General features: G+C 36.8%; 1 protein-coding gene across 7 annotated transcripts; it reads left to right on the forward strand.

Moving 5' to 3' along the window:
- The first annotated feature begins 549 nt into the window (after nucleotides 1–549).
- CSNK1G3 (casein kinase 1 gamma 3) lies at nucleotides 550–57045 on the forward strand. 7 transcript variants are annotated; one of them, XM_062513817.1, is made up of 14 exons: nucleotides 550–1260; nucleotides 5019–5059; nucleotides 16035–16104; nucleotides 17955–17957; nucleotides 28556–28704; nucleotides 29948–30182; nucleotides 38675–38760; nucleotides 38893–38977; nucleotides 40915–41063; nucleotides 42043–42138; nucleotides 42767–42862; nucleotides 50151–50257; nucleotides 50638–50661; nucleotides 56702–57045. In XM_062513817.1, exons 1-14 carry the CDS (start codon nucleotides 1083–1085, stop codon nucleotides 56754–56756), a joined length of 1374 nt encoding a protein of 457 aa, XP_062369801.1. In that variant the 5' UTR covers nucleotides 550–1082; the 3' UTR covers nucleotides 56757–57045. The 7 variants fall into 7 exon arrangements, with proteins under 7 accessions (XP_062369801.1, XP_062369802.1, XP_062369798.1 ...); XM_062513818.1 differs by lacking the exons at nucleotides 17955–17957; nucleotides 42767–42862 and adding an exon at nucleotides 2164–2184 and having other exon boundaries at nucleotides 550–1271; nucleotides 4976–5059; XM_062513814.1 differs by lacking the exon at nucleotides 17955–17957.
- Nucleotides 57046–72089: the final 15044 nt, after the last annotated feature.

The following is a 72089-nucleotide window of genomic DNA, read 5'->3' on the forward strand; positions in this document are numbered from 1 at the left end:
GGAGGTTCTCCATTACTGCAGTGTATTCCCAACACTGAAGCAAGAAGGAAAATAATTTTGGACAGGTATTTAGCTCATTGTTGAATTTTGCCTATGTAAACGCTTCTGAATTATGGGGTTTTACACAACTGTTACCAAATAGAAAACAATATCTGGTGTTCTTTATAGCTGAGTTTTAAAAACAAAAGCTTGCTTGTTATTCCTTATTACAGTAGTAACATAACATTGTTTTTGCCAGAATCCATGTAGGAATTAGTGTCTAGGCAATGATGCTAAACAAGGAAGAAGGGAAGCAGGAAGATTTATGATGGTTGTAGGGGAGAATAAGTAAATACAGTTTATTTTTACATTCTAGGAGTTACTGAAGGAATTCAAGTGTCATTACCATGAGTTTATTATTTGTGCATCTCAGAAATTGCAATTCAGAAAATACAGTCTATTTCTATAACTTCGATAACTGTGCAGCTTGAGCATTTGCTTAAAACAGCAGATACTATTTGAGGGAAAATAAATAAAATGCTTTCTTTTGAGGACCTGGCATAAGGTGAAGTGAGCATGTCTAAGCGCTAATTGTGTTTATTAAGGAAGACATTTTATAGGGTTTTTTTGTTGTTTTTTGAAAAACAATGGCGTGTTGAAATTTTAGCACACTTCTTTCACCAATGTATCTTGCTGTTACATATTAGGAATAAAATTTACCCTAAAGTAGTGCTTTTCATAGAGCTTTAAAGCAAATATAATTAGTTATAGTTTAATTGTATGACTAATTGAAGGGAAAGGTAATTTTGTACAAGAATCTTAGTTTCTTGAATAACTTTTTTTTTTCTTTTAGCAGAATTTGTCTAAAGACTAGGGAATACTGCTGCTGCCGTGCATTCTGGAGATACGTTTTACTACAGATACCACCAAGGCTTTGCAAAGAGGATGAAGACGCTGCTGTTGACTGCTTACTGACACTAACCAGCTGGGCCCTTCACTCATGATGTGAAGAACGAAAACATTTTCACATTGTCCAGTTAGAATTTGCTTATACTGATTTTTAAAAAGAGGAGTAAATCAAAGTGGAGTACCGTAAACTTGACATGGAAAATAAAAAGAAGGACAAAGACAAACCAGATGAAAGAATGGCACGGCCTAGTGGGAGATCTGGTCATAATTCACGTGGAACTGGTTCTTCAAATTCTGGAGTGTTAATGGTTGGCCCTAACTTCAGAGTTGGTAAAAAAATTGGATGCGGTAATTTTGGAGAACTGCGGTTAGGTAAGAACCTCGTTTCTTTATTTCAGTTTACATTATTCAAGGCCATTTTTATGCAGTCTAGGCAAGAAAATTTCTCTATGATGACTGTGCAGATCTTCAAACTTCCTTAAAGCTTCAGAAGTACAAGACGTATTCAGCTCATCTTTCATGGCTTTACACTGGCTAGTACAAGCTTGATGACATGAAGAGTCTGTACAGCAGGATACTTTCTGAGACTAAAATGTTTTCTATGTGCAGTGCTCTCCTAAATTCAGTCAGGTTTCTCTTCCAAGATGCTGGAAGTTATGTCATGGTTATTGTAGCAGTCTTATGACTTCCTGAAGCACTTTACTGAGGTATATTTAGGGCTAAATGTATGAGACACATCCCTGTCCTGTAGGTCTGGCAGATCTGGAGATACTGTAACCAGGTACTACAGCGTTTTTAATACCAGTGAGCCTGGAAATTCCTTGGTTTCTTTTCTAATGTAGTGAGGCTAAACATTGAGTTGCTATTGAACAGGGCAGTGAGAATCCATCTGTAGAGAAAATTTGGGATATTTCAGGTGCTCTAGTTCTCTGCTGAACAGATGGCTGAAAATCAGATGGTGGAGAAAGCACAGACTGAGAAGGACCTATGGAATTTTGAAGAATTTGTGCAGCAAAGCTGGAAACGTTAACATTTATTAAAATAGATACTGATGGGTGTGCGCTTTTGGAGGACTATATGTTTAGTTTTGGGGGCTTGTATTCCAGGATGGACAGTGTGATTAGCCAGGGTTCTCAAGATGTGTAAGTTCAGGTATATGTTATTAAGTAGAACTTGACACTTAATTGCAGGAATTTATTCTAGTATTGTTAGAAGGCTTGAGTTAAAGTGCTTCATGCATTAAATAGAGGTGGGTTTCAAAGTTAGATATTTGAGAGGATAGTGGGCTGTACAGGTGTTGTTTCTGTTGATCTTTGCCTATGGTAGAACTAACACTCATTGTCCTTCAGACAATATTTGTGGTATAGTGCTTGCATAAAATATGTTTTCAATATAATGCATTCTGGGGGCTGTCAGGATGTAAACAAGCTTAGCAAATCAGAGGAATTAAAGAAAATATTGCTGCAGCTCTGACTTAGGACACTAAATTTTGCTGTCTCAGTAATAGGCGCTCTTGTTATTACTATTAATACTTAAAGAAAATTGTTACAATTTTGACATTTGCGGTGTTGCTTATAGGACTTTGCAGTCCACAAATCCAAACTGCAGAATTGCTCTTGCTCACGTCCCAAACTTTTGCACACTGTCTTCAAATCTGAATATTTGTTTCAAACCTCTCAAGAAGATTAATTTCACATAAAAGCAACTGCAAACTAATAAAGTTTATTTTTTTGTCTATTATTTTGGTCACAAAATACAGAGCTGATTAAAGTTAGTAACTGATTAACTAATTTACTTGCAGCTGTTCCAGTGAAACAATGTATTTTAAATGCAATATTAAAGCAGTTGAGACTTAATTTGATAGTACTGAAATAAAATAGAACAAGTCAAAGGAATAGGATGAAGATTATGGGGTAGTGTATTCTCCTGCAACAGTCACCAGGACAAATGCAGCCTTTCTCATTTTAATATCTGTGGGTTTGGCTTATATTCTAGATATTTCAAATCCCTATTTATTTGGGCTTTTTTTGTGAGGTAAGATATTTTAAATGTAAGTTACTGAAAGCAAGAGTTAATATTGCTATTATAGATTCTGATTTAATTTTTAATTTTTTTTTAATTTGCTTTGCTGCAGTATCAAGCACTTAGTGTGCACCCTTTCTACAAAGATGCACACATGCACTTAGTTTTTTATATGCACTTCTGCAGATGGGAATATGATTTTGGGCATGTATCCTGAGGTTAGACCTGAGGGACTTAAAAGAGGAAGAAGGTTGTAGAATGATGTTGTGCTCAGAAGATAAAAAATCACTTATGTATTGGAAGTGGTTGTTCTTCCACCTGAGAAGAAGGTGCTGATCAGACTTCAGTAGTGGCTTGTAAATCAAATGGGAAGTTGGTTCTGTGTAGCAAATTACTGTCTGTGATGTTCAACCATTATCTTGCAAAGGACTAAATTGTTTTGGATATTGAGCTGCTAATTTTAAGACTCTTTGTTATACCCAAATTCAACTGATATAGTTAAGATAAACTGATAATGTAGTGTGAGAACTTGTTGCTGTTGCAAGTGGTGCATTACTCAATACCTGTTGTATGCTTATGGACAGATGACAGAGGTGTCATATATATGTGTCTTCTGTATTTTAGAGAGACAATTGTCCTGACTGACTACCTGGAAAGTTAGTGTCCCTTCCAACGCTATGTCAGAATAAATGTGTTATTACAGCTTTTGCAGCTCAATGTCCAGTTACTTAACAATAACTGGATTTGTTACTTACTCAGAGTAGATGATGTATATATCTAAGAAATGTAATGAGCAGAGTTCCTGCAAGAGTTTATGTCAGTGTCTTATAGATTGTAGTACCATGCAAAGAAACAGAAACAACTTGAAACCAAGTACAGTTTTTATCAAAAATATAGCTGGTATGATCACCAGATAAGGAGTACTTAGGATGGCTGGATAGCCACTCTAGTCCCTACATAGGTCTTGGAGTACACTTCCTTTTGTGAGTCAGATTATAGCATGCTACTCATACTGATTTTGTGTTTGTTGTTCTGAAGCCCTCAGGTAATTTAGGTTAGGGTTTTTTTGGTGAAGTTGATCCACTAAGAGATGCAAGTTTTTAATGCATCTATTTTTTATAAGAGAGCTTTAGCGTTTCAGTCTTTGACTATTGGTGTAACTGACTTGGTCAAAGCATGGTCATGGGTTCCCTGTGTGGGCCATTCACTTAAGAGTTGGCTCAGTGATCCTTGTGGGTCTCTTCCAAATCAGAATATTCTATGATTCTGTGTAACACTCTTCACAGGGAACTTTTTAGACTTGGTCTGTGCCTTTTCCCCATTTGATTTCTTTAACAAAACTGAGCTAACTGTAGGAAATTCAGACCTGAGTAATTCAGGGAAAAAAGAAGGATTGTCATTAAGAATAGTATACACTAAATGCATTTGAAGATTGTAACGAGACAAAAAGTGTTGGAAGTGACAACTTAATTTATCCTTTTTCTGCTATTTTTTAAATTTTACATCTGTAAAACTTGTTTAGCATTTTAGTCATTGCATGCAGTTTGAAGTGATGCTTGTTGAAAAGTTCTTATCCAGTTACAGAATCTCTTAAATCATTAGATGCATTTTTCCATGTTGTATAAGCCTATCAAGAGTGTTGTCCTGTTCTAACTTTTAGCTTAGTAAATTAGATAATTGAGGAACAAAAATAGTCCTCAATTAACTAACTAGTTAATTCTAGTTTTAATTAGTGGGTGATGTTTCAAAATTATATGGTAATTTAAAAATAAATTTCAAATAGCTTTCAGCAATAATTATGTGAATGTAGAATATCACATTCTGGTTATTGTGATTTACCAATTTTCAAGCTTTTTTAGTACATAAAAGTATCACAGACTTGCTGAAATATCTGAAACTCTCTGAATTTTCCACCACTTACACTATTCAAGGAAAAATTATTTGTAAAATAAGGTGTTGGACTAATAAACCTGTATTTCCTAAGTCTCTGCCAGAAGACCTAGCACCTTAGATGAAAAATGTTTTGAAAACTTTCTTGATGTTTAAATGGCATTTACTTGAACAGCAAAGCCAGTGTCTCACATTCTTGTTTTTATTCTTTTTTCAAGGAAAAAATTTATACACAAATGACTATGTGGCAATTAAGCTGGTAAGTTAATATTTTTTAAAAGGATTTGGGATGAGTAACTAATCAGAGTTTTTCTTTCAGATGTTTTTCGTTTGATTTCTTTAATTGAAACCTTTAATAGTTTTGTATTATTTAATTGCGTTAGATAAAAGCAATTAGTGATAGATGTAATTGTGTAGTTTGGCCATATTGAGTAAAACTAGTTTTTAATTGTTGACACTGTTATCAAGGCTAACTCTGCAAAGTCAGTAATGGTTTAATGCTGTTTCAAGGATGTGCTCTGTGGCAGCCATTTTGGTAGATTCCTTTGTTACCCAACAAGTGGGGGAACAACAGATTTACGGTGAGTATTAACATCAGGTGACTACAGAGAAAATCCAGAAGTTCTTGAGGCTGCATGTGTTTTAATGTCCACACTCCTGCCCCCAAGTATTTTTCATCTCTGACTGCTGATCTTTACACATCACCTTGGTAGACATGTTTTTATTTGCAATGCTGTGTAATACATTTACTTCTCTTGCAAACATGATACTTCTGGATATTATGTTAATGTGTCATTGTTCGGCTTTTTCTCAGTCATCAGAACTACAGTTTACTTGGTTACTTTTTATCATTGAAGGCCTTTTAGGACTCCAGTTAATTGGTGCTGCTGCAGTAGTGCAGCACTTTTTACATAGCATAGTATGGCTTCATAAAGTGAAAGGTAAACTGTGGGAACAGAAGTGCATGGGTTTAGATAAGAAATCTGAAAAGCATTACAAACATGTAATAAACTCCTGAAAAATACGGCTATTTCTCTCCTTGCATTGGAAAGTACTGATTTTGGGAGTAGTAAAATTTTTAAAACAAGCAAATTGTGGCTTGAGAGAGCAACATTGCATACAGTTTTGAGGGTTATTATGTGCTAAATCAGATTTACACTTTCTTTTTTTAACATTTCTTGAACTTATTCTTTATGTCTGGTGAAAGTTGAAAATAGTCTGAGATTTTTTTCTAGTTAAATGTTGTCTACTGCAAAGCACATGTAGAAATACATTGCAAGTTAGTGGGGTTTTTTAAGACTGATTACTTCATCATGTAGAGCAAGAGAACATTTTTGTCTGATCAGTTTTGGTGAAAGTGTTTTTATAACATATGGAACTTAGTAAGCTTGGCTACCATTTCAACCCATTTCAGCTGTCACAGATGATACTGTTCGTTGGCAACATTTACTTTTTTGGTTTCCAAATATCTCAATCTTAGAGCTGGTTGTTCTCAGCTGAGTAAAAATCGTGAAGTAACTTAGTTTGAAGTCACTAAAGAACTAATATAGTTAAGTATATCTGTAATTTACTAGTGCTGAAAGAACTCTGAATGTGTAGTAGACTTTTCCATTTATCCTCTTACATTAGTGGAGTGAAAATAATATAATGTCTTTGCAATGAAAAACAGATGAAGGAATCATAATTAAAATCAACTCTGGAGCTTCCATCATCATAGTAAGATAAAAATACATTTATTAGCAGTTAGAACTAGTGGATTCTTTTAATATGGTTTTCCCTTTTTTTATTTCAGTATGTATTTCAGATAACATCCATGTTTCCAAACTGGCAGGAATTTGAGTCACAAGCTTCAGTCTGCTAAAAGCAGCTGCTTCAAACTGTAGGATTTATTTGGATTTAGTATTATTTTTTCTGCTGTTTTCATATTTGAAACAGTGCCAGAACTTTTTTCTAACAGTTCTAGATACAGTGGCATATCATCCTTTTCCTTTTTAAATGTAAGCTTTCGTTTTCTCTGTCACTTTTACTTTTGTGCTTTCAGAGCAGTTGTTAAGCCTATGCTTAGCCCTTGTTTAGTTACTGTAAATGAGACACGCTTAACTTTCTCTGTTTTGCACCTGTTGTAGTTCAAATTTAGCCATCCTGAATGAGGTTACCTGAGAATTAAGTTTATTTTATAGTTTAAACAGCTACCCTTGGCAGGTGTGGTTGTGATCTCTCCTGCAGTATCCTAAAACTGTATTTGCATTCCTCATGGTAGCATGTTTACCTACTATTGTCTTCTAAACAGTAAGACATCTGCTGTGCCAGATGTTTTGTGTATCAGTGGTAACCACATACTCTAGTGAAGGAGGACTGTGTGGGTTTCTCTCAAGTGCAGTGAATGGCTGTGTTTATACAGTGGCTTTCAGGAGTGCTTCCAATGTTAAAAGTAAGTGTTTTTTACAAGTGCTTTTTTGACTCAAACTGTTTCTTTTGAATTAATATTTCCTTTGTGGACAAAATTATATAAGCATACTCCTGTTATGGTACTTAGGGCAGCTTCAGGACTTTCTGTAAAAAAATAACTTATTTTTTTTATGTGAGGTCTGAGGGTTGTACGTGCATTTTAAAGTATAGTGTTTATATGTAAATGCATATTTATTTTGGTAGAACAGGTACAGTTCCGGAATCTTCCTCTTAATCTGTCTTAGTTCATTATCACCTGGTCTGGTTGGGGATATACGCCAGTTTGAGATGTTAGAATAGACTTTTTTAAGAGCTATAATGAGATTCTTAAGAACTGGGCTTTTACCAATTTGGCACTGTGTAGTGGTGTTTGTATGTTTCTGAAGGTCTTTTAGTATACAAACTGATTCCTTGTAATCAGGTGCTTCTTTAGCAATAGGTATTTGGTGTGTAAAAGATCTACCTTTCCTGCTCACCTCTTCTTATTGTTAGATGTACTACTTTTATTGCGTGACCCTGTACTTGACTTAAACCTCCTATTCACTATTCAGCTTTTCCATCTTCATTATTTTTCCCTTTTCCCTTTGACATATTTCTCCACTGCTCAAATTTACCTCCTCTCTGAATGCTTAACCACTGCCAAAAGACTAGCTAAAGGAATTTCTGCTTGAGCATGTCATGACCCATCAGCAGGGGCCATGATTCATTATAAATGAATCCAGTGTGAAAACACTGGACATGCTTTAGGGAGCTCTTTTTTTGTGTGTTTACCTCATGTCCAGCAACTAGCCTACTATTTATGCTTAAAAGGTGTTGGCTAACAAGTCCTTACATTTGAAGACTTCCACAAGTGCTGGGCAGCAAGCCTGTGATTTTTACAGTACACTTCAATAAACTGTGAACTCCCTCAACACAATACTCAAAGGTGCTGGCTCACAAACCACATTTCCACAACTCCCCATTCCCACAATAAACTTCAGTATGGAGTACAGAATAAAAAGTGATAGCCTTGCTTTGCTCAGAGGGAGGGAGGGAGAAGGGAAATAAAAGCAAAAAGGAAGAGAACAAAGAATATCATCAGTCCTTAGATCCTGCCTTCGTCTCACTGTGTGGCTGGTTCAGAGCTGGAGTTGTGACACAGTGAAAGAGAAAGAGAGGAAAAAGAGAGTGGGGGAGCCCAGTCTGCTTCCTTTCATAGTACAGCCTCTTACATTAATGAGATATTTTTTTTTTGTGCTGTTTTGTTGTTGGATGCATAGCAAGCCCTTGGAGCCCTCCTCCCAGAAGTGAGTGCAGGGTGAGGAAGTGAGCAGGGAGTTGGTTCAGCAGTGCACTGCCCCACCTCATCGAGACCCTCTCTTCCACTCACAGCTTTCCAGCCAGAACAGTCACAATGTTTGAGATAAAGCATGCTTATGCAAGGTCCTCCATACCACCCAGTGGCTCAGACATTCCTTACTATTGGTTGGGCATATGGCTCATCTCATTGGAGAGGAGGCTAGAAGAGGGAGGAAACAGAAGACAGTACGCAGCTAATTATAGTTGCTAATAAAGTCTATGCTCATCATTAAAACCAGAAATCCCACCAATATTGCAATACCCATTTGTGTCACTTTTCCCACCCCATGATTTAGAAACAAAATAAATCTTGTGTCCAAGGCTTGGTTCATTGAACCAGTTCTTTAGTTGCAGTGTTTGGAATTGTTCAGCGATCTGGTCAGCAGCTTCCTTAATCTTTGCTCAGGCCTCTTCAGTTGAAGTTGTAGGATTGTGGGTGGTGACAGAGCACTCCCCTTCAGTGAGGCTGAGCATCTCACATAATGTTTGTTCAATAATGGGTGTGCTAATGGTACATCCATCTCCGAGGTGTTGTCAAATTGAGCATTGTTAAGACACAGGAAAGGAATCCAGACACTGCATTTCCATCTAGCCTGGTATTCTACTGTTAGGAAGAAGATTTTTCATCTGAACTCCTACAAGCCAACCCCAAAGAGGCTGTGTATTTTCTAATTCTTCAATTTTAAGTGTCAGTAAAATTTAGGATAGTTATTTGTGGCTTTGTGGCAGGCTAATTCCTGCCACCAGGTGCTACACTGAAAAATATATGGGGTGTTGGTCGTATTACAATTATTGCAAGTATGTCTATTCAAAGTTCTAATACCAAGTATGAGCTCTGTTTCGCGGGAGGTCTTCAGGTCAAGTGTTACAAGTGGTAAACATCACAGCAAGCAAACTTAGAGGCAACAGAAAGAATTTTAATTACTTCCTGTGAGAAGCAGGGCAGGGTGAGGCAAAGCCCTTAGCTGTTAGGCCTCCATATTCTCTACAGATTCTTGTATTAGCTCCCAAGGTAAATTGGAGTCTTACTACCATAATTCTTGTGTAACAGGGTATAGGTAAAAGGACACATTGCTGAAACATCTCAGGTCAGTAGTGCTGGGTACAGATTATGGAACAACAGCAACATGTGGTCAAAATGTCCGATTTTAACATCAGTCATTGCTTTGTCAGAGTTCTTGTAGGAAAAGAAGGGAAAATGCCTTGTCCTAAACCAGTGGTTGAAAAGAAAGTGCTATCCAGTGGTGTGAGCACAATGCTCTTTATCATGGACATTGGTAGCTATCCACAAATAGCTGCTGACAGGCTTCTGAAGTCACTGCTCCAATAGTCAAAAAATCTGCTAAAACTGATTGTCCTGGGTGGTTCTTAAGTTTAATTTGATTTGTCTTTCGTTTTGTGAAATATAAAATTGATTCAGTTTCTTATGGTCCATTCCTGTACTACTGGAGCAGTAAAGTGGCTGCCATTGTCTCACTGGGTGGAATTGGGCTTGGGTAAATACCTGAACTACTGTTTTAAAACTGTGTTCTTTTGCCTGTACCTGGACTAACAAATTCCACTTGGATTAGTCCAAAACTCCATATTTGAGGTGGGCATGCATACATCTTTCTACTCCTCATTTAACTTACCCTGCAATAACTTTGATATTTTGGTTACCATATATGGCACCATTTTGTAGCAGTTCACTGCAAGAGAAATGGTCTAGAATCCAGATTCTACATCCTGCAATTCCTCATTAAGGATTCTCTCATACACATCCTGAAGCTGCCTGAAGCCTGTCAATTTGAACGTGCTCGACAACAAACAGCCCTTCTGCCATCAGCCTCTCTTCCTGATCCCTCTCAGCAGCAAGCAGCTCTGTCTCCTGACATCTGGACTCCGTCTCCATGAAACCTCTACCCTTTGATCAGCTGGCAGCCCACTGGATGAGGGACCAGGACTATAAGGGTCATTTACCTGTATGAAAACCTCAGATTCTCAGTATCCCTTTGGGCTCCTCTTCTGCAGCTTCTTTCTGCAGCAACTGCTGCCTACACTTCTTCCTATAACCACTTCTCTGGCTTCAGCCTCTTCCTCAGCTGCCTTTGTCTCCTTGCCCAACATTCCTTGCCTTTTCCTTATCCTCATCCTTCACTACTTTTGTGTCCTTTACTGTGTGAGTCACTGTCTTTTCTTCTAAAAATATAGCAGCCTAATCTTGCCTCTTAATTTTGTATATTAGGTTCCTGTCTGAGCACTTGAGTAAGTCCTTGTACTACTCCCAAGGTTGGCTTCTCATCACTACTGTGGTACCTAACACACCTAACACAGTATTTTCTCTTGCTTTGTAGCCTTGCAGAGCTCAGGGTGTAGTAATTGGGTGAGGTCACTTTCTGTACTCAGCAAAGATTCCAATTTTGCTCTTTTATTTTTCTCTCTGTCCAAACATCTCTATAAGTGGTTTAGCTCTATAAGCTAAAGCTCGTGGATGTTTTTATAAGGACTCAACCAAGACTTTAAAATATTTTTGCAAATGTTTTGCAACCAAATTTTGTAGTACTTTCTCTCTTGCTGAACATTTTAGTAAAAAGAAAGTCCATCTCATCTTGCTCTCTGTATGAACATTTTTGTAAAGAGTCAGCCAAATTTTATAGAAATGTCTCTCTTTTTGCTCTCTGTCTAGACAGTTTAGTAAAGGAGTCATTAATATTTTTATCCTTTTGTGTTTCCATCAGCATGACACACAGTACTCCACATTTGAAGATGAGTATAGGTCATACTTTCCCATAATGGGAAAGGGATCCATGCTTGACATTTCCTGGGCTGTCATGTCCTGCTCCTCTCTGTTCCTGATCCATCCTGTACCCATCAGAGATGGAGATATCTGAGCCCATCCCAGCTAAAAATAGCTTAAGAGCTGTTCAGTCCCTCTTAGCCTCATGATTCCTGTCTGTGATGCAGTTGGTAGGAGTGTGATATTTGCTGTAAATTCTTACAGGCCTGAAGAAAGCCACCATACCACACTGGAGAGTTCCTGTACTTTACTGTACAGTTGTTATAACTCTGGCAACCCCCACTATTAGACTCAAAATGTGTTAGCTAACAAGCCCTTCATTTTGTACAGTAGGGGTAAAAAATATGGCAACCATGCTTTGCCCAGGCAAAGCAAGGGATGAGAGAAATTAAGGTGGAAAAGTGAGAGAGAACGAAGTTTACCATGTGTAGATTTCTGCAGTAGGTCCTCCTGTGTGGATAGGCAAGAGCTGGGATAGTGAAACAAGAAAGGGAAAGATACAGGAAAAGTGAATGAGGGGGCCTGATGTGCTTCCTTTTATAGTTAACCTGGTGCTGCTTCTTATGTAAACCAGACTTTTCTTGCTGTTTTGTTTGCACATCCACAGGCAGCCCTTTGAGCCTTTCTCGTGGAAGTCAGTTGGGGGGGACTGAACCGGAGCAGGAAGCTGGCTGAGAAGAGTGCTGCTCCATCTCCATGGGACCTTTGTTTCAATCACGCTCTTCCTGTCATAATAGTCAGAATATTTGAGACAAAACGTACTTATGCTTGCTTAGTCCTCTGCAGAACTGCTCCTGGAAGTGCATCAGTGTTCGTTTCTTTGGATGAAAGATAGGAAGTTACATAGTAGCCATCACCGACTTTTAAACTGCAATCTTTAATTTACTGGTCCACTCTTAAGATTTGAATTGCTAAAATTGAGTGAGGGGTGTGTGTGGAAAGAAAGTTGTGCTTTGTTTCAAAGTTGTTTCTCTCTGTTTTTTTGTTTTTTTTTTTAAGGAATAACCGTGGTCTAGAGTCACACCTTTTCAGAATCCCTCTAGGATATGTAGTAAAGCCAAATCTAGTGCAATTCTGTTAATAGGCTGATCTTTTCCTGTAACAAGAGCCTGCTTCTTAAAGATTTTTTTTCCTAAAAATGACTTTTGTTTGCCATGGCTTACAAATCTGTAAAACAGACACAGAACATATTGTGAGATGAGTTCTCACTGAATTACTGAAACCGTGAAAAGTAGGTAATAGCTGAATGTTTATATTGTGCTTTGGGTTATTAGACTTCTTGAATATTTCAGACCTTACAGTTCAAGTAAACTGCCTTTTCAAAACTGCTTTAACAGGAAGTAACTTGAAAATGGAGTAGTATTTTATTCCATGTGTTCCATGTGGGACAAAAATAATTGTAAAAAGAATTCATTATTAACTTGAAACAGATTTCACATTTCAGGTGTCTTTTGTTTTGTTTGAATGTGTAAGTATGCCACAGAGGAAAAAAGGGGGATAAAAACCTCTCTGATAAACAAAGGAGTGGTTGTTTCTGTCACTCAGGTAAATGGAGCTCAATAAGGGGCACATTAGTTCTTTCATGGCAGCAAGACCCCCCATGTTCCTCATTTAGAGATCTTTTGCAGGGAAAAGAAGTTGTCTGTTTTAATGATGAAGCTTTGAAATAATTAGATGTGAATGTAAAAGTAGTGTGGGGAGGTTATATACAGAGCTTTGCAGATCCCAAAATAATCCCAATTCTTTCAGGATGCTTCAGTGAGGACCTGGGCTTATTTAAGTAAAGAAAATATGCTAGTTTCTTTTGGCAAGAGTAGAAGTTGGCTTTAAGGCACTCTGGGATTAACATGATGTTAGACCAGTTATGTATTCTCAGGCTTATTTTTAGATGGTGAAATGTACAAAACACTAGTGAAACCAAACTACTATGATTTGCCATGTCTTTATTTACTACTGAAGTTTCTTTTTAGACTTCTAGATACAGTAGTCTATTCTTCACTCTTAATGTTGTGATGAAAGATGACATTTAACATTGTTTTGTCTTGATTTATCTTTTTCTGTCTCTCATTTACATGTAGTTATTGCAGTCTAATTATATGGGATGCATGCGAACAATATTGCATACTAACAATATGGGAGTGGGATGAGAGAAATGAAATAATTGTATGCAAAGAGGTTATTGTGCTTGCCCTTTTACAGTATTTGGTTGAACAAGATGTGTTCCCTTTGCATGTTTGGAATGGCAGGAAGGTATCTAAGCCTCTTATAAAAATAAGGTAATTCCTAAAGGCTGTTGTTCAGTGAATGAACTACAAGTACATATTGCCATATTTTTTTCAATTTTACTGGAGGGGATAAAAGTGTCTTTGAACGAGTTTTAGCTTCAGTCTTTGGCTCTGTGTAGTAGTTTAAGTAGATGTGTTTGACTGTGTAAGAACAATGTCTTCTGGAGATTTATCAGGACTGTTTTCTGCTAATGGCTGGGACAAGTAGCATTCATGAAGAAGAGGGGGGGGTGTGTGTCAGAAATTGGAAGCTATTTGTTCTACCTAGATTTTTTTTTTTTAAATCTAGTCCTATATATTTAATACACACAAGCTGTTTTTCATCCTTTTAATGGGACCATGTTACATCTATGAGGGGTTAAGTTGTTAATGTACCATCAGCTGAGACAAAACTGTATAATGGAACAAAATTAAACTTCTATAAGCCCATGTTTTGTGTTGTTATTATAAGCAGCAGACATGCGGAGTTTTGTGGACTAAAATATTTTCTTCTTATCTGGCAGAATCATAAGTTTTAATTAGGCGTTATGTAGTGTATTTTGTAACTAACAGACTTGTATACTACAAGCAAAGTAATTGCTAATTTTGTGTTGTTTCCTAAAATGTTAGAATATTTCAAATACTTCATAGTGTGTTTCCTCATAACTCTGAAAGCTGAGTACTAAAGGTTGATAGCTGTGCTGATTTGCTCTGACTCATGTTTACGCTAAAGTGTTTTTTTAGGGAATATCTCTCTTCAGTGCTTTACCATAAATTTCATGTGTCCTCATAAACTGTAATGAGGCCTTTGGTGGGCCAGTTAGTCTTGCTTAGTAAGTAATTTTCTAAATAATAAACTCCTGCTTATTTTAGAAAATTCTTGCTCACTTCTCACGTTCCTGCGAAGAATACAATGTTTGGTTATGCTGGTTGCTCTGGAGCATAAAAAACATAGAGTAAATCCTATTTGTTTTTTGCAGAAACTATTACATAAAGTCCTTCTTTAGTTCTAGGCATCCAGCTTTGGCATCCTGGCAAGATCAAATGCATTATTGTACACTGTCAGGCACTTCAGCAGCAATTGGAAACAACTAAGTCTTGGAGGGAGATGGGTTGAGGAAGCAGACTGAATTTCTCATTCTTGCACATTGGCTCATAGTTTTTATGCCCTGAATGTGACACTTAGAAACAACATGTTTATAAACTCCTACTTTCTTAAGATGATGGTGTGAGGAAGATGATGAGCACTTTGATGATGAGCTTTTCCTGAAAACTGATATTCAGCAGTATTAGTTTTATTGCTGATAACTGTATTAGCAGTTACTTACTATATGCTGCAGTTCTAGTAGTAACAGAATTAATTTCCAGGTTACCACTGATGTCTTGGAAGATCATAGAATCAATTAGGCTGGAATAGACCTCGGAGAGCATTGAATGCAACCTCTGACTGAAGACCACCATGTCAGCATGTCACTCAGTGCTGTGGCCAGTCTTTCCTTAAACACCTCTGGGGATGGTGACTCCACCATCCACTGGGCAGTCCATTCCATTGTCTAAGCACCCTTCCTGTGAAGAAATTCCTCCTGATGTCCAGCCTAATTTCCTGATCTCCCCTGGTGGAGCTTAATCTTAAAACCATGTTGCACATCAAAAGAAACAAGGCATATCTTCTAAAGGAAGCCATAGGAAATTACTTCAAGAATCTGGTGCTAAAGAACCTTTTCTTTATAAAGGGAGACACTCAAGAAGTTTGGGTTTCCATTTTGGCTGCATGTGTGTTCCTCTGTTTAATCTCATGTCACTTCATTTCATTCTACAAGACCCTGACACGGACATGTTGAACACAGAAATAAGATTTTATTAATATGTGTAAACTTCAAACTTATACTGGGGCTTTTTTTTGCTTTTTGTTTTGGATTTATAGTTTGGAATGGTGATACTTGATTTCTGCTAAGCAGTTACTATTTAGTGCAAAGATTTAGTATTTTTTGTGAAGATCTTAGGTTGAGACTTAATTCTTAGAAACATCTGTGGAGTATTAGGTGTTTGGAGGTTCTTTTCAGTCCGTTAAGCTGCAATTTAATGCCACTTCCTGAGAAATGTGGGACAGACCATCCATGTGCATTGGAGAAACATACTGGTTTTTAGCTATTCCATCATTTGTCTGTTACTTGGTTTGCATGTTGAACTCTGGTCCAGTGGAGCAATACAAGATGTAAATATCCCTATATGCACTGGTCTCTCTCACCTGGAGGAGTTTTAGTTTTCTTTGTTTCTTGATTTCCAGACATTCAGAAGAAAAATTGAAACTATCTGTGTGGCTTGGAAGCAGTAGTAGTTGGCTGGTAGTAGGTTAGTGTATTAGTTTTTAGGCTTTGTTTTAAATGTTGTTTTTGTTTTTAAATCAGGAGCCAATGAAGTCGAGAGCACCACAGCTACATTTGGAATACAGATTCTACAAGCAGCTAGGATCTGGAGGTAAAAAGCAGTGTAATGCATTTTACTGTGATGTAATCCACAGTCAATTTTTGGCTGAAGTTTTCTGGTTAAGAGGCATAAATCTATTTAATAAAGTGTTGTTAACTACTTAAGCAGAAAAAAGCCCCAGGAGTTAGTGGATTAATGTATAAATTTCAATATTCTAACATCATTTTTTCTACTCTATAAAGCATATCTGTGAAGTCCTGACTATTTAATAAATCCTACCTATCACAGCACTGTAGATCTCCAAACTGCTGATCTACTAATCACATAGTTGATGTGATGTTTAAATAGCTTCAGATTCAGTTTTACTTTACTTCATTCTTATTTATACCGTATATATTGCTTCTTACTACTTTTAACCTCTTAAATACCTCTAGGAAAAGTTTAATGAAGTCTAATGCAGTTTGATATTTAGATTTCTCACTTCACTCCCCTTGGTGCTTTTACACCCAGCAGTACTCTTATGGTGGTCGCCTGAATGATCCAATTGTCACCTTTTGTTTTGATAGGTGAGCAATACTTAAAACTTCTCACATATTTTTGTGCCTTTCACAAATTCGTATATAGTCAGTTAGGAAGATGTGAAGTTTCTTACAGTAGTAAAGTGAGTACAGGCATTCTCTAAATCAGCTATAACTTAGGAAAAAGAATTCTTTTGACATCTTTTCTGTGAAATTATTCTCAGAGTAGGTCATGTAATCAACTAGTTTTCCAATTTCTTTACTAATGTAGAAGTTTATTTTATGAGTGGACTGCTAACAGTGGTTTTCTACGTGTGTGTTCAGGGGCTTTTTAATAAAGGCAGCCTGGAATTTGTAACAGTGATCTTAGTTATGCTTAAACTAGAATAAAATCCTACTTAGTCTGTAAAGTTGTCTCCAAAATGCAATACACAATGAACATGCCCATACCACTTTGATTTTATTATCTTGAATGTGTGTGTGTGTGTGTTATGATGGATTTTAATACTTTATAATTACTATTTTCACTTTTTTCCTTAAAATTCGGGATCATATGCTCATTGCTGCACTGACTGGATAGTGTTTCTCGGGTAGCTTTCAAAATTTCATGCTACTCTTTTAAAGCGTACATCCTGTGAAACAAAGTTTCTAATATGTTCAAATAATATAGACTTTTTTGCTGCTGTATAATGAATGCTTTGCAACTAGAAATTTTTAGAGAGCAAAACACAACATTGTCAATTTATCTTCCTAGATGGAAAATAAAGTTGCAGATAGATAGTTAAAATCTTGAATCTATATGCTTGCTGTTTGGAGAAAGTAATCAGAGTATGGTGTATGTGTGTTTTTTTGTAAGTAGTTATAAATTGTCAGCATACCACACACTAGCATTGTGAAATAGCTGATGAGTACAAAGCAGAGGTCATAAGTGCTTGACTAATGGAGCATGACAACGCAAAATTTAGGTATATTACCTGTCTGTGAATATAGAGGTGTAACTATCTAAAATTGCAAAGGAGCTGTGTAGTGGAGGAAAGAATAAAGCTGTAATTTCTAGTTCAGACTGCAGAAATTAGGCAGTGCTTCTCAGAGGTAGGAACCCTTACAGGAGTATTTCTTGGGAAAATGTCTTAGTGAGTGCAACTATGTTTACCTCTTTATTTATTGAGTAAGACTGGGAACTGTGTTTAGTGTAAAAACATAGTCAAGTTGTATTCTGTTTTGCCTCAGGTATCATTCAATTTTCTTTACTCTATTTGGTGGTAGAAGCAACTTTTATCTTTTTCTCTGATGCCTTGTTGAAGTACTGAAATGGAGAGTCACCTGTTCTGATTCTTTGCATGAAGATGAGGTGACCTTTAGGGTGAAAATGCAGAGATAGAGCTGGTGAGTTACTAAGCATCACCAATAATTATGAAGAATTTTGTTATAGACCTCCTTTGTTTTTGCAATAACCTGCTTTATTCAAAAGTGAAAGCGTCTTCCAGAACAGAACTTTGGAAGCTCTGTTGTATGAGCCTTTCTCAGGCACCCTACTTGAGGCTTATTTTAATGGGTATTGTGGCAAAGGCTCATTATGAAGAACGTAATTTTCTTGTTCCTATCTACATAGAAGCTAAAAAAAGATTACTGATTCTTTATCTTCTGGCAGAAGTCTTTATCTATATTTTTAGGAGTTGGGCCCTCAAGCCGGGCAAATTACATGGCATGTGATTTTCAGAAGAAGATTTGAAGTATTATGCAGTTTCTGTTCTCATGTAATCTGTGACAATTTGTTTTAGTCTACTGATTTTTCATGATATGTATGTTTACTGTCCAGCATAGATTTAAGTAATTTTATCTCTTGAACAGTTGAAAACATAGCATTGTAAAGTTGATCCACCAACTGATAAATTCAGTAAGCAAGCATGTAAACCTATGTAAAACAGGAGATAGTAAAAAAAAAACCAACAAACTTAGACCAGGTCTATCCATATAGACAGTATTGCTTTATGGGCAGTGGTGGTACTTTGGTCAGAGGGAGAATAGATTGAAGGAAGTGATCTTCAGTATGCAAGTTGCAGAAGAGTCTGTCCTAGGAGATATAAAAATAGCTGCTGTTGCTGGAAGATATTTGAAATATAGTAGTTGTGAAGATAGAAGGTTTCTCTGAGACACAATTATGCACCATACTAGGAGTTTCAATTATTTGAAGCTTTCTATATTTTAAGCTTCCAAAATCCACATTTGCAGTTTTTCTCAGGATGAAGTAGTCTTTTCCATAGCTGTTTTTGTTTATTTGCACAAAGTTGTAGTAATTTGGATGATAGCTTTATAACTGTGTGGACTGCATATTTTGCGTTTAATTGTACCAAATTGTATTTCCCCTTGTTCTCCTCATATTCACATGTATACTTGTATATTAATAGCAAGTGACTACTAAAATATGGTTTCAGAAGCAATTGGTGAAAAGAGGATTGTACTCCCAGTACTCCTTTCCAGTGTTGTAAGCAGAGACATTATTTTCTGTAAAAATCCCATGATTTTCACAAATAATAATTACAAATTTGACAAATTGACTTGCACTTAGTGTGAAATAACCTGCAGTTTAAGGGATAAAATTCCTGTAGGCCCTGTGAAATCTCACTTGACTTGGAGGTGGCAGGAGGGAGAGGGAGAGGCATTAACATGTGAAAGAATAATTCTAGAAGAAAATTAGGTTATTTTCTGGCAGTATTGTCCTGAAAGCAAACAAATATTACTGGGATTACAGATTATTTTGCTTTCAAACCCTTTTTAACAGACCATCTTTGTACTCCTCTGATCTTGTAGCCGTTGATGAAAGGAGTAGCATTTTGAAATTGTATGTTTTCTTGGTATTTCCTTATCTGCAGCCAGTATTTGTCCACTATTTTTTTAATAATATCCCTTTTTCTTGCTTTTTAAATGACCTTGTATCTTGGATTTTTTAAAAATATATATTGGTATTATTAATCTCTGTGCTAAGTCATCCAAAATGTTTTGTGTCTTGAATGCCATGAAGATGAAGATGGAAGGCATTCTTGACTGAGAAAAGATCAGAGGATTCTTTCATAGTTCTGCTCATTGAGAGAGCAAGGAGAAAATAGGCATGAAATAAGATAGATGTGCAATTTTTACACACAGGACTTTGGAGCTGTCAGTATTAATTCTTTGTATTTAACAAAAAGAGGTCTGGTCTTGCATGAAGAAGAATTAACATTTCAAAATTGTATTCCTTTGGAGAGGATCTGCTAATAAAGAAGGCTTATCTGTACCTTTACTCTTAAATATGCTCTTTGAAATGCCTGTGAGTGTGCAGTAACATGTAGGTGTTTGTCAGGAAAAAAATATGACAAGTCTTTCTTAAAGAGGAAATACTTTCACTTCTTTTGGGATTTAAAACTTTTAAAATTAGTGTAATGATGTGGCTTATTTTAGTCTCATCATTATTTAGCTTTAATTTAGATTTTATATGCGAATAGAGATTTTAATGAAAATTGCTTTTACTTTTCTCTGATAATTTTGTCAGTCAAAATTATCTGTATCAAAAGTAACTGACGAGGGTGTTTTCTTCAGGAATTTTGAGATCATTATTCAGCATGCAGATGTTTCTAGTCAATTGAATGAGGAACATGGATGGAATTTAGAATACCTTTGCTTTAAATAAATTTTGTTTAATGTTTATTTTCTTAATATGCCAATATGAGTTATAATAAAAACTGCCATGCTATCCTAAGTGCAGTACTTCAAGTAAAATGATTGCTGAATTGGTACCTGAAATTGCACTAAAGCTTTTGGAATTAATAGAAAACAGTTTTGTACTTTTTATTGATTTTTAGATTCATTTTATTATGCTATCAGCTTTTCTTTGCATGATTAGAAGGTGTAGGTGTATTTCATGCACTGTTCTGTAGTTTAACTGACAGGTATTAGGAGTATGGCTTAGTTTCCTTTTGTGAAAAGGAGTCTGTAAATGAAAGAAGTTGTGTTTTTATGTGCTGAAGAGTGTAAAAACTCTTCAGCTTTCGTTGTCTGATTTTTCTAACCTCTGTTAATAAATGGATCATTGTCATAATGACTGGGAGCCTTTGCAGGTGAATGAGAACTCTTTTGTACTTACAAGTAGAGCAAAAGAATGGCAAGCAGCTTCTGCTGATTCAAGTGACATAGAAGAACTCGTGTTTGTAATGCTGCTGGTAGAACAGAGTTACTTAGAACAGTTCTTGTTTGTAGCAGTGAGGGATATCTATTATTAGATGTTATTTTTTTCATTTTAGGTCATTTTTGAGGTCACAGATCTCAAAACAGGTCACAAATCTGTTCAGCAGTGGATTAGCCTATTGGTGAAACTGCTGTATTATTTCAGACAAGGCAGATGCTCAGTATTGTAAATCAAGATTTATTTTTCTTAGCTTTTGTACATCTGTTCTTTTAGCTGAAATCTAGTTAACACTTTCACTTGAAAAACTGGAAGCCTGACACTTTTCTTACAGGGTAAGAAAAGTACTATTTACCATTGACCAATCAACATGTAGGATAAATTTGTCTACAGTGGATAGAAGTGTTGTATTTATGAAGGTCATGGCTACTGTGAAATGAGTGCTAATTATTGCATTGTGTACCTGCATTGTGATTTGGTGCCAGCATTAATGTGATGCGCTCTGTATTGCTATCTAAAAATACAGTTTTCAGTTTTGGATTGTGTGAACCTGCCTTTGACACATGACATAATTAATGTTGGATTAATTGATGTTAATGTAATGACATAATTGTTGTTGGATTAGTGATTCAGGAAGATTTCAGTGTGGGCATAATGTGGTTTTGGAAGATACAGAAATACTACCACATAGTAAATGGGGTCTTCTTACTCATTTGCAAGTCAAGCTCAGTAGAATATTTATTTTAGCATTTAGAGCATGCCAGAATTCGCCAAATGGATAATTACATTTTGTTTTGGGAATGTAGCAAAGTGAGTTTGAAATACTTTGAATTTCTGATTTTGAGGGTGGTAGAGTACCTTAAGGGAAGAACACTTCTTTGTTATGAGGTACCTTTGTTGGGGGTTGTTTCTTTCCCTTTTCCCTCTGTGGAATTTTCCCCATTGTCATGCTAGGATACCTGTTGACTGGGGCCTGGTGGCAAGGGGGAGGGGAGAGAAGAGGGAAACACCCGCGAGATTCAAACATCCAGAAGAGCAGACAGAAGGCTCTGCCTCGCCCCATTTTCCCCCGCGGAGTTCAGACGAGAAGGACGATCGCCGCCTCAGCCCCATTCCTGCCATCCCAGTGTCGGGAGCCATCCTCACTGCTGTCAGACCCTGCCCTGCTGCCTTCTCGCTGTAACCTGCCACCATCCAGCACTCTGCTGAGCACCAGGACCCACACCGTGAGCGGAGAGCTCTCTCTCCATCTCTCTCTCCCCCTGGGACAGCGCTGCCATCACCCCCAGCCCTCCTGCAGCTCTGCGGGACCCGCCCGCCCCCAGCACCGGGAACTGCAGCTCAGGGAAAAGGTGCCTGCAGCCAAAAAACACTGGGACTGAGTTACTGTTCTGTTTGTGGGTAATTTCATAGCTGTTGTTGTTCTTGTTTGTCTTGTTAGTTATACTAGTAAAGAACTGTTATTCCTATCCCCATATCTTTGCCTGAGAGCTCCCTTAATTTCAAAATCTTAATAATCTGTAGGAAGGAAGGATCACATTTTTCAGTTCAAAGGGAGGCTTCTGCTTTCCTTAGCAAACACCTGTCTTTCAAACTAGGACACCCATACACAGTTTAATGTAGGCTAGTAGGTTAGACATTGCTGTTTGTAGTTTTCTTTTTCATATTGGAAATGAATTTGATGGGCTGAATGCCAAGAATGAGGTTCAGCACTTCAGTGTTTAGTGCTTTTTCCTCTAGGTAAACACACAAATATTTAAGGTGAGAAAATGTGTTTCCCTCATTTAATTTCAGTTCAGGCCAGCTTTAGCTGGTGTGTGTGAGATCTGAGTGTTTAGTGGCAGCTATTAATTGTTTTTGCACAATGCTATTCAGGATATGGAATCCATGAAGCAGATTTTGCCAGTGAAAGACAAGCTATCTTTTATATTTAAGATAATTGCAGACGACTTTCACTGTCACTGTGACCCACTGGGAGAAGGCAGTGGAATCTCAGATTGCTAGTGATACCATCTTTAGTTCATCCCATCTGAGCCATAACCACCTTCCCTTCCATTTCAGCCTCTGGGAGAAGAGGTAGCCTAGCATGATTTCATCATGGTGTATCAACATCTGTTTTCTGCTATAACTCTTCCCAATTTTTCCAGAGACAAAAATTTCAGTATAATAATTCCTTAATTTCTTTCTCAATTGGTAGACTGTAATGCACTTCACTAGATTGATATTCTATCATACCATGAGGCAGTGTATCAATAGCAAGTTTCCTTGAGTGTAATGCTAGAAACAAGCTACTACAGCTAGATTGTGTCAGGTGACTATTTCTGTTCATGGATCTAGAAACAATTTAAAATAACTTATCTCATTCTGTGTTTTTCAAAATATTTTGGGATTGATGTCATACTGCTATTATAGGATGAACATTATGAAATTTTTTGAAAGCAAGTTTGAAAAGAGGATTTTACAAGAATACTTGAATGTGACATGTACAGCTATTAATTAACTGAATTGAATATTAATAATATTCAATATTATTAATTGAATGTTCCCACTACTTAGTCAAAGCAGCAATAATTTACTGGAGCTTCAGGTTTTAAAGTATTATTTAATATCCAAAGCAAGAGTGTTCTGTTTCTAATGATCAAGGACAATGTATATTGAAGATAAAATGTCTAGCTGTAAATTACAGAGTTAGCAAGTAAGTCAGTTCAGGGTAGTTGTAGTTTACATATCTAAATAACATTTTATCAGTTCTTGCAGATATGTCTGATTTGTCTCAATATCCTTTCTATACATCTTGCTAGCCATCATTCAGTATAAATGCAAAGTGAGTTTTATTAGTAACTGCCTGTGAATATTGCTTTGAACTGTACTTCTAGGTAAGTAGCTGTGAATTTGCTCATAAACTGATGGCTGTTACTTTAGGTGTTTTTAGTGATGCTGTCCTGCTTTGTTGCTTCCATTCTGATTTGACTGGCAGGCATTATTATGCTGGGGAATAAACAATAAGCAGTTAGTTGAAGTGTTTGGTAATCACTGTTAAATATAAAATACCAAATATGCAGGTGATCTTAGAAAGTAAAGCTCTAAGCTTAATTTAAGAATGTAGTGCTAGAGCACTTAAATGGAATCAAATATCAGATCTCTTAACTAAAGAGGAATATTTAGTCAAGGGTTCTTAAGCACTCTTAATCTGTTTACTGATGGCTGCTGTAGTTGAGTTGTTTGGGGAAAACTGCCTGGGTTTGGGGTTTCTGCTCCTGATATGCTTCCTTTAATAGGAAGGTTAAGGTGCTCAATTATTAATGTGAATATGCTAGTATTTGTTTATGTGAATAAATGATAATAATACCTAATTTATTTTTTAAGTGTAGTCCAACAAAAAGTATTATGTTGCTTGCAGTTTTTCCTGTTTTTTGCCAGTCCTTTTCTAGGATTTCGCTTAAGGACACATAGAGGATTTTCTGAATTTAAAGCAATTTTTTCCCCTAGAATAAGTGCAAGAGATCTGGTAAGAATGGCAGCTGCATAATAGAGTTACATAATAATACTTCTGAGAAACAGTAGCTACTGGCCTTAAGCAGGCTGGTTGTATGCAAAAATGCATATTGGTTTTGTGTTGTGACATCACACAGATTTCAGAGATTGTGGGTGGTGAGGCATAGGATAGATAGCTGTAATTGTGAAAGGAAGCTTGATAATACAGTTCACTGAATAAAGTGAATGTTAGATAAATGGATATTTGATTTGATAATGATTACAGTAAAATGCATCTGTAATTCTGTTTTAGTGATGTAAATAACTAAAGAAGATTTTTCGTTTGAAATAGATATAATTTCATTACTGCTTCTTCTTGTGCAAACATGTTCTTGTATTTGTAAGTAGGAGATACAGTCTAAGTGTTGTGGTGATATAGTATCTCATTCTGTGTTTAGGGTTTTTCGGGACTGTTAATTTCAGTAGCATTAAGATGCTGTTTCCGGAAACTGTGACCTTCTGTGTATGCTGCTTTGACTAAAGTCAGAAAAAAATACCCTGAGTTTTATAACCACTTCCTTTGAGAGGATTCAAACCAGATTCTGGAGACTAACTAGGGAATACTTGTGCTTGTGGCAGTTTGTTGATTTGTGTCCTTGACAAGACTACCAGTATGAATGGGCTGTGAAAGACAGCTGTTGCTGCAAATCTTCCAACTAGTTTCAAGTATTTGGCTTGTGTCCAATGAATTGCCACATAAGAAAATTGACACAGCATGTAATAGGCAGTGGGGTGTAGGAAGTTGAATATGCAACGCCATGATCTGCAAGAGCAGTTTTGTGTATTTTGCTGGCATTTATGTCTCTGATTTAAGACTCTAAGCAGTAGGATATAATGCAGGTACCATCAGTCTAGAGAAAGCTCTAAAAGGAAATTGATACTACAAGAAACTGAGAAATACTGGAAAGCTACTTACTAGGTTAATAGCTTAACAAATTTAGGTTGTATTGTATAGAGATGTTTTGCCAAGATACAGCTGAAAATTAAGTCAGTAATGGATGAGGTTAAATGCAAGTGGTATTGCCATTGACCTATGTGTTACATGTTCCTTTGGCTGTCTCTGCTGCCAATTTATCAAGTTAATTTTTTTTCCTGAACAAGGACACACATAAAATAATTCAAGCTATGATGTAATATTTATGTAAAAGCAAATAGATGGAATATTTCCCTTACAATATAAATGTGTGTTTCTGCTAGTCATGTATATTGCTCTAGATAACTGGATTTAGAAGCAGTCTCAAGCTTAAATCAGGCTTAGTGATGAAGTTCTTGAAAAAGACAATGACCAAGATGGATAATGGTCCCAAAGCAGAAATAACTTAGTATTTTCTTTATTTTAAAGAGGTTTGGCAGATACAGTTTAATCTACTAGTAATGTTTGCTTTATTCTAATATTTTTATCCTTTCATCATTGTAGAAGAAGTCAGATCTGTCAGCTTTAAAAGCTTTCTGGACATTGAGTGAAAATTAAACAGTATAATCCATAAATCCAAATGACTGGTTTAGGGGGCTCTCCTTGTCTTCTGCCTCCCCCACCTTCCCAGTAGATAGTCAAGTACTTTTGGAGTGTTTGGACTTGATTTTTGGATAACAGAGCTGTACAGCAGTAATGTTTTAGGTGTCTAATGAAAGTTAACTTTTATAGAAGAAACTAGATTCCAAACGGTGTTCAAACAATTGTAGTTAATTATTAATAGTTAATTTCCAAGCCAAGACTTCTTTGATTTTTGTCAAGAGTAAAATAGAATTAAAATCATACTGGCTTAAAACTGATTTACAGTTTTATGACAGGGCAGCCACCTAAGTATTGTAGATTGCTTTAGTCAATTGAGCCCATTCAAATGGAAGTGTTTCACTTGTCAACAAGTGTAATTATCTAGGGATAGGCAAGTATGACTTGTACCTAAAAAAAGGATTCTATTTTCAGAGTTTTTCCTAGAAAGGAAAGATGCTTAAATGTAACTTAGTGGGAGTATGTGAATCTACTTTTTTGGCCACAAGTTAAGTTTCTTTTTTAATGGAAGAGAAGGAAGTTTTATGTGACTTCTAATGACGATTATGTGACAGGCACTCAGTTCTGCTTGTAGACTGGGAGGGGTGCTACTTTTTAAAAGGGATTTTTGAGAATGGGGAGAAGATCTGTCAAGGTACTAGAAAGGATTGAATGTTAATCGAATTAATTATTAACCAAGAAACTGCAGACCAATGACTTCTTTAAATTTACAGCAAGACAACGGGGATGCATCTTAAGAGCTCAGAGTATTTCCTTCTTTTGTTCTTCAGTTGTTTGAGCTAGAGTAATTCAAAATGGAAATAAAATACAGCCTCTTAATTGGTAATAAATAGTGGAATGTCTTGTCAACAAAATAGAGGTTTCTTAAATTCCTAAAAATCAGAGTTTCTTTGTTTTTAACTTAACCAATATGTCTTAAAGGTTTATATAAGAGCACTTATATTTATCTCTGTGTAGTTGGAGAGAAAGAAAAGACTCATACACATTTTTATTAGTAGCATGTTGCTTTCTGACTTCTGGGGATTTAGAGACATGAAGAAAGAATGTTGGTAGCAGAATGATACTTGCTTATTGCTTTTAAGCAAAAGAACTAAGAGTGCTTTGATTAAGAACCTAAGCCCCTAACTTCTAGTACTTCACCCCTAACTTCTAGTACTTCTTTGAACTGTTATTATCAAATTATTTTATCAATATAGGTAATTTTAGACAGGATACTTCATATGCACAGTAGAAGTTCTTACATAATAGACGCCTTTTTTTGTGAGGATTTGGAATTCCCATCTAATCAGATCATCAAGTGTTTTAGGAATCTCTCTGATAATTCAGAATGATATTTTTAAATTGAAGAACACTATCTCATACCATATTCTGATACAGGATGTAATAGGATCAATGCTTCTTCATTAGTGGCAATAAACTACTCCTGTGAAGTCTTTCTGAAGTGGGTATGATTATGCATTTTAAGTATATCAGTACAGAGGTGGGTGTGATGATACATATTGAAAAACAAATTGTAGCTCAAGTCTTCTGAAAACTGAACAGTTAAACTGGATTTTTTTTAGGGTTCTTCTTTAAGTATTCTGACTTGTTCTAAAAGGGATTGGTGAAAAACCTCTTAAAAGCAGTGCATTTGTTTGATGTTAATTTTGCTAAAACAGTAATTTTTTTCATTTTCTTTTTTACCTAAAACTGTAGTGAATACAATTACAAAACTGCCCTCAATGTGTCCCGATAGTAAGGTATGAAAAATTGAAGGCTTTATGTACTTCAGAAAACACTCAGAGTTAGGATTGCGTTTGATCTACAGAGAATGAAGGTGAAATTCAGTGTTTCATTAAGGTGTTCTGAAAAAAGGTTTGGTACTTCTGTATAGTGCAGTATGGTAATACTGGACAATGTAGAAAAAATCCTCATTAAAAGAATGCATTTTCAGAGTATTAAATATTTGGAATAAATGAAACAGAAGATATGTACTGAAGAACAAAAAGCCAAAAATCTGGAATAACTAGCTTCCTTAAGTAAAAAAAATTCAGCTGTATGAGGAAGATGTCCTGTGCATGTGAAAAAGTGCAAGAGTAGAAGCAATGTTATCAAGTTATTTTCAATTAAATGGACAGACAGTACATCTTGTACAAAAAGGTGGAAGTAAAATTGGATCATAAGACCTTAACTGTTTATATTTTAAAACTTGTGGATTGCCTATCTTCCTAAGACAGGTGGTCCTTTAAAACTATGAAGTCTAGACTTAATGTATCCTTAAACTCTCAGGTTCATTTATCTGTTTGATTTTTTAAAACTTATTTCTTTAGATAATGAGGTAGTTTTATTCCTAAAGTATGGATAGCCTTAATTTAAAAAGTTTAATTTAAGTGTATTTTTTTGTACAAGAGCTTATTTAAGCCTTTCTTCACAGCATTTTAAAACCCTGTTTCAATTTATGGTTAGAAAACTTAATAGAGAGGTTCTAATTTTAATTTTTTATAAAAATCTTGATATCTTTCCCAACTCAAATATGTAATAGTTTCATTACATATTTGTAATTAATTTTAATTATTTTGTGATTAATAATATTCATTAAATATTTTATTAAATCTTTTGTGATAATCTTCAATATTCCTGTTGTGTCTTTTACCTGTAGTTTTTATGAGGTTTATTTTTGCTTTTATGTGAAAAATGTCTTTTTAACTTAAGATAACTCAAAATTGGGTAGGGATCTTATTGCTATATTCGTTAATCTTATTTAACTCCTTATCATTACTTTGTAATTTTATTTTACAGATGGAATACCTCAGGTTTATTATTTTGGCCCATGTGGCAAATATAATGCTATGGTGCTAGAACTACTTGGACCTAGTCTGGAAGATTTATTTGACTTGTGTGGTAGGACATTTTCTCTTAAAACCGTTCTTATGATAGCCATACAGTTGGTAAGTAGAATAGATGTTAATTTGAGTGTTCACTAGAATAACTAAATCAGTCTTCAGTGGATTAAATGCTTACTTAGGAGATTTGCTCTTCTCATGTTTTAAATTGGTGTTGGTGGTACTTGAAATGCCTGTGATACAATTTAAGCAGGAATACTCTTACATTACTTTCATTTACTTTATTCCAGTTTTTCAGTTAATGAATGTAATTACTTTTATCTTCTGGGTTCTCATGACAACTAGAATCATAAATTTTAGTTCAACATACTCTTTCAAAGAAGAAAACCTTAAAGAAAGAAAAGTAGTTTTAGCCACACAAGCAGTTGTATTATGGGACTCCTAAATAACATATTTTGTTTTCCTGGGTATTCTTATAAGAAAAGAAACAAACAGATAAAAATCTCCCCAAATCCTTGCAGAAATTATAGCACAAAATTATTCAAAGAAGAATTATTCTCTCTTTTGAAGATTTCCTTATTTGGTTCTGACTTAAAGGCAGATGGATGTGGAAAGAAGTATAGTTAGATGTGCATAAGGTGTGCATGTCTACCAGTTTTCTACTTCCATACCGATACTTTTACCTGTAATGGTTAAAAATAGGTGTTTAAAACATGACTGTAATTGTATAACAGGCCTCTGATGACAGACATACAGACACATTGAATTTGTTTACAGCCAAAGTTACCAAGTCCTTTTTTTCAAATGCTCAAGTCCTCACAAGTCCAAAGATCAGCTTTATTTAATACTTCCTGTTCCTTTCTGAATATGGAAATTTTGTTAGAAAGCAATTCAGCTGAAATGTACTTTATATGTATAGTGATGAACATTTAGTGCTTCTCTCATTTATGTCTTTAATATGTAATAGATCTACATCAAATTTTGCTCCTTACTGCTTGGTGACATAATTTCTGATTTTACTTTTAATGTACACAAAACATACTTGTGCTGAGTATTTTGAGAGATGAAAACTTCTGCTATTTACAAGAATTCATGACTAATGTCCAGTGTGAAAGTTTACAGTATGTCAGTTGGTGTATCTGCTTTGGAAAAGTGTAAAATTTTTATTGACTTTAACTGGGAGATACTTTGTTAAGAACAGTATCTCTTTGGTCTTAAGATATTAGGAGGGGTGGCCTCTTCTATTTATAAAGCCAATATAAGATATTTAGCTTCTAACATGTTTTAATGTGGCAACCTGAAGCTTAAACTAAACTTCCTTGTCTATTTTTCTTTTCTTTGATTGAAGATTTCTCGTATGGAGTATGTCCATTCAAAGAACTTGATATACAGAGATGTAAAACCTGAGAACTTCCTGATAGGACGACCTGGAAACAAAACCCAGCAAATTATTCACATAATAGACTTTGGTTTGGCAAAAGAGTATGTAGATCCAGAAACAAAGAAGCACATACCGTATCGGGAACACAAGAGCCTTACAGGAACTGCTAGATACATGAGTATAAATACACATTTAGGAAAAGGTATGTCTGCTTTTTATGTACAGAAACAGCTGTGATTTGTCATAAACCATCTTGCTTTCAAGTTACAGTTTTTCTTAGTCTATAGTCATTAAGAGCTGTAAATGTTGTGTATTGTGCAAAGTATACTTGGTCCTTATGGAAATACTGTTTATGGGAATAGTCTTTTTTTAAATTTCTAATTGTCATGATCGTGTCCTGAGAATTGTCCTCTGTCAACTATCCTTAAAAGAAGGATGAGGTGTATTTTTTTTGTAGCATAATACCTTTACAGTGTAAGTATACCTTGGCAGAGTAAAGTGTTGAGGAAATAGATGTGCTTATTAAATACAGAAAAGTCAATAGGTTGCAGTAACATAGATTTTCAGAGTTTTTCTAACCTCTTCGAAATGCCCTGTAAAATAATAAAGTAGCTTAGGGATGATGCCATCATTTTTACAGTGCTTACACTGTTAATAAGGCTTTGTCAGAGTTGTTAAAGCTTATGCCAGCAAACTAAAGAAATGACAGGATGTGTATATAAATGTGAAAGTTGTTGTTATTGAATGAGTAAATTCACCTTGAAAAAGGTTGGAGCACTCAGATCTTTGTGTATTCCAGCTATAGAGAGGCTTTTAGAAAATTGTTTTCTAAAAAGGGGTAGTTTGACCGCTTTGTATTTGTGTAAGCCAGCTGCTTATCACTGCATGGTAATCACTAATTAGGTTACACTTTGAATTGGTCATAAAAATGTTGCACAACACTTATAGTTTAACTGTAAGTGTAACTGTAATACTGCAAATGAGAAACCAGTCACGCTTCTCAGATGGGAATAAGGTGCTTTATCAATAAAGCAGACCCACAGAATCACTTGGGTTGGAAAATCCTTCCAGCTGTTAACCCAGCACTGCCAAATCCACCATTAAATCATGTCCCTAAGCATCACATCTACAAGGCTTTGACATACCATTTGAAATGGTGACTCAGTCACTTCCCTGAGCAATCTGTTCCAATGCTTGAGAATGCTTTTGGTGAAGCAAATGTTCCCAATATCCAGTCTAAACTTTCCTGTGGCACAATGTGCGGCTTTTTCCTGTTGTTCTATTCCTTGTTCCTTGGGAGAAGAGGCCTACCCCCATCTGGCTACACCCTCTTTTCCAGGGAATTGTAGAGGTGTAAGCTCTCTGCTGAACCTCCTTTTCTGAACACCCTCAGCTCTCTCAGCTGCTCCTCATAGGATCTATGGTCTGGACTCTTCACCAGCTTTGTTGTTAATTAGTGGGCATACTTCAGCACCTCAGGTGTAGGGTTTGACCTTTCTAAATCTAACTTTTGGAACTCAGGTTCTTCAAATAAAAGAAGCATTCACTATATTTTTTGGCATTGAGTGTTGATGTCAGCTTAGGGTGACTTGCATTTTTGATACTGGGTTCTCACTTCCCCTAGGCAGAATAGACTGATGATTATTATAAAATTTCCAACAGTGGCACAACAACTTTTAAAATCAAATAAATTTTTTACTCCCCCTTAAATGAGAAGATTGCCCAAAAACTTTTTAAGAAAAATAAACCAAAATGTAAAACTGGTAATTACTTGAAAAACAAACTGAATTTTGATTACATGTCTGATATTAACACAGGATGTGTGTATTTTTGTCTAATGATAACGTGTTTAATCATAGAATAACTCAGCTTTCTCCATATCCCAGGTCTCGTGTTTCTTTCTGGTGAGGTTCTGCATTTTTCCTGGTTTTCCTTTTGTCACCAACTTACTTATAGAAGCTCTTCTTGTTGCCCTTGATATCCCTGGCCACAATTAATCCTATCAGGGCTTTAGCTTTCTTAAGCTGTTGTCTGGCTGATAGGACTATTTCTCTTTATACCTCCCAGACTACCTGTCCTGGCTTCCCCTCTCTATATGCTTCTTTTTCCTTTGGATTCATCCAGGAGTTTGCTGTTCATCCATGCAGGTGTCCTGATGATTTTTGCTTGACCTTGTTGGAAGGCATTGTTCCTGGATTTGGAGGAATTCGTGCTTGAATATTAACCACCTTTCTTAGGGCCCTACTTCCCTGCAGAACTTTCTCTCATGGTACTCTGCCAAGCAGATCCCCAAAGAGGCCAAATTGCATCTGCTGAAATTCAGGATACTGAACTTGCTTTGCTCCCTTCTCACTGCCTTTAGGATCTCAAACTCCAGCCTTTCATGATCCCTGCTGCCAAGACTTTCCTTGAGCTCCACATTCCCCACCAGCCTCTCCTTGGTGAGAACAACCTCCAGCATGGCGCATCTCCTTTTTAGCTTCTCTGTCACTTGGAGCAGGAAGTTAACCATCAATGATAACTTACTGGATTGCTGATGCCTTGCTGTCTTGGCACTCCAAGAGATATGGTTAAAGTCCCCCATGAGGACTGAGGTGGTTCCTGTATATTGGAATCAAATGAGTGTTTGAGATTGCTTAAAAAAATCATCAGCAAGGGTATCAGTAAAAACCTGATTTAATATTAAGCAACAGCACATCAAAATTCTTTGCAAGATTCACTCTGCTACTCACTAGTACACCAAGGAAAAAGGGAAAGAAACCCAAACCCCAACAAAATCCAGTCAGTCAAAGCAGAAATTAACTGAACAACTGTCTAGGGCAGTGTGTGTGTGTTACAAGTGGCAGTGAGGGCAAGTATAAGAAAGAATACAGCCTAAAAGCTTAACAGCACTCAAAATTATTTAACTTTAACTTACACCTTAACTTATACTTTAGACTTAACAATTCAACATAGGAATAACATGTAACAGCATTTAACCTAACTTACAGCTTAACCTTACTTACAGGCCTAATTTACTTTGATATCCAAGATACCTGAACATCTAAGAGGGCAGCATGTCTCCCAGAATTTGCTATAGCATATGTGTATGTTTATGCATGCAGAGTGAGTGCAAGGTAGCTGTGAAAAATTGCACTCGAAGGCAGTGAAATAATCTGGGTGCTTTTGCATTTCTTCATTGTGCAAAGAGATGAGTCTCAAGGAGGGGAATATCGGCCCATGATATGTTTTTGTTCAGTAATCTTTGGAGTACAGCAAACTTGAGAGTTCATTTGCTGTAAGAGGCCCTGCTTAGGGAGAGGTTGCTGGTTGCAGCTGCTGCAGTCCAGAAGAATACAAAGGTTCTCATTTTAGACCACTGTTCATAGGGTCACAAGAGAGTGGGGTTTAGTCATAATAATGTTTCATCCTGGCCACAGTGTGTGTTGGCACACTTTCTTCGAAAGTGTGAGAACAGTGATGTTATGCTTGGCAAGGAAGAAAAAGTGTTTCCAAGACTGCTCGTAAACATGAGCTTGTTAGATAGCAGATGTTCCTGGGAGCAGAGTGTCAAGAAAAGCTAAGCCCAGGTGCTGCTTGTCTAGCTGAGACCTAATGAGCTTTTTTCAGATCATAGTGTGGCCTGGAAGGGCTGTAAAGGAGGGATGTAGCACCACAAGGATCCCAGCTGCTCAGTCTTCCTGGCTGGGAGGCCTGTGGCTACCTAACCCTGCTCTCACATTAATCCTTCCCCAATAGTTCTTGGTCAGCTCCTCGTCCCTCCCCAGACAAAACTCTATGCACCTCATCCTGTTTCCATGGAGGGTGACACTGCCTTCTGGTCTCTATGCCTCTCCTTCCTAAAGAGCCTGAATCATTCCATTCCAATGTTTTTTTTTTTATGTTCTGTGATATTCCTCCAATAATGTAGTATATTTTAAAACCCATGCAGTAAGACTTATAGAACACTGAAGGTCCTTAAGCTCTGTGTTTACACAGACAATGGCATATAGGATGCAGTTTGCTTTGAAAATAGTGGCAATTAGACATTTTTAGGGTAGTATTTTTAGTCTGTAGATAATTTCCTGAGCTGCTTGATTGGTCTGATAGTTGGCCCTTGTAAAAAAATGTGTTTTCAGTAGAGGGAGACTGTCAGGTTCACATTCTCTTATAAGTTACTTTTGAGTATGTCTCTATTGAAATGTAACTTATCTCTTAGTGCATATGAGTAAGGAAGGATGTTGTCCTTGAATCAAAAGTATGTTTTAGGATCAATAGAATTTAAAACTATTATAACTAATGCATGGCTACTAGAAGGACTTCAAATGTGTAATCGTTTGCTCAAAATCATCAAAGCCCACTCCTTTAAGGTGTATGTAGGAAATACATTACTGAACATCCTGTAGCCAATACTCTTGTTTCAGAAGAGACATTTGATCAAGGATTTCTGGTAGTTTTGTGTCAAGCTGGAGGTTTGTATATGAAATAGAAGGTATTTTGTCTATGTGAATAATAATGTGGCTTTATTCAGAGAGCTGTTTGAAGGAAATATAAATATTCTGCAGCCCTTACTAGCATGTAGCTGATGGCCTACCTTTAAATAAGATAATTTCTCTTAGGGTTAAAATTACTCTGTGCATCTTCCCCAGTTCACTTCATTTTTAGGAAAGGAAAATGAGGTTCTGGAGAGTGTAATTCTGACTGGGAGGTTAATGAAGACAAAAATCTGCATCTGTGAAAGTCCTGCAATTTTCTGTGTTTGCTGGATATGTAAATGGATAGTTATTTTGTGATTTCTCTAAATTCAGAATAACAGTGTGTTAAAGTTTTGTCTAAGTTGTTTGGCTACAGAAAGTATAGTCACATGGAATTATAATTTACTCTAATCTAGCCATCTGTAATAGTCTCTGGGGAACTCCCCATATCCTTGGTTGTATTGGTATTTTCATGGTAGTGCTTAATTATTGCAGAGGCAGAGGTTATATCATACAATGAATACCTGAAACTCTTCAGGGAATTAAGCAAGTCTTCTCTTAATATGACTATAAAGGCCAAATGAAACCAATTTCGTTAAACAAGTGCTTATCCTCAAACAAAACTAGGAGAACCCCATTCTTACCTTTAGTACATGTACTTTCTTGTCAGAACTATCATAGGTTCTAGATTTAGAATCAGTTTTGTAGGGGCCAGACTTCATTTTAATCTAAACCATCCACAAATAATTCTGTGTTGGATCAATTTTAATTAACTTCTTACTGCAAGAACAATAAACATTTGGTCCTAAAATTTTATTAGCCTAAATCCTGAAGTTTTTTCCTGTAGCTCAGAGAAAGAAAAAAAAATCCCTTCTGCATTTGTAGTAGATTTTTGTGGTGATGGCTCTACATGAGATGCAGCAGCTTTTACTTGTCACTGAGCCAGTGGTGGAGGATGAAGTCTTTCCCAGACCTGGGTTCCCCTCTAGGAAGTTCAGTGTTTTCCTTCTCATGTTCACTGAATTATCACCAGACTTCAGGGCAAAATTGTAGCTGTATTAGAGAAATCCTTTTTCCTGTGTAAGTTAACCTTATAAATCCACAGTTATATGAAACTGTGTCTCTAATAAAAACAATAAATAACTCTTTGCACCCTTAATTAAAGGTATAAATGAAAATAAGGGTTTTTTATTATTTTCAGTCTATATTGTTCTTAACAAACAGTATGGCATACAGTGTAGCTTATGATAAAATTGGTATTCAGATTTTTTTTTTTTTTTTTTTTTTTTTTTTTTTTTTTTTTTTTTTTTTTTGTGATTCCAGAACCATTAAGTTGAGGATTCATAGTTTTGTTCAGGAAAAAAAGCTTTCTTCTCTTATATTATTAAATGAAATCAAATCATTTTTAGTAAGGCTAAAGGTTTCAAATTTGTTTTTTGCTAAACTGTAGGAACTGACAGTTCAAGCTAAGTAATTACTTCCCTTCTGTATATGTCCCATGTCCTCTGCTCAATAGTTAATATTGTGTCTTCTGAACCGAATAGATGGTATCTTTCTACTGCTAGAGCATTCCTAAACTTCCTTTAGAGAGCTGGATGCTTAGTAAAGACTGAATGTCTGTTGTTTGAACTGTTATGGTTACTGAATTGTTTATGCTAAAAAAAGTTTTTGGAGATAGCCTACTGCCAGAATATGTAGTTTGTGTGCTAAATAAAAAATATTACTTTCTTACCAATTCGTCTAGCTTGAGATATTTCTTTGAGAGATAGGAAACCACATGCCCTAAAGCTTTGTTGTGTATTTGTTACAATTCTATTATCTTGTAGGCAACATATCCTCTCAATCTCATTAAAATGTGATACAATAGGAACCTTCATAGGATAGGATAGGATACATCATCAACCCTTTCTCCAGCTGATGCTTGAAATACTTTTGTCTTCCAGCTAGTGCACTGCTATTTTTTTCCTGTTTTTGGATGTACTTCTTTGAATAATAGCATCATAGTTTTTGGGTTTCCTGCTTCTCAGGCTCATCTTGAAGATTTCCATAGGAAAGGATATTTGACTACTGATTCTTTATTACTCCAGAGTGATCAGTGAAGAACTCAAATGGATTCTGAAAAACTATCCCTGTCACCCAAATTAAAACAAACACGAAATTTTTTCCAACAGTATATTTTTGAGGGCATTGTGAATTTAAATGTTCTATCCTAGTTCCCCAAGAAATTTCTGTTGTCCTACAGAAATACAGCCAACAGCCCCCATCTCATTAAAAATACATCAAAAAACAACCAAACAAAACTCCAGCAAAATATTACCTCCAAATGCCTTAATTTGAAATAATAAAGATCACAAGTTTCGTAGATAGACTCTCTGTAAAGGAGCAATTGCTTCAATAGGATGCTGTTACTTTCACTATTTTTTTTTAAGGAGTAAAGGTTAATTTTTCATTGGGATAACTTGCAGAAATTAATTGGAAGAGAGGAATTATTGTCCCTTAGCAAAGACCAACTGGAGCTTTCCAGAACATTTTTGTGGGTGGTACCCTGGTGTTGCCTGTAGATGGACCATCTGTTGCACACTTGTAACATTCCTGTATGCTTTGCCACCTTCTTACATGAAATGTGCTGCATTGCACAAGATGTTTGTCAGAAGCACTGCCCCTGAAGTAGTGATTTTCTGCATGTTCACCTGCTACATAGTGTGCACAGGATTTCTGCCAGCACCTAGACCTAACATTGCTTCCACATACTGAAACCTGTCAGACATAGAACCCTGCAGCTTACTCCTGCTTTCTTCTTAACCTGTGAGATTGTATCAGGATAGCATGTGGTCAGCAAGTGGGATTGTTGTAAGGTTAGAGAGTAATTCAGATAGGACCATGGAGGGCCCTCACTGTGAGACAAGTGGCAGTATTGGAGGACAAGAATGGAGAAGTGAGCACAAACAAGAGTGTTGGGAAGGTAATTGGAAACATGGAAATAAGGGAAGGAGAAATGACTGTGAGAACGTTATATGGCTGGCAGGTGTGTGAAGAAGTCAGGGGCTAGATGTAGACTACAGGTTACCACCATCCTTTTTTTGTTGTATTTTCTTACTCATTTGTCAATGTGTCAGTGTTCAAATAAGAAGATAGGGCTAGAAAACAGAGTAGTAAGTACATTATTCTAATTATATAAAAATTAACAATTGTTCTTTAGATACAATATATTTATGGCAATATTGGATTTGTTGACTTTTCTGTGTTTGAAAAATCATTTTTTTTTAATTTACTTTCCTGCTCCGTTTCTCTTGTTATCAAAGCATAGCGATTTTGTTTTTTGAAATACTGAGTAGAAACAATGTTTATATTTGGTTTTCTTCCTAGTGTCAGGGAGAAGGGAAAATTTAGAATTAAATACTGCTCCTTACTACAATACAAAATACGATGTATATTTCTTTCAACAGCAATACAGAACGAAGTCAGGTGGAAATGAAAAGATGTTTTCCTCTAGTTTAAAGACTCACTATTCTCTATTACCTTCAGTTTTCCCAAGAATGACAGATTTAATATAAGAACTATGTAAAATTGTACTTTGAAAACTCTGAATCCACTGTGTTTTCTTTGTTACTTTCCTTTTTCTTTAACCTTCTGTGAACTTTTTGAAGGACTGTCACTGTTTTACTGCAGACGAAAAATTGTAGCTTTGGTGGGCATTGTGTTCTGTGAAAGCTCATATGTCAACTAGACTTGGGAGCAGGCTGTATGTACATGCTTCATTCTGTTTAAATAATGGTACTTCTGACCCTTCTTCAATCTATCTTTGGCGTACTCAGAAATTCCATAATGAGTCCCTGAGAAAAACACTGTTTTCTCCATGATTTTGTAGAGGAAAAATGAATTCTATTCAAACTTTCTTAAATTGTTTCAAGTTAAAAAAATAGATAAAAAGTGCTGGAATTAAAATGCACTTTTAAGGTTCAAATGTGTTTTACAATGTGAACAGTTTCTTAACAGCAAGATAATTTGCTTAAAGTGCTGTTGTGGTGAATATACCTGCAGTCTGCCTCTGCTTTTTTTTCTGGGTTTAGCTGTGTTCTTAAGGCAGTCTGTAATACACAAGAATGCCCTCACATGCTCAGTTTAGTTTCAAGTACTTTATATCTAACAATTTTTTAATATAATTTGTAAGCTAGTCTTTTAAATATAATGTAAAATTGCACAGATGGAAGTTTCTAATATTATTTGCATTTTGTTTCAGAGCAAAGTAGAAGAGATGATTTGGAAGCTTTGGGTCATATGTTTATGTATTTTCTCAGAGGAAGTCTTCCATGGCAAGGTTTAAAGGTAGTGGGTTTTGATATCTTCCTCTGTCTTATTTTCAGATCATCAGCTTTTACTGACATATTTGGGGGTGTTTTTGAATGTGTGTCTGCAAGCTGTATAACTTACAGAAGCTTTTTTGTTATTCTGTCATAGGCAGATACATTAAAAGAACGTTACCAGAAAATTGGAGACACTAAACGAGCAACTCCTATAGAAGTCCTGTGTGAAAACTTCCCAGGTAATGTCTGCAGTTAATAAAAATGTCGTACATTAATTTATAAAATGAAAGTGGCATAGGTAATTACTTAACATCTGTGTTTAAAATTATAGTATGTGTACAAATCATAGAATCTCAGAATGGGTCAGGTTGGAAGGGACCACAGCAGGTTATGTGGTCCAGTCTCCCTGCTCAAGCAGGGCCATCCCAGAGCACATGGCACGTGATTGTGTCCAGGTTGTTCATGAATACCTGCAGTGAGAGAGACACCACAGCCTCTTTGGGCAATCTGTTCCAGTGCTCAGTGCACAGTAAAGGAGTTCTTCCTTGTGTTGGGGTGGAATTTCCTGTGCATCAGCTTCTGCCCATTGCCTCTCCTATTGCTGGGCACTGCTGAACAGAGCCTGCTTCCATCCTCTTGACAACCACCCCTTAGATATTTATACGTATTAATCAGGTCCCCTCTCAGTTGCCTCTTTTCAAGGCTGAACAGGGCCAGCTTCCTCAACCTTTCCTCATACAAGAGATGCTCCAGTCCACTGATCAACTTAGTAGCCTTTTGCTGGACCTGGTCCAGGTGCTTCATGTCTCTCTTGTGCTGAGGAGCTCAGAACCAGACACAGCCTCCAAGCAGAGGGATGGGTCACCTCCCTCAACCTGCTCTTCTTAATGCAGTCCAGGATGTCACTGGACTTCTTGGCCACCAGGACACACTTCTGGCTCGTGGGGAGCTTGTTGTCCACCAGGACCCCCAGCTCCTTCTCCACAGAGCTGCTTTCCAGCAGGTCACCCCCAGCCTGTGCTGGTGCCTGGGGTTGTTCCTCCCCAGGTGCAGGACCCTGCGTTTGCCTTTGCTGAATTTCAGGAGGTTCCTCTCTGCCCATCTCTCCAGGCTGTCGAGGTCCTTCTGAAGGGCTGCACAGCCCTCTGGGCTATCAGCCACTCCTCCCACTTTGTGTTGTCAGTGAAATTGCTGAGGAGGCCTCTGCCCCTTCATCCAAGTCACTGATGGATAAATTAAACAAGAATGGGCCCAGGTAGAATGATCCTTTGAAGCAGCAATAAGCTAATATCTGTTGTTCTTCAAATATAGATTCTTCTAAAGGAAACACTAAAAAAAATACTATATGTGTGCTTACAGTAATTAACTAGTCTGCACTTGTATCTTCACACTGAAAATTTTGCAAGCTTTTTCAGCTGAAATCTGGTATCATACCTCTATTAAAAAACAAGCTGCATTAGAAACAGTTTGAACTAATATTTAAAATAATTTGAAGGCTTCATGTGTCACTTCTAGTTCTCTGTAAGTAGAAGGAGAATTAATCAGGTGTTGGAAAATTGGACAGAAAGAAATAAATATTTTTTTAAAAGTTGAATAAAGTGCTTGGAACAAGGGACATATATGATATGGCATGATTTTGCCAAAGTATAAGTGAGCACCTTTTAAGGTAATCAAAATATCATTGGTAGGCAAAGTGGACTTTGCTGGGAGTAGCTCATGGCAAATGAAAGGAAACCCTGTCCACAGCAGGCCTTGTGGACACGAGGCTGATGCTTTACATTGTATACCCCTTTCTTTACCTTTCCTTAGTCTTGTCTCTGTAAAATTGATTAGAAAGAAGGAAGAAGGCAGAGGCATTTCCACAAATTTTTGCACACTGTGCATTAGAATTGGAATGTTGAATAGAAGATCTCAACAGGTAACATGAAGGAAAAATTAGTGGGGTGTCACTTGCTAGGATATGTTTGGAATATGGTAGTATATCTCAGAATATGGTAGCATCTCAACATAATGAAGTAACTTTCCTTTCTGGTAATTCACAGATTCATAGTGAGCAACTGTTCAGGTTTTATGGTGAGAAGGACAAGTTGCTTTAAAGTGAAATAAGGTGGTGGGGATTTTTTTGAGTTCCATTAAAACAGATAATGGCAAATATATCTATTCCTTATTTGTCTAGAGGAAATGGCTACTTACCTGCGTTATGTGAGAAGGTTAGATTTTTTTGAAAAGCCAGACTACGACTACTTAAGAAAACTCTTCACAGACTTACTGGATCGGAAAGGCTATATGTTTGATTATGAATATGACTGGATTGGCAAACAGTTGGTGAGTACATTTCACGTGTTAGTGATATAATGGGGTTTTCTTTGATCAGTTTTGAATTTCATAAGATATATGCATGTGAAGACTGCTAATAGAGTTGTGCACAGCTGCTATTACAAGCGCATCTGCAGATGCATGTTCTAACATTAGCTTTTGGCTTGAGAGTTTTATATTCAGTCTTTTTCCAAATGTGCTCTTAATATCAAAGTACATCTCTGCTCAATCCAGAATGAGGTTTTAGAAATTCATATTGTTTTTTGAGTTTAAGGAACTTAAAATTTTGCAAGAAACTGTCATTACTGCATGTATTTTGGTTTTTGTTCCCAGTATTTTTGAAATGCAGAGCTATAACTTCTCTGCATATGAGGTATGCTTCAGATATTTATCAGTTCATTCTGAAGAAGTATTCCGTATTTCCTCTTAGTGCATCTAAGATTTCAGGAAACACTCTGTTTATATAATTTAAGAAATGGTAGGGGATGGGGTTTTCTTCAGCTTCTCAGATTTTTCACTTCTTTTTATTATATAGGGAAGGGAGGGCTAATGTGTGTGATTGACTAGTTTCAGATTATACACTTCACTCTGCACTTCTCTGTGAGATTCTTAAAGAATGGTAACATTTATTTTATTGCAAAATATTTCTCCAGTGTTTAATGTTAAAAATTGCTTTAAGCCTTTCATCAGGTTTCATCAGAAAGTTGTAACTGCTAACTGCAGAAAGTATCAGCCTAAAATCTTTAAGAAAATTATTGTATGATAATACTTAAAATTGCTACTTCAGTGCATTATGTAGTTCATGGTTTGCTGTTTTTCTTGTTGTCATTGGTAAATATCTAGTGAAGCTTCTGCTTTAATCTGGTAATTTTGTGTTATTTGAAACTGTCAGATTTAAAGATTATTTTCTGTTACAAACCAAAAGCTTCTGGTGAGACTTAGAAATTTATTTTTTTTACCAGTTGCTACATATTATTTATATTTGTAGCCTACTCCAGTGGGTTCAATACATTCAGACCCTGCAATGTCTTCAAACAGAGAAGCGTATCAGCACAGAGACAGGATGCAAAAATCCAAAAATCAGGTAAACTGGTCATGTAAGATTATCAGCGTTACTATGGTTTTTGTCTAATGATTTTGTGCTATGTTTTTATTAGAACTGAAAATAAAATTGACTCTAGGTTTTCTTTGTTTTCACTCTAGGTAGGTCTTTGTTAAAGTCTGCATATATAGAGATATATAAATATATCCTAAAAGCGTGCTTGTTTGAAGCTAGGATATGTGCAGTGAATCAGTAGTGAATTTTCTCCCTATTCTTTGTTTTGTGTGTCTTCTCCATACATTGTATTGTCTCAGTTCTAACATGTATGTATAACATTTTCACTTTTTTTTTTTAAACCAAGCTAATGACTAAGTGGTAACAATGTTAAGAATTCAGAGCTGTCTCAGTTTACCTCAGCAAAATTGGAGGGTTGTGTTAGTTAGCTTTTTTCTTAATAAGAATTTTGAGGTTTAGCTGCTTTACCTCTGTATGAAAATTGGTATGAAGGCATGTGTAAGAGTGTTGATAATGTGGAATTGCAGTCTATATAGGGATTGAGTGTCTAGTTCTTCTGTGCTTTTTAAAGATTATATATGGCAATTAATGTACAAGTTGTTTATTTTTAATTTTCTTCTTCCTAAATAAGTCCTAATACATTCAAAAATTATAGTCAACAGACCACAGGGCCGCTTGGGACTCACAGCAAACCAATCCACATCATTTGAGACCTCACCTGGCATCGGACAGACATGGTGGCTCTGTACAGGTATTTTCTGCTTCGTTGCATGACCTAAATCAGTTGTTTTGCATTGCATAATACCACTTTCCTGTAATATATCACATGATTCATGTTTTTATATTAGGATTGTTTATCAGTAATGTTCAGAATGCTGCTATTATTTATTATCTCACAGTTCAGTTAAACTGCAAACAGGTGCTGAAACTATGGGACTTTTTGTTGATGGAATTTTTTTTTGCATGCTTGTTAGTAAAAGTCTTAAAACAGTTGAACTGTCTTTTTTACTGAATATATTCTTATCTCAGTGCAAGCAGCTGAAGTTTAGACTTCAGATGTGTTAATTGCATTAGCGACTGAAAACCACTGAATTCAGTGTTGTTCAAACTGTGTTTCTTTTTCTTAAGTAAGCGTCAAATTAAAATTCTGTTTAGTGATGTTTGCTTTAACTTCACTCCTTTATTCAAGCAGTAATTGCCTAGAAAAATATTCCCAGGGCAGTGGGTACCTCACACATCTCAGTGAAAAAATGTGTAGAAACCAACAGTTTTTCCTATATTAGTAGTTTATTTCATCTTCAAAGAGCTCTTTTCCTGTTTTTTTTTTTTTTCAAATTTTAAATTTATTTTTTGAAAATTTTGATGTTTCTCTTTTTGAATACATTTAGGTGTGAAACAGCTGGAGTAATGTGTAAGGAGTTAATACTGAAATATTCAAAACACCACCTCTGAAGTCCACATGAGGTTTTGAGCTTTGACTTCAAAATGAAAATAATTTAACTTTATGAAGTCTTATCTGGCTGGGGGTTGTATGTGGAACTTGTCTGCTGCATTTTTGATTATGGCAATCTAAATTTCATATGCTTCTCCTGAAGATTTTGTTCTGGAAAAAAATTGTCATGGCCTGAAGAAAGAATGAAAAGTTCAGGGTACAGAAAAAAAGGCTTCAGTCCTGTTAGTGTGATAACATTCTCTAAATTTTGTTGCTTTAGAGACAGCTGTTATGTGTAATGTAACAAAATCTAGTAGGTGATAATTATGACGGTGTATCAAGAAAAATTTGAAAAATTTGTTCTTCCCATTGACAAATGTTTTAAAAAACTTAATTTCCCCATGTTATTGGTTAGAAAAATACACGTTGTATTTGTTAAATTGCAGGTAGTAGAACTTTCAAAGTGTTGTCATATGCCTGTTGACAATTGTGGCACTTAAAGAAATCTTTTTTTCTTTGTCAGGTAGAACATAACAATTGCAAGAAATTTTCTTCCATTGTTAAATATGCTAAATACCCTTTAGGGATGGGGAGAACATTTTCTAGGAAATAACACAAGTAACACTAATACTCCTTACTGTTAATATAGTGTTGTTTTTATCCTTTTTCCTTGCAGGATACAGGCAGTCTGTCTGAGTTCAGATCATTTAGATCAGTTGAGGAGAAGCAATTGCCATGTGCATGAAAGCACTGTGCAAAACTGCAACCGTGGTCTGTCTTTGAAGATCAAGTGTTGTGCAACAGGGTGTTTTCATAGTGGATTGCTTTTTGTTGTGGAGTGGTCATGCTTCCTTTTTAAGGGCACTTGCAAAATCACATCATATCTCTAGCTGTCCTGTGACATAACCTGGCTGTTGTCAAATACCTCTTTTTTGCAGGGATACTAACTGTATTGTGCTATTTCTTAAATTGGTTCATTAGCTAGCTACTTTAGTAGGATTCCTAACTGCTTTCAAGGAGACAAATACTAAAATTCCCGCAGAAAATTGTTCAGAGAAGTTGAGTCTGAGGTGTGAAATTAAGGTGTATTTTTTTTCTGTGGTGTTAGTGAGCCATTGCTCATCTTTGAAGTCAGTTTTATCAATTCTTTCTGCAAGATATGAAAATCTGTCAGATTATTTTAAAATGATAGTGGAATGTTTTTAGGTCAGTGCTATGAGTCATCATGCAATACTTCTGCTTATGTCATCTCTGAGGTTCTTTTTCTAGACAGTTATTAAAATGTGCTAGTGATTCTTTTCCATGACAGTAACATCAAGGGGACTGAGGGGCAGTGTATGTGTTCGTTAAGCATACATGTGTATGCTCTTAGTGATAAGTACAAGTGGGAACCATTGAGGTTTGAACTGGTTTGTTCATTAACAAAATTGTTCTATTTTTTGTATTAATTTAATTTATCCCAGACCCTAGGCTGCTGTTCAGAAGATCCTAATGTGCTTAATTTTACTTTGTAGAATCAGTTAAAGTTCAGATAGTATTAGGAAATTGAGTTGTAAAGGGAAGACATCCCTTCTTCCACTTACTTTCCTAGTTCATGCAGACTTACTAATGAACATCTCATACCTCCCAGCAACTCATTCAGCAACTTTTGTGCCTTTGTTTTCGTAAGTTTGCCTCACTTCTCAAAATGTCAGTTGTACAATACTGAATTATTTCTTTCTCTGTATGAGCTGCAACCTACTTGTGCACTCATAAAGCATTAATCTGCTCCATTACTTTTTTTTTATTGCCTCTTTTCTCTTTCTGTCTTCCCATTGGGAGACTCTTTAAAAGGAGGTTAGATTGAAAGATTGGGTTAAAGAGTTCCCAGTGAAGTAGTTAGGAACTGCTTGAAAGATTTTAATATTTGATGTAAGTAGTTTTGAGTTGCAAGCTTCCTCTCCTTCAAGAAGTGAAGATAGTAAAGTGTTAGATGAAACAAATCAATTTTGTTCAGATTTTGTGAACTAAAAAGGTGATGTGATGACTTTTATTCATTTGTCTTAACTGAAAACTTTCTGAAGGTAAAATAAAGAATTGTGTAGTATCATCTATAAATTGCTTAGAGATGTATACTGCCTTTCTTTTTTGAGTGGAGAATTCAGTTACCTAGATTCTTAATGGAATGAAGGGGTTTTTTTCTATGTCTGTTTCAAATTTTTGCAATTCCTTTTTGTGATTATAGTAATGAAGGTCAGCAAAAATTGTTTTTCATGGGAGACTTTCTAACTGACCTTTTAATATAGCAAGTAAAAGATCAGTTTGCTCCTAATCCAAAACAAAGTATAGAGGCTGAAGATTTGCTGTTGCCATTTAGGGAACTGGTATTTAGGCTTAACTCACCTTGTTATAAATGGCCTTCATCAAGCTTCCAGAGGAACATGTATCTAAGAAATCAATTTATTCCAAATTAATGTGTCATTAATGTCTAGTGAGTGGAATTTTTGTTTGTTTTCCTCATGGCATACAAAGTATCAAGAAATAACAAGTGATATATATATATTCTTCTTTATATTGGTGCTCATCATATTAAACTTTTAAATAACTGATTAAATTTGAAGAAACTAAATTTAAACCAGGATAAAGTTATAAAAATGCTTAAAGTAGTTTTAGGTTTTCAGTTTAGAGGTTATTCTCCCACTTGAAAATAGGTGAGTAGCTTAAGTTAATCTTCAGTATTGCGATACTTCTAATTCGAAACTTTAAAAATATTTGTTTTTTTGAAACCTAATTATGTTACTATTCAGGGAAGAGTGTTCATCTGCATTTTGTAACAGAAATTTTAGGTGCAAAACCATAAATATCTTAATTTTTTCTCTAAAGTTGTATTCAAGTTTTCTAAGAGATTGTTTTTCATAATTTTTTCATCAGGCCATTGATTTCATCAAGGGAAATCCTTTCCAACTTGAGTCACAAGTAGAGAAATTAAATTAAAAGTTTGTCTTAAAGCCAACTTAGTTCCATGTAGCTTCTCTCTCCTATAGTTTTAGCTTTATATGTGGATGTGCTGTGATGAATTTTCATTGTGGCTTACTTGTGTGGTACATTTTGGATACAGAATTTGGTGTAATACTCCTTCAGTGCATATACTGTGTCCTCTGGGTGACTTTTTTCTTGCTCAGTTCTGTTGTGTTCCCATATCTTCCTGCCTGTGTTTTGCAGATTTTTGAGCTGATTGGTGTATAGTCGGAGAGGAAAATGTAATGGTTGTCTTTATTAAAGACTTTTTTAGGTCAGATTGCAAAGTATTTCACGAATGTAACGTGAAATTAAATTCATGCAGTTGTAGCCTTGCTGACAGTGGAGTTGAAGCTCTCTGTCCTATCTCTTGTACTCCTTTGTTATGAGTCTTTGTTTCTTTCATTTTCTTCATCTTCATCAGTGATGAGCTCCTACACCTGCTTTTGGCAGTAGTAGATTTGAGTGAAACTCAGGACATTTGTGGTCCTGGAAAAGCACAACTGATACTGTTTTTTGCATTTATACTATTTATATGCTTTTGTTCGCTTATGTGTTCATTGGTCGTAACTCTTTCCAGAAACAACTTTATGTTCCTCCCCTCTAAACTAAATCATGCAACAGACAGTTACACTTCATAGTATTTGTTTGTGTATTTGGTGAATGTGTATGGCTGTGTATGTGTGTGGGAAGGACTATGGTCTCTTTCTCCTTGATATCTGTAAAAGGGGCAGAGATCATCTGTTATTGACCAGAGCAAGGCAGGGCAGTCTTTTGCTGTGTGGTGTGAAGTTTTCAACAAATGTTTAAAGTTCTCTTAATGTAAGCAGTCAAAGTAATAAACCAACTTAGGAAAAAAAGTGCTTTTAAAAAGAGATTTACCCAGCTAATGGAAACCACTGTCAAGAAAAAACTGAGTTTGAAGTAAATTTGAAGAATAACATGCAATAAGCTTTGTTCTTTATTACCAGATAGTAGTGCACTGACCCCAGCAGAGGGTGATTTTGGCGCCTTTAAAGGTGAAGGCAGCTTAGATTAGTACAGCACCTTCATAATATTTACAATATTACTAATATAGGAAGGATTTTTAGATGCCTTGTATTTTCCAATTCAAATGAAGATACATACATAGTTAAGTTAGATCTCTTTTTTTGAATGTGCTGTCCAAGGAGACAGATGTGAATCATTGAACAGGTGCTCCTGGGAAAGAAGAGTGAAAGCCCCATGGATGCTACAATTGGGCAGTATGTTTTGATATCTGTGTAAAAGTCATACTTTTTTTTTTTTTTTTTTTTTTTTTTTTTTTTTTTTTTAGGAAAAGCAAAGAAAACAGGAGTTCTTGCAAGTGCTTCTGCAAACTGTGACCTGTTTTTTACATCAGTGAGGATTGCTAAGTTGTACTGCTTCCCATGCAGAAAGGGGCATATACCTGTCTTGGTATTTTGTGATGTCCACTAGTTCTGTTTGAGTAACCTGAAGACAAAGACTTCTATTTCTCATCAACCATTCTTACACAATCTTGAGCAGGGATCTGAGGTTCTTTTTTGAGAAGTTCTTTTTAAGCCTAGATTATGGAGCAGAAATCCTGCATTATTAGGGCTGCAGGCAAGGTTGACCACAATATTAATTGGGTGGCATTGCTGTATATGGATTAGTGCAGGCTGTAGTTTTAGTTAGTTTTATAGTTAGGCACAAGGAGCTCCAGGTGAGCATGACCCCATCAGTGATCCCTCCCAGCCGTAACCATTCTCTAATTCTGTGCTTCCTTTGGAACCAAACTTATTTGTTGGAAATTGAGCAAGGTTCTTTTTACCCTTACATTTCTATGACTGCTTCTGTCTTAGTTAGCAAATACATCTGATGCACTTTTCCACTCTGAGTATTTTACAAGCAGCAATGAAATTACCTTCACAGTAAGATACCTGGTGAGGTGGTGGGGGTAATATTATATCCCTGTTCTTAGTAAATATGTACAATTGTGACAACTCAGAATATTTTGTGACTCTGTAAAACCCCATAACTAGTAACACAGGATGTTTGGTTCAGGATGCCTGCCCCACCATTTTAAGGTTTGTTAAAGTACAGTTCCTACCTATTTCTGTCGCTGAATGTGAAGTGCTTCTGTTGTGCCCAGTGATAGGAAACTAAGACACCTAGTTGAAACTCCATTGTCTTGCTTATCATTGCAGGGATAAAGTCCAGTGTCTCATGATTCCTTCAGTATGTTAGCTAAAATTTAAGTAGTTGGATTCCTGCAGTCTCACATATCTTTTATTTCATTACAAGCCTGTGGGGTTTTTTGGCAGTGGTTTATGTTTTTAGTGAAATTTGAAGAAGGAGAAAACTCAGTCTCATGTCAATAAAGGGCATGGAAAATGTCTTGAGTGCAGCAAACTTCTGAAGTGCTGTACTTGGTTGCAATAGGAACCACAAAACAAACCTCAATAGGCTAGGCTCTTAGCTCTGGTTATAAATAGATGAGACATAACTGCTATAGTAAGAGGAGAGCTTGGAAGAGTGAGGGAAATAATATTATGGTGGTGATTTTCCTTCCCTCTCCTTTCATCTGTCTTAATTTCTGACCATCAGGCAACAGCTGGTAATAATCTTGAATTATGGACTACTCTTAGTCTCTATAGCTGATTGTTTACAGATGTTTCCTGCAAACTTTTATATTCTTTGTCCAGAATTATGTTTTTATGCTTGCTGCCTTGCCAAGCAGTTGCTGCTACTTAGCAGCTAGTAGACCTCTCCATGGTGTCAGTCAACTTTTTAATGGGTCTGTTAGTACTGTCAGCAGCTCTGATCAGGTAGGCACTTGTCTACAGCCAGTTAACCATCTTCCTTTTTGTATTCTGTGGGGTGAATAACAAAGAGGCCTCTGGAATGGCTCCATTTGTCATGCCGGAAAACTGGACTGAGGAGCTGAGAGAGAGAATGTTGGGTTCCATTTGTTTTAAAGTCCAAACAAATATTTCCAGAGAAGCACAGCTTTTACAGTGACTTGAACTATCTACCTAGATATTTGATGGTAAACTAAGAGGAATGAAAATTAATTCTTTATTAATTTTTTTGGCAGTAGATGTTTTTGTGTCCTAAAAATCAGATACTGTCTATACACTTAGGTCTAAAAGACAGCCTTAGTTTTCCCCTTTTCTGGAGAGAGTTCTTGGAGATACAGCTGAATCAGGCCTTCATATTCAATCTGAATATAAAGAGCTAAACTAAGGAGCAAAAGTACACTGAAGGATCAGAGATGGGGTTGGACTGATTGAACTGGTATCGGAAAAGTACTTAGTGCCTTTCCTTAAGGCTCTGAAGAAATGTGGGGGAGATTAGCAAATGGCATCCACAGAGTTTCTTTTTTGCTTTGCTTCATTCACTCACTTCGAGTCCATCATGTAGAGGTCAGTTCCACCAATAGATATAAAAGGAAAATTACAAGGGCACAGGTGTGCCAGAATAAAACCTGGAGAAGATAACTGTTACTGGAATAAAAATAGCTGTGGAATAACAAAAATTGCTGTTTTTTAAGCTGAATTGTAACCTTAGGAATTAAAAATTGTATGTATGGAACTAGTATAATTTCACATCTTTCTCGTGATTTCAGGTAGTAAGCTCAACAAACGGAGAGCTGAACACGGATGACCCAACTGCAGGCCGTTCAAATGCACCCATCACAGCTCCTGCAGAAGTAGAAGTAACGGATGAAACAAAGTACGTCCTTTGCATATTCTTCAGATATTTTGTGCTCAGCTGCTTCAGTATTTTTCTCATATAGTTTTTCAGAAAATATTGTCTGAACTGAATAGCTATTGGTGAGAAACAAAACTACAGTACTATACTTAATTTTGTCTTTAAGTTTTTAAATAATAGAGTTCCTATAGCTTGTGCTTTTTTTGGCTAAGCCTTTAATGACATGTCTTGCTATGCTGGTTAGAGAAGTGCATGCATTTCTGGTATTTCAACTCATTTTGAAATACTTATTTTAAGATAGTGTTCTGACTACCAAAAGCTCTGTGTGTGTGTAAGATGTAAATTTCTTCCTCTATATTGTATTCTGATTCTCTTTCTTCTCTTACTCTCTTTCTGTATAGCTGCCAGAAAGTGTTGAACATGTGGTGAGTTATAAAGCACAGGCAGGCAGAAATAGCCCCAGGAGCTCTGTTCTTGTTAATTGGTTTAAAACTAATTTCAGAAAACTTAAAAATAAAATGTCTATTTAGAAATTGCAAAATACATTTTAATTCTATGAAACAATTAACTGTTTTTACAAAAAGCCACCTTCAGGTGCTGTTCTGCCTGCTTCAAATCCTGCTTGCTTTTAGTTGTGTAGTTTGTGATGTACTTTATGTCAACCTTTTTAATGGATACTAGAATATTTTTTCTTACTTTCTATTCTGTTTGAAAGGGAAGAGCATTCTTTTCAATAACTCACATGAATAAGTAATAATTGCTACCAAATGTTTACATTTTTCCAGTTATCTCTGTTAACCAAGTATTTACCAGAGTATTAGTCTGTGACAACTGTCTGACTAATCACTAAAACATAATTTCAAAGTTCCCTAATGTTACAGTGTAGTGAAAGGGAATAAGATTTCTTACCATGGGATGGACAGCTAATGTTTATATATTGAATAGTAAACTTAGACTTGCAAAATAGTACAGAAGAATATTCTTGACAGCTAAAGGTCTTATGAATTCCAACATGTTTTATTTTATAATTGTGCTTGAAATAGGCTTTTGCAAGGTTTAGTTTACCGTAAAATACAGGCACACAGGTCTGAAAGATATATTAGTAGCAAAGCAATTCAGTAGCAGCAATTTTTCCAGGATCCATTCTCCCTGCTTTGGTGAAAAGGGAAATTTCTCAAAGTGCAATTTTTTTGAAGCAATTATTCTGCAGGTTCTGGTTTTGGTAGGTAAGCTTTATTTACATGTCTAATTAAAAATTTTGAGTGGAGGTGTCTGTCGAGCCACATTTTTGCACTGGCTTTCTGTGAGCACTGAGAAAAACTAAATTCTTTGCTACCGTCTTTGTGGAGTACGGTATTATTTTACTGTCAAGAATACAGTTCTGTTATATATATATATTTTGAAAAAAATCCAGAGGGGCAAGGGTATTGATAGGCTGCCCATAGATAAATTCCCTGTCCCCTCTCTTCAAGTAAGCACAGTGATAATTTTTCTTATGGTCAGCACAGAATGTATGCACAGAAAAAGATAAAATTTCTTGCACTTTGAGTAGAGTTTAGCGCAGCTAAACCCATTTTTAGTTCCCTGCTTTACTTAGTTATCTGCAGAAAGTTAAGAGAATTCTCATGAGCCAAGATGTTCAGCTGCTTAATTGTGTAAGTTCACTTTTTTGAATACATAATGGACAAATATGCTATCCTTATATGCTATGCTTGACCTTTTTGGGTTACTCTTAACTGGTTTTGTTACAGACAAAGTAATTACTCTGTGTCCTATTCTTTAGATTGATTTTATTGTTTTTGAGTATGTAACACTCAAGTTAGTGTTTCAGCATTGTCTGAGCTGAAGTTTCCTCAGTGACTAGAGGTTTTTTTGGAGGTAGTTTTTTATATTTTGAAGTTATTTTATATTTTGGCAAAAAATTAACATACACGCACACCCACTCACCCTCACCTCCTCTCCAGCTTTGCTATCAAAAATCAATGCATAGGTACACATATTTTTTCAGAAAGAGCACTTTAGAAGATTTAGATAATTTTATATTTTAACATGGTAATTGCAAGCCTAATATCAAAAGGAATTGTGAGACATTTAAAAATTTGTTTATAAATTTTACACCGTGTAATTGGTTAAGGGAATGGGATTACTTGTATTCTTCATGTCTGTGACGTGGATATTTTCAGTTTTAAGGAGATACTGTTTTCTTAAAAGACTCTCACTTTGTGCCTTTTTCATAATCTTTTCTCCACCTGAAAGTATGAACAAAGCTAACCTGTCTTGCTCATATCTTCTGTTTGTAGCATTTCCTCATACTCTGAGAAGACAAACTTGAATCTTATTTAGGAATACTTCATTCTTTGTTCTAGATGTTTTCCTAGTTTTAGAAATTTAGCATGACTATATCTTCATTTAAAAGATTTAAAAAGGGTGCCCTTCATGTGGGATTGCCCCCATTATCTATCATTTTAACGATAAACACAAATGTAATTTAGCTGAATATTAGAGCTTCTGCTACTGTTTAAGTGAAATCCTGTAAATCAGAAAGGATAAGTTCGGGGTTTTTTTCTTCAGTAAGGATTTTAGTGTTTTGGGACATTTAACCAACATTTAATCAAACATTTCATTGTTTGATAAATATTTATGTACTCACATGCAGTATATATTCTAAATATTACGCTGTGTCATTTTCATGGTGGTTGTGCAGCTAGTATGGCTTAGCAGTTTGTGTTGTGTTTTGGAAATTTAGGTGGGTTTATTTTTTTGTTTGTGAGTATTGGGAGCAGAGGAGTTGTTGGTTTGGTTATTTTTGTTGGTTTGGGTTTTTAGAAAAGTTGCTTTCTGCCCTATTTCAGTTGTTACTTACTGAAGTTGTAAAGCAAGGAGAAAACTAACCTGATCACTGTGCTGCACTGACAGTCGGGGATCTACAGATCTGTCTATAATCTTCTACAGATGCTCTTTCATTTATCACTGAGCAATTAACCTCTCTTTATGGTTTGCTAGCCATCAGAACAGTTGCTTCTATGAAGCATGTGTGATTTGGATAACCAGAAGGTTCTTCTGTGGGAAAGCACAGAAGGACATACAAGAACTTATTATATGATCCACCCTTTTTGCATCTTGCATCTTTTTTGTCACTTGAAACACTTGTTGATAATGCTGCAGTAAAATGCCTGATGTGCTTGATGGAAAATATAAAAACACAGCTATCTAAACACAAATAACAAATTAAGTTGCTTTAGAATTTTGGCCCAAGACACTGTTTCAAATTGAAGGAGGGGTATTTAATAGAAAAAAAAATATGACAGTGTCTTGAGAAGGACAAGAAATGCTCAAAACTATAATGCTGAGATTGCTACCTCAGATAATACTTCAAAGGTCACTTTGGATTGTACAGGAATAGTGCAGTGTTTCTTGCATTTGATGGATTGCTATTGCACTGCCTGCTCTAGAAATGTTACATCAACAGATAAAGGTTAGCAGTCATTAAATGAAAAAAATCCTTTCCTGGAAGTAGGAATTTTAAAAACTTACCTCTTCTGTATATGGCATGCATATAGAATAGTATAATAAATTTGTGGTTTAATAGTCCTTAATAATGCGCCTATCTATAGCTTTAAATACAGCTCTAAGTAATGTAATATCTGTATTATGTGTGAGTGACAATAACACCCTCTAGCGACGGTATGCTTAAGAACAAGTCTAGATTTCTGCTATGAGTTTCACTCACTGAGAGATCATTCACTGTGAATCTCTTAACTCAGATTTATGTTTCCTTCATAAAACTTATTGTCAGACAATACAGTCTGATCTGTCATAATCCCATGTAAAGATGTACTTTAAAATTACATTTATTTGGCCTTGTAAGCCAATTTGAAGTCTAGCACTTCTGGATTTGAAATGACACAGTGTTTCAGTGTAGTTCAGTTCAGATTTCCAAAATATTTCTATGGTTTACAATTCATCATAGAATTTGCATTCCTTTAGTCCTTTTTAGATATGTTATATATTAATAAGGTATTTATTTTTCCACACAAATTAAAAGTTTTTGGCATTTAGTGATTTCTCCTTTAATTGAAATATAGTTGAATAGCTATTTTAATTTAAAAAACCGAAACCAAAGAACAGTTAATGGAAATTATACTTATTATGCAAGTATTATGCAAACACCAGATGACCAGGGGATTAAAAAAGCAGTGCTTTATGCTGGCTAAAAATAGAACTCTTGAATTCACCATTGCATGGTGCCCTTTCTCTCAGGTTGACAGAGAAATAGCAAACTAAATAGGCTATGCAGATGGAATAAAAAACAGTGTGAGATTTGCAGCAAGGATGAGTTAAAATGTTCTAATAAGGAAAGCAAGAAAACCTAAAGTGTCCTTGAATTGCAAAGAGGATCCAAGTAGTCCTAAACATTTAAAAAGTGATCTACTTGGGTTGTGATCTATATAAACAAAATCTATTTAAAGAGTGAAGAGTTAAAATTTTAGATAGCTGTTCTAGAATATAAATTAACTGTCTGCTGTACTTCCATCCTCCTACAGTTATGTAACCTGGGTTCTGTGTATGCTAATATAAATTAAGACAGAATTTTTCTATGGGCTTTCCCTAAGGCATGCTAATCTCAAACAAGTATGAAAATGATTTACCATCACAGTTGAGGGTAGGATTTCCTCAGCTACAGGATCACAGGAGAATTCATATGGAAAGGGAGGAGCACTGCTTTGTTTTGGTACATGGCATATACATATATAAAATACTTGGGGTGAAAAAAGAATTAAATTAAATTGGAGTTCATACATCTACAAGTAAATTCAAAGCTTAAGTGACAGTGACTGTTAGTGGTTATAGGCAGATGCTAAAGTACTTATGGGGAAATTTCAGTTACAGCTAGTGGCTATTCCCCTTCAAAACTAATTACATAGCTTCTTTAAAGAAGTACTTCAAATTTAGTAAATACAGTGTAATACTTCTGCTAGCTGTAAAAGTACTTATCTATGTAGTTTCCCCTACTGAATTTTAATTTTGGGCTTCCTCTTCATCAATAACCAATGTTTTTTTCTACTGAAAGTTATGTAACTCTCAGAGCAGTTCTGGTCTGCCTCTGCCCACTGCTACTTTTTCAGTGACTGAACAACAGGGTGCCTTGGATATTTTGAGAAGGTAACTTCTGTCTCCCCTTACTTTGGATGTTGTTCTCACCCCTTGTAGAACCTTATTTTTAGACCCTTGTTCTCCCTGATTTTTAAACGCTTTCCCCATTTCCCATATTCCAAACTAAATCATCTGAATTCCTTTTGAATTTTAGTGATATAAAATGCTTGGTGAATTTAAGGATTTACTGATCAAGGCTATTGATGGAGTACATTTATATTTTTACTGCTGCTGTACTTCGTAGTTTAAGACTCTTCAGTATATAGCACTGCAAGTGAGAATTCAATAACCAAACCACAGAACTCCATGGAGCTAGCTATTAGACAACTTGCATATTCAGTTTTGATCGCACACATTGTGACCACTTTAGTGTGAGGCTTTATTTTTAAAGGTGCTGTTCAGGACCTGGAATTTGCTTAAAATAAACCTGTCAGTGCAGTTAAAATTATTTTGGTTTGTGTGTGTGTTATTTGTTGCTTTCCTCTTTATTTTCAAAAGTACCTTCTGGACTTCTGCAGTCCTTCTGTATATAATCTAAATCTACCTCCCTCCAACTCTTTCATTTTGTAGTATACTTTCAGGTACTTTCAGATTATCTCTATTTGCTAAGTGAAATTCAGTGTTTGTCAGTTTTAGTTTCATTCATGTATGCAATAAAGCAGAAGAGAGAGTATCAGTGTTCTTTATTTTAAGATGTGATTTTTCACTGTTGTAGTATTATCACAGCAGTGGATCAGAACATTAATTATATTGTTCATTAACATTTTCTTCTAAAATGTCTTGTGGAATAGCCTTGGAGAAAGTCTTTCCAAGTTCTGGTTGACAAAGGAAGCTCGAATTGTTTTCTTGCTTTAGCAACAATAATGTCTTAAGTGCATAGTTCAGGTGACACAGTCATAAGCACAAGCTTCTATTTGGCATATTGCAAATTTTTTGTGAAAGAGTATTCAGGTAATGTTCCTAATTCTTAGAAATGCATTTTTAGATCAGCCTATAATATATAATACATTCAGCCTGAAATATAATCAGCCTGTGCTTTTGATACTCTCTTCAATAGTCTAAACTTAATACCTACTTTCATTATAGCTTTTTTAGCTTGATACTTTTTTCCCAGAAAAAAGGTGAAATATGTAAAAAAATATCTTTACTTCAGTTTCTTTCTCTAATAAATCAATGGCCTGCAATAGAGCTTAATGTGTTCCTTGTGGTGCTGGCTATACCTGAGCTACATACTTCAAATGAGACATACAGTAAATGGTTTAGTTTTGCGGTTTCTTTTTATATCATATGTAATTCATGTCACACTTGCAGGTGCTGCTGCTTATTCAAGCGGAGGAAAAGGAAAACCATCCAGCGCAACAAATGACTAGAATCAAACAGTATATGGGAAAATGATTATTTGTTCAACTGTTGTCTTGTGATCTTAAAAAAAACCCAACAACAAAACCCAAAGCAAAAACCTCCATAATAAACACATTTTCCAAGGACTCCCTGAGAAACAATATCATGCCTCTGTGCTTTGATTTGGTTCTTGTGCATCCATTTTCTGTTTCTTTAATTCATCTGTTCTGAAAGCTTTAAGATATTGTCAAATAGGAGTGCTTCTTTGACCATCAACATACGGACCAATGAAATGATAGCAAATGAACAGTATCTTGAGCAAAACTGAACTTGAGAAGTATTTCTTCTTTCCTAGGAAGTAGTAGCAGTGTCTTACATGAAGACGAATGTCATAAATCAGTTATTTGAGTTTGTGGCAGTGTATCTAAAGCAGTTTTCTTCAAAAATGAAGAAGAAAAATACAGGTACACAACCATATTGCAAAATAATAAATCTCAAGATTTATTTTATGACACTTGCATTGTTTTTCTTCTTTTGCCCTCAGTATTACTGGTTAGTCAAATTGTTACTCTAGTCCAATTATCACTGTCTAGAGATACTGGGGATGCTGGTTTAACTGTTGACAGTTGTCAGAATGCTGGTGCTCCTAACAGAAAGTATTTCTAGTATCCTCTGAGTTTGAAAACCTGCTTTTATTTTGCTGACAATAAAAATTGCAGTACAATAAAAATTATAGAAGTTCTTGCGGAAAGAATACAAATGTTTGTATAATTTAAGTTGTAAATCTGGTAATGTTAACAAGACTGAATTACCTTCAAAAGAGTTCTGCAGAGCAAATCTGGTTTTGAATCTGGCTAAAGCGGAATAAACATGTATGTTTACTAAGGTAGTTGATGATTGACAACATCTTTAACTTGAAAATATGGGTGTGCCATGTAAAGTTGGAGGTGTATTATTTTGCTCTTTAGTTTAAAAAACAAATACAGTGGAAGTGAGTTAAACTTCTGCCTTCACTGTATACTAGCCCAAAGCATCCCAAATTTCCTGCCTTTTTTTCCCCTGGAATTTTCTTTTCTTGCAATGTAAATTCACTAGTATCATAGGGTGGCAGGGATGTGTCAGATGCTTCTCTATAGTCCGATTAAGTGCTTGCAGTATGAACAAACCAATAGTTCTGTAAGCAAGGCAGCCCAATTTGTATTTTCTTCTTCATAAAATATATGGTTCCTTTAAAGCCATACTGATGGAGTTGTGGTTTTATCATGTTTAATGCCAGTTATTGAAGAAGGGCTATGGAAGATGGAATTGACTAGACAGAGTTATTGACCAAAACACAGATGATGTTTCTTTAGAATTGTTCTAGAGCTAAGTACCATCTTTTTTTTTTCCCCACCAATGTCTTTTGGCATACTTATTTATTTTTCATCTGTTTTGTGGTAGCATTTAAAATGTATATAAAAGCAAAGGTACATCTCTGAATTAATGATTTCATTTACAGGGGTTTTAATTTTATTTTGTAATTTATTTTTCATTAAGAACCAAAAGTATATTTTATTGTTTGGATTATGTGCTCGTATGTATACTTTGATCTTTGTCATTATTACTGTCCATGCTCTTAAGTTTTTGTTTTAGTAAACCTGAAAACCTTTTGGCCTACAAAAACATACTATGTGACAGGTCATAAGTTTCCACTCTACCAGAGTGTGTTACTGATTATTTCAGATTCATGAAGTTGCTTCTTTGTTTTTGTTTCAGCTGAGAAGTAGGTCCCTTGACCATTCTCATATGAAAACATATCCTTCTTTGTAGTACTTGACCAAATCTACTGCTTGTATGTGTGGTATGTGTATTTCTCACACATCTGATTAATTTTATTCTTGGAGGGTTCTGATCTCTACAGTGTTTGTATGATCTGAACTCCGTAACAAGACAGTATGAATATTATGGACTTACAATGGTTGAATATATAAAATCTGTTTGTTTGCTGAAATGACTAGCAAGGCACTTGCTTTTCAGTGATTTTTTTAAAGTGCTTGATTTTAATGCAGAAGGTTTTCTTCTAGTAAAGCAGTTGGCACTAATGTAGGTATGCCAGTATGATTTGCATTTATATACTTTTTCTTCCTGTCTACTGAAATAAACAATGGCTGGTTGTCTAAAACTGAAACCACATCCCTGTTTAAATGTAAGAAAAAAAATAAAGATAGTTTTTTTAAAATTTGCCTTTTCACCCCCTTTCCTACAGTCTTAGATGAAATAATGTTTTAGGATGTGCTGAACAAATTTAATCTCTTTGGATGGCAATAAATTTGAAAGCATTATTCTCATAATGCTATCTTGACTTACAGTTATGTTTGTTTACTTAACAGTTGTTACTGTTATGTTATGTTACTGTGCTTTAATAGACCTGTTAACAGCAATGGAGTGAGGAGACCTCAATGCACACATTTGAAATCTACTCATGGCTTAAAGTTTATGCTGTCTGTACCACCTGAAAAAAGACCTGAAGAGATCTGGGAAATGCATGAAAAGAACATCTTCTGGTTTGAAGAGACCCTTAATAATATCTAGTCCAAACACAAAACACCACTACCCCTTCCTAATGTGAGTGTGGAAATGTTACACTGGATCAGGGTGCTCAAAGCCCCTATCCAGCCTGACTTTGAGTGTTTCCAAGCATGGGGTATCCACAGCTTCAGGCAACTTGCTCCCGTTGCTTGTCTCACCATCCCCATGGAAAAAGGTGTTCCTTACATCCAGTCTAAATCTACCTTCTTTCAGTTTAATCTGTAATTTCCTGTTCTGTTCACAGGCCTTGGTAAAAAGTCTCCCATGTTTTACGCTGCAAGTACTGAAAGCCCACAATATGGTGTTGCCAGAATCACCTTTTCTCCAGGCTGAAAAACCCCAATACTCAGCCTTTCCTCATAGGAGGGGTGTTCTCATCCTCTCGTAGTTTTTGTTGCCTTCTCTGCACCTTCTCTGACAGGTTGCAAGTTTTTCATGCTGGGGACCCCAGAGCTGGATGTAGCACTGCGGTGTTGTCTTAGCAGAGCAGAGTGGCAGGATCCCTTCCCTCCCCTTGTTGCCCATACTGCTTTAGATGGAGCCCAGGACATGCTTGGCTTTCTGGGCTGAGTGCACTTTGTGTTGTCACAACTAATTTTTCATTCATCAGTATCCCCAAGTCCTTCTCTGGTCTCAAACTCTTCATCCAGCCTCTACTTAGAGTGGATGTTGCCCTGCACCAAGTGCAAGATATTGAACTTGTCCTTGCAGTCCTTCAGGAAGTTTGCATGGGTGCACTCCAAAAGCTTGTCAAGGTCATGAAGTACATAGAAAGTAGCTTTTGATTAAGGTCCATTCCTAGATTTGTTACTTGCAAAGTAAGGATAGTCTGATGGGTCAAGTGAAGATTGGTGGCTGTCTTGGTCACAGTTGATTATGAAGATGTTAAGGTAGTTGACCCTATAAAAGAAAATGACTGTAGAGATACTAAGCAGGATTATGGAAGAGCAGGCTTTTGGCTTTCAAGGGTGTTTGAATCCAGGCACCCCAGTGGACTTGTGTACAAGGAAAGGCTGCTGAGTGATGTGGTAGTTGGAGGCTGTCTTGGGTGCAGAGATCACAAAATGATAGAAGTTTTGGCTCTCAGAGGAGTGAGGAGGTGGATCAGCAGAGCTGCCACCTTGGACTTCTGGAGGATAGACTGTGTCCTTTCAGCTTCATGTGAGAGCAGACTGTATAGTATGGCATATTGCTTTAGTCAGTTGAGGTCGGTTGTCCTGTTCATCTCTCCTCCTCAGGTCTGCCCAGCCCCAGCCTGCTCATTATGGGGGTACAAAATCTTGGGGAGACAGTGCTGATGCTGGGTCAGGGCTTCTCAGAGGTAGCCAAAGCACTGCTGTGTTACAGCACCTCACAAGTCACTGACACATGGCACAGCAAGTTGAGAGCTGCTGTGGGGAAAAGAGCCCATCCTAGACAGACCCAGTACAAGTAAACATGATAGTCACCTGCAAGAAAGCTGGAAGAAGGATCCAGGGAACCAACAGGCCTGTCAGCCTGACCTCAATGTTGGGGAAGGTCATGGAGCAAATAATTTTGGTCACATAATGATGAGCAGGGGCCAGCAAACAGTTTACAAAAGGCAAGGCCTGCTAAGCCCACATAGTCTTCTTTGACAAGGTGGCCTTCTTAATGGAGGAAGGAAAGACAGGATGTTTTGTGCCTGGGCATTAATGAAGCTTTTGACACTATTTCCCCCAGCATTCTGCCAGAGAAACTGGCTGCTCATGGCTTGGAATGGTTGCACTCCTCATTGGGTAAAAAACTGGCTGTGTGATTGGGCCCAGAGAGTAGAGGTGAGTGGGGTTACATGCAGCTGGTGTTATCTATGGCCTGGACCAGGACATTGAGTGTAGCCTCAGTAAATTTACAGACGACACTACATTGGGCAGGAATGTCAATCTGCTGGAGGGGCCTGCAGAGACCTAGACAGGCTGGATCAGTGCGCTGAGTATTACTGAATGAAAACCTCAAGGCTGAGTGCTGAGTCCTGCCGTTACAATAACCCCAGGCAGAGCTACGTGCTGGGAAAGGAGTGGCTGGGAAGATGCTCAGCAGTAAAGGACCTGAGAGTTCTGGTTGACAGCAGCTGAGCACAAGTCAGCTGTCCACAGAACAAGGTGTCCTAGTCTGCATCAAAAATGGTGTGACCAATAGAAGCAGGGATAGTCCCAGCAGGAGAGTCATCCTATACAGGGCACTGCTGAGGCCACGCCTCAAGTCTGGTGTCTATTTCTGGGCCTCAGTTCAGGAAAGACATTTTTGTGCTGGATCCAGTCCAGAGAAGGGCAATAGAGCTGTGGAAGGGTCTGGAGCACAAGTCTTGTGTGGAGTGGCTGAGGGAGCTGGGGTGTTTAGCTTGGAAAACAAGGCTCAGGGGTGACTTTGAGAGTGTAGCCAGGTGGAGGTCAATGTCTTCTCTAAAGAAACAAGTGACAGGACAAGAAGAAATGGCCTGATACGGTACCAGGAGAGATTTAGATTGGATATTTATGATAGATTTCTTCCTCACAGGGGTTCTCAAACGTTGGAACAGGCTATCCAGGGAAATGGTGGAGTCACCCTCCCCAGAGGTATTTAAAATGTGTAGATGTGGTGCTTTGGTACTTGGTTTAGAGGTGGTTTACCTTGGCAGTGCTGATAGGTGTTGGGCACAGTGATCCTAAAAGGGCTTTTGCAATGGAATTCTGTATTAATGCTAGGAATGTACTATTATACCATATTTCAAATGTATGAAGAGCTGGCATTGACTGGCCACTGCTTGGATGTGAAGAGCCATAGATGAACAGTTATCCTGAGGATCCCTGCTAGAGGTTTGTTTTCCACATGAATGCCCTCTTTCCATGAACAAGAGGGACTGAAGACAAAATTCTTTAAACCTCCCAAGAATTAGGTAAATAGTAAGTGTACATAAATTACTCAATTTTGATTGATAAACCTCCCTGCATGGACTAAAATCACAGATGGCTATAACAACATAATTAGAGTTTCTTTCATGTTGTAGGTGAAATGAGCCCTCTCTATCAATGACCAGTTACAGTGAATGTCCATATCTGCTAATTCTGCCACCCAGTTAAGCATCAGTTTTCAGTGTAGTGCATTGTTTAAAAGAAGCTCCCACTAGGATGAAGTGTAAACCTGTCAGCTTGGCCATGTTCTTGTTTGCTTGGAGTAGCAGGAATGTCTTCCACCTGCGGTTTGTTTGTGGTATGCTCTCTGTCCATTTTAGAAAGGTAGTTTACTTCAGAGTCAAGCACAGAGGCTATAAATGCACTTGAGCAGGTCCATATGAACTGCACTGTGTGGCAATACACTGAAAGTGAGCAGATGAGGAAGGGTACTGTTTGAAGCTCTATGCTGTTGATACCTTCACTGAGGAGACTTTGGCACTGTGTGTGGCCTGGGATGCTCTGATACATGAGGTGAGTGGAAACACTGGTGTTGATTTGCATGTAAAATGTTAGCAAAATTTATTTCTTGAGTAGTTTTGTTGTTGGGATTTTTGTTTGTTTATTTGGTTTTGCTATAAAATAAATATAAATGAAAGTTCTGCTGATTCCTCCCCACACCAGAGTGGATATTCTTGCTCAGTCCTGCGATTTGTGCACCCATGTTGGAGCCCAGGGGCTGAGAAAACTGGGGGGTGGCAAAATCTGCTTGTCCTCTGCAGAGAAGCACATTTACTAGGCTCAAACGTGGCTCAAATGGTGTCCACTGCTCTTGGTCAATGTTTCTAACTATAATGTTTTTTTCACTAGGTTTTGGCAGGACGTGTGTTTCCACCTTTTAACCTTAGTTGAATTCATGCCCCCACTTCAATTGGATTCAGTATAACTTTACACAAACTTGAAAAGCTCTCAAATTAGATCCTAGGTCTGTGATTCAGCCATAAAATGACAAGACACCTGGAAAGAGTTGGTTATTTGGATGGTTTATTTCCAGATGTCTCGCAGTCTGCTGGCTTGGTGCCTACTGGGTACTCAGTCCAGTCTAATGGGTGCTGGAGTCGCAGCCTTCTGCTTGCACTGTCATGGATGAACATGTAGGAGTTGTGGCCTGAGCATAGCCAGAGCAGACAATTTTACCAGAGTGGACAACCATGTAAAACTGCGGGTGCCCAAAGGTATGCAGGGCAACCCCAGGGGCCTGCAGAGTGGCTGTGTTTGACTACAGCAGGGTGTGAGGACCTAAAGACCACAGTTCCCCATCTGAAAACAGTCAAGGCCACAGAAGGAACTTGGTATAAGATGAATCAGCCAAGCAGGAACTTGAGATAAGCACAGGCAGGAGAAAACTACAACAGAAGGATGCTAATTCCAAGCCTGATGGAGGTGAGATTTGGTTAAGTCAACCTAGTTAATGTGTCCAGACAAAAGATTCCCACTCTGGCAAACTATGGGAAAGGAAGCAATTGCTCATACACATGCCACCCCAAGTTACAGGAACACCTGCGACCAACATGCAATACTGGAACTTGGACTGTATAAAGGTGGCCCCAGACGAGTAACTCCAGGGTGCCCCCACTGAGCAGCCCAGGGTGAAGAAGAAGCAGTGGGACACTGCTGGAACCATGGGTAGTGACTATTTTCTGCTTGATCTCTCTCTTTTACTCTGTCCCACTCCTTTTTTCAATTTTCTACCTTACAGTTAAAAACATCCTTATTACTGACTTCAGCATATGGTCTCAGTAGCACTTTAATCCAGACAGAAGTATCTCTTGCTATTTGGATCATAACAGCGTGAAGCCCCAGTTATTGTCTGCAAGGTGTCCAGCTATTTTTAGGAAGGTGTGTCATGACTTGGTGAAGGAGCAGAAACAGCAGAAGTAGCCTGCTGGAGCTCACGTTGGGCCTGGCCACACTGTGGGGGTAAAAGGGAGGGGGCATGAGGCTTGTTGGCAGCAGATGTCTCTCCCAGCTCTTCTGGGCTTCTCTGGGAGCACTTCTGCTTCAAAAAAAGCAAAAATGCAGCTGTTGGTCTCCTCTTGCAGATGGCTATTTTCTTGCACATCTCAAATAGGTGATCATCTCTCTTGAAATTAGGGTTATAGGAGAAGAGTAACTAAAATCTGTGAAAGCATACAAGCTAGTTGCTGGCCTTTGGAGACACCAGGATAGGAGAACTGAGCCTTACGCTACTGAAAGACCAACGTGTGTCTTGAAGAGGTTTAACAGGTGTTTGAAACCTAAAGCTTAGGCTGACTGAAAGATTGTGCTAATTTCTGTTAAGCAGTGAGCATCCTTAGGAAGAAAGAGAAAAGAGGAAGAATTGAATCTCTGAACATTTCCTGCCCTTCTCCTCCTCTCCTTCAGTAGAGTGCCTGTGGTACTGTTCAGCTCAGTAGCTGGGAAGGAAGGACAGTGTCTGTGTGCTGAAAAAGTCTGGGTGGCCAAGCCAACAGGAGACAGCCAGGACAGGTTTGTGCCAGCTATTGCAGTGGTAAGTAGTACAAGAATTGTACAAAAATTATGGCTATCACTGAAAACTACTACAGGAGATTGCTTGATGTATTTGCTTCAATAAGGTTCTTTTGGCAGCCATAGCTTGCTGGAGGAGATACTGCAGAAGAAGGTTTTGGGAAAATATTTCTGCTCTGGTGATCTTTCATACCTGCCTGGAAATTATTTTCATCCTTTGTAAATGCTAAACATCAAAAGATGTTCTGTTTGTTCTCTTGTCTTGTCCTTAAGGACAGAAGAGGAGTCTGTTGATGTATCTGAAGCAGCAACAAATGGTGATCCTGCTCCTCTCACCACCAAGCTTCAGCTGCATCCCTGCTGTTGCTCAAAGTAACTGGTGCCTGTGCAAGTCTACTCAGAAGTTTGAAGTATCCAGGGAATTATGCTTAGAAGGTTGACGTATTTCAAAAGAGTTATGATCTTAAAAGTAAATCGGACTTTTATCCTGAAAACTATGAGGAGACTGTGTTCTGCTGATGGAAATTATCTCTGCTGAAAGTTGAAGGCTGAAATCCAAACAGCAGCATGATGGCTGTATTTGGGTGGTATGGCCAAGTTTCAGTAGCAGGGGGCTGTGGTTTCTGTGAGAAGCTGCCAGAAGCTTCCCGTGTCCAACAGGGCCAGTGGGCTTCAGGACAGACCCACTGCTGCCAAGTCTGGGCCAGCCAGTGACAGTGGGAGTGCCTCTGAGACAACAAATTGAGCAGGGGAAGAAGTTTTTGTGCAGGAGCTATTGCAGCCAGGGAAGAATGGAGTGAGAATATGTGGTAGAAATAACTCTGTTGACACCAAGGTCAGAGGAGAAGGAGGGGCAGGAGGTGGTCCAGGTGCCAGAGCAGAGATTCCCCTGCAGCCCTTCATGCATGGAGAGGCAGGATGTGCCCCTGCAGTCCGTGGAAATCCATGGTGGAGAAAAGATCCACCTGTAGCCTGGGGGCAATTCCACACTAGAGCAGGTGGGTGCCCAGAGGAGTCTTTGACCTGTGGGAAGCCTGTGCTTGCAGCAGGACTGTCTTGATTTGCAACCTAAAACAAGGACCTGTGGCTCCATGAAGAGACAAGCCCATGTTGTGTGTCAGTATTTGTGATCCTGTGAAGGACCCACAAGTGGAGCAGTTCATGAAGAGCTGCAGCCTCTGGAAGGGCTTGTGTTGGAGAAGTTCATGGAGGACTGTCTCCCTTGGAAGGGATTCCTGCAATGGATCAGGGGAAGCATGTTGTCAATCCTCCCTCTTTGGAGGAAGAGTGGCCAAGATGTGTGAACTGACCACAGCCCTGCACAGCAGGGTGAAAGAGGTAGAGAATTGGGCAGTGAAGCTGAGCCTGGGGAAGATGGGAAGGATGGGGATTTCAAGTACATTTTTTAACACTTGTGGAGACACAAAACTGACATTGCAACTGAATTAGTTTTTGAATGGCATTTCTTTTTTGTTTCCTCTCCCTGTATTTTTTAAACAGATTTCCTGCTATGGGTGCTAAAATACTGTAATTTTGGTTGTGCTGTGATGTTGCCACTTAAAGTGACCATTTGAAAGTTATTATATATGCTTTGTAATGGAAATAATTATCTTCAATTAAAATATGCTTTCTTGAGAGCTATCATGGAATTGAATACCTGCTTCACAAAAATGCCCCATTTTGTAGCAAAAATGTTTAGCCTAAAAAAAAAACAATCTGCAAACAACATGCACATGAAACCCCCAACCCAATTACTGATTTTGTGTTAAATATGTTCAATTGTTGTAAATGTAGACACATTTATAAAATTAGACACGTAGTAATGTTCAATAGATACTTCATGTAACTAGTTGACAAGAACTGTACATTTTTTATTTAAGAACTATCCTATAAATATTTTTATGTACATATTGTTGATATTACTGTTTTAAATTATACATTAGAGCATTTTCTATATGATGTAGCATTGGAAGCATACTTAGCACAAATGATACCTGCACATTTCAAAATACAGAAGGGAAAAGCAACCAGTGTTATTAATCAGAAAAATGCACTCAAATTTTCAGAAGCTGTCTTTCAATGACAGCAATATCCATTGTTCTGAGTCTTCAATACCTTTGGAAGTGAGTGTACAAATGTGTAATGCAGAAATTAGCAGAGTAGCTATGGTTGGTGCATACTGATGATAGGCTAGGAACTGAGGCAGTAGTGTGCAGATAAAACTGAATTAAAAATTGACCGTACCTTTAATCATGGAGCTAGAGCTGTGCAGTAATTCTTATTGATCTGGTTTAATATTAATATGAAGCTCAACAGCTTATAGATCTCTTTGGGATCCTTTGCATATGCCAAAAATGTAAGATTTTGCTGATGGGGTAAGAATGCATGAATGAAACTCATGCACAGACAGGCCTGAGCCTGACAGTGGTTTGGTCTGGTTTGTTTGGTTTTAACTGTATAGTTCAGCAAGATTTGAATCTGTGTGTTTGTTGATTTTTCTTTTATCTGTGTCATATACATAAATTATTCTCCTAACCTAAAAGAGAGAAAATGGAGTTAGGGAAAAAAGAAATTTGCAGAAATGCTCTACTATAGATGATTATAACAAGGAATTTAAAAGGTGTGCCACAACTTAAAAACATGAAAGATTGCATTTCCTTTCATGTGAAGCTTGGTGTGACCTTCATTGTTGGAAATAGCAGGAAGTATGATTTCTGCAATGAATGTGCTACACATTCAGTAGTTGTGGAGCAGAAAGCTTAGCATGAATAAATACAGATATAAATTTTCAGGTCACATTTCAGTGAGAATTCATGTTAAGTAGTAATATAAATGTAAGAGCTTACAGTGAAATGAAATTTGTAATATAAAGATCAAACCTACCTATGAGAGTCTTTTAAGGAAATCTGTTGTACTGAAAAGATTACAATTTTGTTTCAATAGACATTAACTTAGTACGACAAAACTAGAGCATTTCTACTGGATAAATGTGATATGAATTTGGATGTGATTCACCAGAAAAACTACTTCTGCTTCCATGCGGATGACCTTGCCATACAAGAACTTTCTTTTTTAAAAAATATGAATGCTGCTCTTAGATCAAATAATATAAAAAATAGTCAGTTGTTACAGTTTTAAACTTTAGAATACTCGGACACTGAGCTTTGCAGTTGCTGAAGTGTTTCAGTGATCTAAATTCAAACATTCCCTTTTAGCAGAGGTAAAAGTCCACATGTGGATATCACTGACACAGTCTTGTTTGTGCTTGGTTCCCTTCAGCAATCACAATGATGTCAGAGCAGTGTGGCAGTGAGACATCACAGCCTGTGAATGAAGGTGCAGACCTAAAGGTGCAAAATCAATTTGCATGGGCAGTCAGCAGATCACTTCTATTCCATGTGTCATGTGGAGATGGAAGGTTGTCTGGATCAACAGCTGCAAAGCTTTTAATGAAATACACTTAAACTAAGAGGTCTTATCAGAAACCACAAGTAATCTTAGCATAGGTAAGTGATCACAGGTGCATTTCTAATGAAATTTTGTGGGTTTTTTTCAAATGTAGTGTTTCCAAATATGCTTAATTTTATATTGAGTGAAAACAGGTAAGGTTTTGAAAGTCACACTGCAAGAACAGCTATGTTGCAGACTGAATATGTATTGAGCAGAGTAGTCTGTCACTGTCAGTGTTCACCATCAGATGCCTAAGAAAGAGCATGAGAAAGGAAAGACTATGCTAATATTTCTCCCAGTAACCAACTCTCTCAGCATTACATAGTTCAGGAACATTCTCAGTCATAAGCAATACTTATCAGTTTAATAACCTCACTGAGGTTTTTTTGGTTTTTTTACTTTGATTAAGTTGCCTGATTTCTTTGTGAATTGGCATGTACCTCTTTTGGACGCTAGATGAATGGGAAGGCTTGCTGTTAATTCTTCTACAGGAATTCAACATGTAGGAAAATTTGGATAAGCTCTCAAACAGAGCTTATCCAAAATTTAGTTTTGATTTGTTAAAGTTTTAAAGTTAATTTATTTATTTTTAATGTCAGGGTGTGGGATTTTTGTTGTTGTTGGTTTTGTTTTTGATTGGGATTTTTTTTGTCCTTTTGTTTTTGTTGGTTGGTGCTTTTTAATGTTTGAAAATGTGCATTAGCACATGTAGGAGATGAGTGATGTAGAAATAAATGTAGGAAATAACTGATGATTCTGTGCAATAATTGCAGAACTTGAGAGGCTGATAATCAGAAATGCAAGATCATCAAATGCTATCCCTTAACTGGGATAGTTTCATTTTCTGTAAAGCATCTCTCTCTGCTTGTTATTGTGCTGATGTTACTGGAATTTTTTGAAACTTACCTGTCACTGAACAACTTACCTGGTCATAGTCTGAGGGCCTGATTTCATACACGTCCCCTCTATTGTCGGGGCATGGCAGTGGTAAAGAAATTCAGAAACAGCTACTACAGCATTAATTAAATTGGCAGGTTTTGACTGTAGTCTTGATTGCCCTGGCACATTAACTTTTCTTGATACATTGTTCTGAATGCTTTTTAATGTTTATTTTATATTCTAGGCTTTGTGGGTTTTGGTTTGTTTGGTTTTGTTTTTTTTTTCTTTTTTTTAATTTTTTTTTTTTTTGTTTATATCTGTGTTTTGTTAGTGGCTTTGGTAGTTTTAATTGCTCTTCGGAATGTGTTGCAATATTTAACAATGTCAAGGATAATAATCTGAAATGAACAATTGCTATCCTTTTCCTACTGGGAATGCTTGTTTTGACATCTAGCAAATTTTGTCTGCACATAGATTCTAATTTTTCTTTTCTGCTTACACCATGGAAAATATATAAATTTGTCTCAAATTGTCATGTTTTGGAACTTTCAATAATCAGTGGAGGTCTCGATTTCTGAGCAGCTAATAAATAAGAAGATGTAGTCTGTCCAGTTGCTTTCTAATTGTATGCATCTCTGTTTAAAAGTCCTCAAGGCAGAAATTAAAAATGTCAGTGTGACATCAATTGTGATCTCTGAACACATAAAAGAAAAAAATACTACTGCTACAACATATGCACCACATTTGTAGAGAGTTTGATCTTCTTTGTAGTGTTTACTCATTGCTTAGCCACAGGCTTTCAAAAGTGAAATTTTATTCTAGACTTTTTATCCCAATGCGTATTCTTGATTTAAGTCTTCAGAAAGGTTTTTAAATATATTTTTGTCATCTAACAGGTATGCCCTCTATTTCCTTTTAACCAGCAATGTAAATTCTCATTGTAGCTAGAGAAAGTGCAATTGACTACTCTTATGCATGTAGGTTTGGAGTTAATTCTTACTTTATTTTGTTCATTTTGTGATGCTGTTTTCCCGTAGGCTTCCACTTCTATTTCTGTACTCATTTTAACCTGTGTATTCATTGACCAAAAGGCTTGTCTTGTCTTTACTTGTAGTGTAAAGTACCGTGCTGCAGCATTAATATTTCAGTGGAAATACTGTCTTCTGACACTAGTACAAAATCTCAGTAATAACTGAATACAAGGTTTTTGCCCACTGCCTTAATATCATAACTTACAGTTTATGAGCTGCTTACTACAACATTAGGCACATGAAAGCAAAATTCTGCAATCGTAATGGCTTCACTTAATGCAGTCTGCTAACAAACAGCAACTGGCTTCTTCAAGTCTCTGGTTGTAAAATTCTAGAGACCATCTAGTAATAATGTAGCTTCATAAATGTTGTATTGGCTGCTTGCTTATTATATGTTTGCCATTGACTATGTATGATCCTTCCGTGGGTAATGCTTGTAGCAGTCTGGCTGGTGATGGGTAAAATTTGCAGGTGTATGCAAAATACTTGATTTAGAGCCTCCTGTCTTGATGGGGAAGATACACTTTGTTGCAAGCTGTCCACACAGAAATGATGCACAGAGAAAAGCACTGCTGAGCTCACTTGGATAAACTCACTATTTTATAGACAAACCAAATAAATTAAACAGCTCTTTCCTTCCATGACTTCTCTGGTGGAAAACCAGATGCTTTCTATCACATATCTCCGTATTTCTCATTAGGCAAATGCTATAAGAATGCTTTTTAACATTCTTCAGCCCAAAAATACTTATTTAAGTCTCTCTAAGGAAAGCCATATAACCTGTTTCAGACATGCAGGATTGTTTGTTTTTTTTTTTTTTTTTTTTAAAGTAAGCAAGGCTTGTATTTCTCTGACACCCAAAACTTGTGGAGTTCAAATAATACCTTAAATTAAGTGCCTGATGAAAGCACAGATGGTTGAGGTGTGGTGTGGGTTTTTTTGTGTTTTTTTGTTTGTTTGTTTATTTTTGGTTTTTTGTGAGGTTTTTTGTTTGTTTTTTTGTGTTTTTTTTTTTGTTTGTTGCTTTTTGGTTTTTTGTGTGTGTGAGTGAGGAAGCTTATTTTAAAAAGTGACAAGAGACTTCTCGCTGCGCAGGAGTATGAAACAGATATTTTGAGCGATTTGGAATATATGATAGACATAGGCTTTGGTCCAAGAGGCACTGAAGAAAGGAATCCATAACCTTTCCTGGTCTTTCTTTTCCTTGAGGCGAGGCTTGAGCTGTGGTGGGGTGTGTGTTTCACCTCCGGGGGCAGCACTGGAGGAGCAGGAGGAGCAGGAGCTGTCCCCGCAGGACAAAGGCGGAGCCGCTGACGGGAATCTTTCCTCGCTGGTATTCCCGCTGGCGATGCCACTGGATGGCAGCATTGGATACGCGGTGACACCAGGCTGAGCCTCGTTACCCACCAGCCGGGTGAAAGATTGATAGCAATGCAAATGTATTTATAACCACTAGAGATAGTCACCTTCCACCCCAATTAGCCTTTGAATTGATTTAGTGAGAAAAACATCTATTATGGAATAAAAGTCTTAGTGATTAGTGTTGCATTATTTCACTACGTTTGAAATAGCTGTAGGTAAGAGGGTCTTACAGGCATCAATAAGCTTTAATATTATAAAGTGCTTTTAGGCTACATCAGAAGCAAATTATAGGTCGATTATTTGTTTTCTAAGTAAAGTATAACTACAGGTACAGGGGGTGTGCTGGGACTCCGTGGCATTTACAAAATCTAGCTTACAGAATTTTAATTCTGTTTTTTTTTAATGGATTATTTCACTGATCACAAAAATGTGCATTTTTTCTGCGAGCTAAAAAAATTAAGTATGCTTTGATGCTGTCCGATTTTTTTCCCCCTATTTTTACTTCTTCCCAAATTCAGTTTGCTGCAAAGAACTTGGAGTGAGAGGAGTGGTGATGATTCATTCTCTGGAGTGTGAATCGTGGTGGTACATCGGGTATGTTCTGATGTCAGACTAGTACAGCTAGGAAAGGACACAAGAAAGAAGACTCCT

Source organism: Cinclus cinclus, chromosome Z (genome assembly GCF_963662255.1).
Source record: "Cinclus cinclus chromosome Z, bCinCin1.1, whole genome shotgun sequence".
Taxonomy (NCBI): domain Eukaryota; kingdom Metazoa; phylum Chordata; class Aves; order Passeriformes; family Cinclidae; genus Cinclus; species Cinclus cinclus.

Excerpts from the sequence above, each read along its gene's own strand:
- CSNK1G3 (XM_062513817.1), top strand. The coding sequence starts at position 1,083 with ATGGAAAATAAAAAGAAGGACAAAGACAAACCAGATGAAAGAATGGCA. Across the intron at positions 30,183-38,674 it reads AAATACACATTTAGGAAAAG|AGCAAAGTAGAAGAGATGAT; the intron begins GTATGTCTGCTT and ends ATTTTGTTTCAG. Across the intron at positions 38,761-38,892 it reads TTCCATGGCAAGGTTTAAAG|GCAGATACATTAAAAGAACG; the intron begins GTAGTGGGTTTT and ends ATTCTGTCATAG.